General features: G+C 39.9%; 1 protein-coding gene across 1 annotated transcript; it reads left to right on the top strand.

The window, feature by feature from the left end:
* The first annotated feature begins 55,183 nt into the window (after nt 1-55,183).
* Nucleotides 55,184-60,445, top strand: LOC131996636 (uncharacterized). Its single transcript, XM_059366197.1, has one exon. It carries the CDS (start codon nt 55,184-55,186, stop codon nt 60,443-60,445), a length of 5,262 nt encoding a protein of 1,753 aa, XP_059222180.1.
* Nucleotides 60,446-72,089: the final 11,644 nt, after the last annotated feature.

Genomic DNA, 72,089 nt, shown 5'->3' with positions numbered 1-72,089 from the left:
GGATCATAATGCACCATCAAAAATTCAAAAACTCCGAGTCGAAAACTACTTTCCAAACAATTTTCTTCCAACTTTACATCAAATCCCAAAGTCCAACAGACAAAATTGTTTTTCATTTAAAAATCATTAATTTGACATTTACCAAACTCTTTAAATCGTTCTTTGTGAGTACTGGGCCACAATTAATATAGGTCGCATTCACTTAGCGATTTTCCTTCACTATTGTTTATTTTGGAATCGAAATTTCAAAGCGAGGCACATTTTTATACCCACCACCGAAGGATGGGGGTATATTCATTTTGTCATTCCGTTTGCAACACATCGAAATATCCATTTCCGACCCTATAAAGTATGTATATTCTTGATCAGCGTAAAAATCTAAGACGATCTAGACATGTCCGTTCGTCTGTCTGTTGAAATCACGCTACAGTCTTTAAAAATAAAGATATTGAGCTGAAATTTTGCACAGACTCTTTTTTTTGTCCATAAACAGGTTTAGTTCGAAGATGGGCTATATCGGACTATATCTTGATATAGCCCCCATATAGACCGATCCTCCGATTTAGGGTCTTAGGCCCATAAAAGCCACATTTATTATCCAATTTTGCTGAAGTTTGGGACAGTGAATTGCCTTAGGCCCTTCGATATCTTTCTTCAATTTGGGCCAGATCGGTCCAGATTTCGATATAGCTGCCATATAGACCGATGCTCCGATTTAGGGTCTAAGGCCCATAAAAACCACATTTATTATCCGACTTCGCTGAAATTTGGGACAGTGAGTTGTGTTAGGCCATACGACTTCCTTCGTTAATTTTACCTAGATCGGTTCAGATTTGGATATTGCTGTCATATAGACCGATCCTCCGATTTAGGGTCTTAGGCCCACAAAAGCCACAATTTATTATACGATTTTGCTTAAATTTGGGACAGTGAGTTGTGTTGGACCCTTCGACACCCTTCGTCAATTTGGCCCAGATCGGTCCAGATTTGGATATAGCTGCCATATTGGCCGATCCTTACTGAAATTGGGAATATGGGGCTTAAATATAAGGAATTTTAATGTAGAATACGAATCTGTATTCTCTGCCGTCTCTCACCAAAAACATCCCCCAAAGGGGACAAATTTGCAACCATAGCAATATGGGGCTCTAATGAAAGGTCTTTGGGAGTAAAGTACGAAATTTATATCAATATTCGGGAAAATTGTCTATGGGGCCACCCCTCCCCCAAAACACCACCCAAATAGGTGGTATCTGATATCAACATAAGAGGCCAACTGTCTAGCGGACGTCCCACCACCATAACGACCCCCAAATAGGACTTAGTTGCTCACCAAGACAATTTGAGTCATAAAGAGAGTGGAACTAAATATTCATAGTGTTTAGGGCCATTACCCCAAACCGGGCATATTTGCTGACTTTTACAATAAGGAGTTTAAATGAGATTAGAAAACGAATTTGATATCAAATTTTGAGGGCAATGCAATATGGGGTTCAAATTAATGATATATAGATATATGAGAATAGAGCACGTTGCTGATATATTTTCCGGGCTTAGTGTTTGGGGGACCAGCCCAATCCCCAAAACACCCCTAAATCGGGCATATTTACCGACCATGTCAATGTGCACCTTAAATGAAAGGAATTGGTGGGTAGAGCAAGAATTGATATCAATTTTCGGGACCAATTTTCTGGGGATCTACCCCTTTCCCAAAATAACCCACAAACAGCAATTTTTTAGTGACCATCGCAATATGGGGCTCCAATAAAGTTATTTGGGAGGAGAATAAGAATTTGATATCCAAATGTAGGACCATGTATTTAGGGCATCACCCCTTTCCCAAAACACCCCCAAAGGAAAAAAATGTTTCGACCATGCCTGCCTGACCATGCCATGTGGCTCAAATAAAAGCTATTTGAGATTAGAATACGAATTTGCTAACCTATTTTGGGGTCATGTGTTTGGGGGACGACTCATCCTGTAAACTCCTCTTAAGCCAATGGCAATATGGGGTTTAAATAAATGGTATTTGAGAGAAGAGAACGATCCTGATATTTTTTCAGGGCCAAGTGTCTGGGGACCACCTCTCTCCCGAAAACACAACTAAATAAAAATGGACCTATCGGGAAAATATGGGATTCACATGAAAGGTATTCAAGAGTAGAGTACGAATTTCATAATAAAAGTTGGGTCCATGCACCTCTGGGGCCGTCCCAGTCCCAAAACCCTTAAAAATAGGTTTACTATACCCTCCACCATAGGATGGTGGTATACTAATTTCGTCATTCTGTTTGTAACTACTCGAACATTTTATGTCGATCTTGCCATGCCCGTCCGTCAGTCCGTCGGTCCGTCCGTCCGTCCGTCTGTCTGTCGAAAGCACGCTAACTTCCGAAGGAGTAAAGCTAGCCGCTTGAAATTTTGCACAAATACTTTTTATAAGTGTAGGTCGGTTGGTATTGCAAATGGGCCATATCGGCCTATGTTTTGATATAGCTGCCATAGAAACCGATCTTGGGTCTTGACTTTTTGAGCCTCTAGAGGACGCAATTCTCATCCAATTTGACTGAAATTTTGCACGTAGTGTTTTAGTATCACTTCTAACTACTATGTTAAGTACGATTCAATTCGGTACATAACCTGATATAGCTGCCATATAAACCGATCTGGGATCTTGACCTCTTGAGCCTCTGGAGGTCGCAATTATTATCCGATATGCCTGAAACGGATCCTCTCATGATCATCAACATACGTGTTTATTGTGGTCTGAATCGGTCTATAGCCCGATACAGCTCCCATATAAATCAATCTCTCTATTTTACTTCTTGAGTCACCAAAGGCCGCAATTCTTATTCCAATTGGCTGACATTTTACACAGGTCTCCAACATATAATTTAATTGTGGTCGAAACCGCATCATATCTTGATATCGCTCTAATAGCAGATCAAAACTTTTCTTATATCATTTTTTGCCTAAGAAGAGATGTCGGGAAAAGAACTCGACAAATGCGCTCCATGGTGGAGGGTATATAAGATTCGGCCCGGCCGAACTTAGCACGCTTTTACTTGTTTAAAGATCATGACAATATGGGACTTAAATGAAATGTATTTGGGAGTTTATTACGAATATTGTCAGGAAGTAGGAAAAGACCTTATAATTTATTGATAACGGAAGACGCTGACCCTCCACCGTTACCCCAAAAACACCACCAAAAATCCAAAGTGGACCGATAAGGACAATATGGGTATTAAATTAAATTAAAGTATGCGGGAATAGATATCAAATCTAGCATACAAATTCATGTCAAAGTATAGAGGGTCACCCCACCCCCACAAAAACGCCCAAAATGGGCACATTAGCCAATCACGGATATATGGGACTCGGTTTGTTTGTTCCGTATATACTGAAAAACGGCAGTACCGATTTTCTCGAAATTTTCGCATATTGGGTAGGTTGGTCTGGAAGGAAACATAGGCTATATAATGTTTCGGTATCGGAAGGGGGGCGGACCCTCCCCCTTATGCCAAAAACACAACCAAAATCAAAATTGGACCGAGCAGGATAATTTTGGTATCAAATGAAAGGTATTGGAAAGTAGAATACGAATATGGTATTAAAATTTAAGTCTAAGTAGCCATCGGGCCGCCCCAACCCCACATCTCCCCCAAAAACAGACATACTGGACGTTAATTTCAATATGGTGCTCAAATAAAAGGTATTCGGGAGTAGATTTCGAATTTGGCATTCAAAATCAGATCGAAGTATAGGAGGTCACGCCACCCCTCAAAAACGTCTTTAGACCCATTATGACTATATGATATTTGGCTGAACCGATTTTCTTAAAATTTTCATAGATTGTGTACGGTTTTCTGGAAGGAAACATGGGCTGTATAACTTTTAGATTATAACTTTAGATCGTTTAGAGGCGGACCCTCCCCCTTACCTGGAAGGAAACATAGGCTATATATTGTTTTGATATCGGAAGGGGGACGGACCTTCCCCCTTTACAATATAGGTATCAGGCACAATGTAGGTATCAAATGAAAGGCATTGGAGACCAGAAAATGAATATCGTATTAAAATTTGGGTCCAAGTACCCAGCGGGCAACCCAACCCCAAAACTCCTCCAAACAGATATATTCGAAGTTCATGTCAATATGGGACTCAAATGAAAAGTATTAGGCAGTAGATTACAAATACGGCAAAAAACTTTAGGTCCAAGTAACGGGATATCGACCCACCCCCAAATTATGGGACTCAAATGAAAAGTATTAAGGAGTAGATTACGAATATGATATTAAATTTTGCATTCAAGTCTAGGTGGCGCCTCATAAAGATACGTCAAATGGGTTATTTGACCTATTAGGACAATATGGGATACAAATGAAAGATATTTTAGAGTAGAAAAAGAATTTAATATATATTTTTGGATCCAAGTTCTTTGGGGTACGCCCTAAAGCACCCCCTTAACTGTACTTCATTTTCGTTGGGAAAAACGAACGAATGTGATATCTATTTTCAGTGCAAATTGCCGGTGGCCGCCCAGCCCCAAAACACCCTCCAAACGGTTCATATTTACCGGCCATGGCAATAAAGGGATTTGGAAGTGCAGCACGAATTTGACGTCCATATTTGAGTCAAAATGTCTGAGGTGCCATCCCTCCCCTAATGAGAACATCACCCTATGGAAGAATATTATCACCAGGAACCGAGAAGGGGCAAATTCTCTTACTTCAATAAGTGCTTTCCGATTCAAGTTTAACCCTAATAATAAGTGGCCTTTTTCCATAGCCGGGTCCGAACGGCGTCCTGCAGTGGCACACCTCTGTGGGGAAAATTTTTATAAAGACCATGCATGGCATTGTACCTCCCAAACGTCGCCAATATTAAGACACTGCTTTGTTCTCGCCAGGGTTCGAACGCGATCAGCGTCATAGACTAAATGGCACGAATTCGATATACGCATTCAGGGCAAAGTTTCCCCACCCTAAAAAGATATTAGAGAGTTTAAGAAGGCGCAGTGGAGCGGGCCCGGTTCGGCTAATAAAGTATATATATTCTTGATCGTCATGTCATTTTAAGTCCGTCTGTCTATCGAAAGCACGCTAACTTTCGAAGGAGTAAAGCAAGGTGCTTGAAATTTTGCTCGAATACTTCTTATTAGTGTAGGTCGGTTGGGCCATGTCGGTCCATGTTTTTATATAGCTGAACTATTAAGCGATTTTTGATCTTGACTTCTTGAGTCACTAGAGAGCGCAATTTTTATCTGATTTGGCTTAAATTTTGCAAGAGGTGTATTGTTATGACTTCTAACAACTGTGCCAAATATAGTTTTAATTGGTCCTTAACTTTATATAGCTGCCATATAAACCAATCTTGGATCTTGACTTCTTGAGCGTCTAATGGTCGGAATTATTATCCCATTTGGCTAAAATTTTGTACAACGACTTCTCTCATGAACTTCAACATACGTGTCAATTATGGTCTGAACCTATCTATAGCCTGATACAGCTCCCACATTAACAGATCTCCCTATTTTACTTCACAATTTTTATTCGAATTGGCTGATATTTTACACAACGACTTTTACTATGGTCTCCAACATTCAGTTCAATTACGGTCCGATCGACCGATAACTTGACATTATAGCTCTAATATCATAGCAATTATTTCCTTTTATCATATGTTTGCCTAAAAAGGGATATCGGGAAAATAACTCGATAAATGCTATCCATGGTGGAGGCCGAACTTACCAGGCTTTTACTTGTTTTTATACCCTCCACCATAGGATGGAGGGTATACTAATTTCGTCATTCTGTTTGTAACTACTCCATAAAGTATATATATTCTTGATCGTCGTGATATTTTATGTCGATCCAGCCATGTCCGTCGGTCTGTCTGTCGAAAGCACGCTAACTTCCGAAGGAGTAAAGCTAGCCGCTTGAAATTTTACTCAAACACTTCTTATTAGTGTAGGTCGGTTGGTATTGTAAACTACTGTGCCAAGTATGATTCAAATCGGTCCATAACCTGATATAGCTGCCATATAAACCGCCGCTGCCTGAAATTTTGCACGACGGATCCTCTCATGACCATCAACATATGTATTTATTATGGTCTAAATCGGTCTATAGCCCGATACAGCTCCCATATAAATCGATCTCTCTATTTTACCTAATGAGCGCCCCAAAGTGCGCAATTCTTATTCGAATTGGCTGACATTTTACACAGGTCTCCAACATATAATTTAATTGTGGTCCAAACCGGACCATATATTGATATCGCTGTAATAGCAGAGCAAATCTTTTCTTATATCCTCTTTTGACTAAGAAGAGATGCCGGGAAAAGAACTCGACAAATGCGATCCTTGGTGGAGGGTATATAAGATTCGGCCTGGCCGAACTTGGCACGCTTTTACTTGTTTTTTTTTCAAATTCGAATATTTAGGTACTAAAACGAAAAAGATGGTACTATCCTTATGGATTGTGCTAGAGCTCCGAAATTGCATTTACAGTTACACCTTCATAGAATATATCGGGCGACAAGAAGATTTTTTTTTTGAAATTCGTACATTTAGGTACTAAAACATACAAATTTGTACCTTTTTGGGGATTGAGCTAGAGCTCTGAAATTCGGAATTCACTTACACCTTGACATAATATATCGGGCGACTATAAGATGTTTGTACTTTCTTTACGGATTGAGCTGGAGCAATGAAATTTGAGATAGAGTTACACCTTTACAAAATATATTGGGCGACAAGAAATTTTTATACCCTCCACCACAGGTTTGGGGGTATACTAATTTCGTCATTCTGTTTGTAACTACTCGAAATATACGCCTGAGACCTCATAAAGTATATATGTTCTTGATTGTCGCGACATTTTATGTCGATCTAGCCATGTCCGTCCGTCTGTCCGTCCGTCCGTCTGTCTTTCGAAAGCACGCTAACTTCCGAAAAAGTAAAGCTAGCCGCTTGAAATTTTGCACAAATACTTCTTATTAGTGTAGGTCGGTTGGTATTGTAAATGGGTCATATCGGTCCATGTTTTGATATAGCTGCCATATAAACCGATCTTGGGTCTTAAATTCTTGAGCCTCTAGAGTGCGCAATTCTTATCCGATTGGAATGAAATTTTGTACGACGGATCCTCTTATGACCAGCAACATACGTGTGTATTATGGTCTGAATCTGTCAATAACCCGATACAGCTCCCATATAAATCGCTCTCTCTATTTTACTTCTTGAGCCCCCAATTCTTATTCCAATTGGCTGACATTTTACACAGGTCTCAAACATAAAATTTGAGAGATGATTTAATTTAAGAGATGCCGGGAAAAGAACTCGACAAATGCGATCCATGGTGGAGGGCATATAAGATTCGGCCCGGCCGAACTAAGCACGCTTTTACTTGTTATTTTTATACCCTCCACCATAAGATGGGGGGTATACTAATTTCGTTATTCTGATTGTAACTACTCGAAATATTCGTCTGAGACCCCATAAAGTATATATATATTCTTGATCGTCGTGAAATTTTATGTCGATCTAGCCATGTCCGTCCGTCTGTCCGTCCGTCCGTCCGTCTGTCTGTCGAAAGCACGCTAACTTCCGAAGGAGTACAGCTAGCCACTTGAAATTTTGCACAAATACTTCTAATTAGTGTAGGTCGGTTGGTATTGTAAATGGGACATATCGGTCCATGTTTTGATATAGCTGTCATATAAACCGATCTGGGATCTTGACTTCTTGAGCCTCTAGAGTGCGCAATTCTTATCCGATTGGAATGAAATTTTGCACGACGTGTTTTGTTACGATATCCAAAAACTGTGCCAAGTATGGTTCAAGTCGGTCCATAACCTTATATAGCTGTCATATAAACCGATCTGGGTTCTTGACTTCTTGAGCCTCTAGAGGTCGCAATTATTATCCGATTTGCCTGAAATTTTGTACGACGGATTCTCTCATGACCATTAATATACGTGTGTATTATGGTCTGAATCGGTCTATAGGCCGATACAGCTCCCATATAAATCGATCTCTCTATTTTACTTCTTGATTTTTTTGAAATTCGTACATTTTGGTACTAAAACACACAAATTTGTAATTTATTATACCCACCGCCGAACGATGGGGTATATTCATTTTGTCATTCTGTTTGCAAAATCAAAATATCCGTTTCCGACCCTATAAGGTATATATATTCTTTATCAGCGTAAAAATCTAAGACGATCTAGACATGTCCGTCCGTCTGTCTGTTGAAATCACGCTACAATCTTTAAAAATAGAGATATTGAGCTGAAATTTTGCGCAGGTTCTTTTTTTGTCCATAAGCACTTTAAGTTCTAAGATGGGCTCTATCGGTCTATATCTTGATATAGCCCCTACATAGACCGATCCGCCGATTTAGGTCTTAGGCCTATAAAAGCCACATTTATTATCCGATTTTGCTGAAATTTAGGACAGTGAGTTGTGTTAGGCCCTTCGTCATCTCTCGTCAATTGGGTCCAGATCGGTTGAGATTTTGATATAGCTGCCATATAGACCGAACTCTCGATTTAAGGTCTTGGGTTCATGAAACGCATTTCATAGACCCAAGAATAAGCCGAAGTTTGGGACAGTGAGTTTAGTTATGCCCCTTGTCACACTCCTGAAATATGGTACAGATCGGTCCAGATTTTTATATAGTTGTCATATAGACCGATATCTCGGTTTTAGGTTTTGGGGCCATAAAAGGCGCATTTATTGTCGGATTTCGCTGATATTTGGGACAGTGAGTTGTGTTAGACTCTTCGACATTTTTCTGCAACTAAACTCAAATCGGTGCAGATTTGGATAAAACTGCCATTTAGACCGATCTCTCGATTTAAAGCCTTGGCCCCATAAAAGGCGCATTTATAATCTGATTTCACTGAAATTAGACACAGTGACTTATGTTAGGCTTTTCGACATCTGTGTCGTATATGGTTCAGATCGGTTTATTTTTAGATATAGCTTCTAAAAAGGCCAATATTTTGTTATACTCAATTGAACAATGTCTTGTTCCGATTAGTATTTGGTCCAAATCGGAACATATTTCGATATAACTGATATGGGACATAGGGATTTTGATGGAAGGTGGTTTACACATATACCCGAGATGGTGGGTATCCAAAGTTCGGTCCGGCTGAACTTAACGCCTTTTTACTTTTTTTTTGAGAATTCGGGATTCAGTTACACCTTGGCAGAATATATCGGGCGACTATAAGATGTTTTTGAGATCCGTATATTTAAGTTCTTAAACGTGCAAAAGGGTACCTTCTTTACGGATTAAGCTAACGCTCTCAAAATTGGGAAATTGTTACACTTTGACAGTTGTACTAGGGGACTAGCCAACTTTTTCTAAAATTAGTACACTTGGATACTAAAACGTACAAATTGGTACTAAATTTGTACATTTAGGAACTTAAACGTACATATGTACCTTATAAACGGATTAAGCTAAAGCTCTAAAAACTGGGATGTATATACACCTTGCGGTATTTATCGGATTTTTTGTAATTAGTACATTATGCACTAAAACCTGTAAAAGGTACTTTATTTACCGATTGAGCTATCGCTCTCAAAATTGCGACTCAATTACAAATTGGCAGTTTATATTGGGCGACAAAAAGGTTTTTTCGAAAATCGTGCATATCGGTATTAAAATGATCAAAATGGTACTTTCTAAACGGATTGAGCTAAAATTTTGAATACATATACACCTAGACAATATATATTGACCAACTAAAAGATTTTTTTTGGAATTTGTACTAAAATGTACAAAGTGGTACTTACTCTTTGTTTATTCGGTACTGAATGGTACAAAATAGTACTATCTTTATAGACGGAGCTACAGCTCTGAAATTTGGGAAACAGGTACACCTTGACAATATATATTTCGCGACTAGAAACTTCTTTTAACTTGTTCATTTAGGAACAAAATGGTACTTTTTCAGCGATTGAGTTGTAGCTCTTAAAAATGGTATAAAAAAGGGTGATTTTGTAAGAGCTATGGGAAAGTTTTTCAAAAAAAAACACATACAATTCAGAAAAATGCATGAAATCTTTATTTGAACCGATTGTAGGGTCCATATATTTTAATTTTCGATGATTATTTCATGCAAATGTTGACCGTGACTGCACCTCAAATGGTCCATCCTCTTAATGTAATTTTGGCATACTCATTCCAACATTTCGGCCGGTATCTCACGAATAAATGTTTGTCATTTAATTGAAACGGGTTTGTCTGTATTGACATGAGCTTTAACATAGCCCCGCAAAAAATAGTCTAAGGGTGTTACTTCGCACGATCTAGAAGGCCAATTTACCGGTCCCGAATGTGAAATAAAATGTTCACCGAACTGTGTGGCATGTGGCACCGTCTTGTTGAAACCCTATGTCATGCTCTTGCATTTTGGGCCAGAATAAGTGGGATATCATCCCACGGTAGCGATCACCATTCACAGTTACCTTACGATTCGCATCATCTTTGAAAAAGTACGGTCCAATACAGTCTACAAACAGAACCAAACTGTGAATTTTTCTGGATGCATTGTAATGCTCTTGCAATGTTTTTAGCTAGTCTTCAGTCGAAAATCAAAAATTTAGCTTATTTACGTATCCACTGAGCCAAAAAAGAGCTTCGTCGTTCAATGGATGAAGCGCGCGATGAACAGAGCACGCATTTTGATAATAAAATTCAATAATTTGCAAGCGTTGTTCGATTGTAAGACAATTCATGATTAAATCATAGACCAAACTGATGATGTTTGACAGTGAAACAAAACACGAAACGTACGTGAAGTGTTTAAACCAGTTTTGCCAAAAGGATAATACATAACAAATCACGCTTTAGTTGCAGTTTTAGCTTTGTTATCGATTGAGCAAAAACTGTCAAGGTTGGGTATTACAACATTTAGAAAAAACAAGTAAAAGCGTGCTAAGTTCGGCCGGGCCGAATCTTATATACCCTCCACCATGGATCGCATTTGTCGAGTTCTTTTCCCGGCATCTCTTCTTAGGCAAAAAAGGATATAAGAAAAGAGTTGCTCTACTATTAAAACGATATCAAGATATGGTCCGGTTCGGACCAAAACCGGTTCTCCAAAATATATGTTGGAGACCTGTGTAAAATTTCAGCCAATTCGTATAAGAATTGTGCCCATTGGGGCTCACGAAGTAAAATAGAGAGAACGATTTATATGGGATCTGTATCGGGCTATAGACCGATTCAGACCATAATAAACACGTTTGTTGATGGTCATGGGAGGATCCGTCGTACAAAATTTCAGGCATATCGGATAATAATTGCGACTTCTAAGGGTCAAGAAGTCAAGATCCCAGATCGGTTTATATGGCAGCTATATCAGGTTATGAACCGACTTGTACTTTATTTGACACAGTTGTTGAAAGTAAAAATAAAATACGTCATGCAAAATTTCAGCCAAATCGGATAGGAATTGCGCCCTCTAAAAGCTCAAGAAGTCAAATCCCCAGAACTGTTTATATGACAGCTATATCAGGTTATAGACCGATTTCAACCATACTTGGCACAGTTGTTGGATATCATAACGAAATACTTCGTGCAAAAATTCATTCAAATCGGATAAGAATTGTGTCCTCTAGAGGCTCAAGAAGTCAAGACCCAAGATCGGTTTATATGGCAACTATATCAGGTTATGGACCGATTTAAACCATACTTGGCACAGTTGTTGGATGTCATAACAAAACACGTCGTGCAAAATTTTATTCTGATCGGATAAGAATTGCGCACGCTAGAGGCTCAAGATGTCAAGACCCAAGATCGGTTTATATGGCAGCTATATCAGGTTATGGACCGATTTGAACCATACTTGGCACAATTATTGAATATAATAACAAAACACGTCGTGCAAAATTTCATTCTGATCGGATAAGAATTGCGCACGCTAGAGGCTCAAGAAGTCAAGACCCAAGATCGGTTTATATGGCAACTATATCAGGTTATGGACCGATTTAAACCATACTTGGCACAGTTGTTGGATGTCATAACAAAACACGTCGTGCAAAATTTTATTCTGATCGGATAAGAATTGCGCACGCTAGAGGCTCAAGATGTCAAGACCCAAGATCGGTTTATATGGCAGCTATATCAGGTTATGGACCGATTTGAACCATACTTGGCACAATTATTGAATATAATAACAAAACACGTCGTGCAAAATTTCATCCCAATCGGATAAGAATTGCGCACTCTAGAGGCTCAAGAAGTCAAGACCCAAGATCGGTTTATATGGCAGCTATATCAAAACATGGACCGATATGGCCCATTTACAATACCAACCGACCTACACTAATAAGAAGTATTTGTGCAAAATTTCAAGCGGCTAGCTTTACTCCTTCGGAAGTTAGCGTGTTTTCGACAGACAGACGGACGGACGGACGGACTGACAGACGGACGGACGGACGGACGGACGGACAGACGGACGGACATGGCTAGATCGACATAAAATGTCACGACGATCAAGAATATATATACTTTATGGGGTCTCAGACGAATATTTCGAGTAGTTACAATCAGAATGACGAAATTAGTACCCCCCCATCTTATGGTGGAGGGTATAAAAAGTATCGAAGTGGTGGAAAAAGTGCTGTTATTACTCATACTTTTTGGGAAGTTCTTTACGGAAGTGGACAGATTTCTGAAATTATACTCAGATATTATAAGACTTCATAATTTTATAAACTGTGTGACTACATGGGCTTTCGGAAGTCCAACACAAAAACGGAGATTGGGTTGAGGTGTGGTTGAAAAGAGAGTGCGAATATTATTCCTTCCATGCCACAATGGACATACACCAAAGCCAGTAATCAGCTTATGGTGCCCGTTTTGGAAACGGAGGTACTACTCAATGTGGGGTGGCGAAGCGGATCGGTGGCATGCTAGTTATGCATAAAAATGAAAATCAACCATCAACTGCCTTTGCCAATTGCAAAAAAAAGGAAGCCGGTCTCGTTTTAAATTGCAAAACAAACAAGTAAAAAAGTTTTTTGATATCTGAAGGGGGGCGGACCCTGCCCCTTTTCCTAATTTTCAGAAACGACAGATCTCGGAGATGGGTGGTGCGATTTAAGCGAAATTTTGTGTGCTCTCATATAGTACCCTAAAAATAAAAATTTTGTTTCCAAATTTCGGATGGGTTTCCTATTATGTTATTGTTTCCAAATTTCGGATGGGTTTCCTAAGGGGGCTGCCCCACCCTAAAACTTACCAAACATATATTTAGACCAATCACGACAATATGGGAATCAAATGAAAGGTATTTAGGATAAGAAAACGTATCTGATATCCAATTGTCGGACCAAGTGCTAGGGGGATCACCCCAAGCCCCAAAGCACCCCTAACTCGGACATATTTACCAACCACGGCAATATGGGACTCAAATGAAAGGTTTTTGCGGGTAGAATACGAATCTGATATCCAAATGTGGGACCACGTTTCTGGGGGTCCACCCCTTTCCCAAAACACCCCCCAAGCAGGACTTATTTACTGACCATGGGAATATGGGGCTTAAATATAAGGAGTTTGAATGTAGACTACGAATCTGATATTCAAATATAGGACCAAACGTTTGGGGGCCGTCTCTCACCAAAAACATCACCCAAAGGGGCCAAATTTAGGACCATAGCAATATGGCCCTCAAATGAAAGGTCTTTGTGAGTAAAGCACGCATTTGATATCAATATTCGGGAAAAGTGTCTATGGGGCCACCCCACACGCGGAACACCACCCAAATAATAAGTATTTGCTGACTTTTGCAATATGAGGCTCAAATAAGAGGGTTTTTAAAGTAGAACACGAATCCGATATATATTTTCAAGGCCAACTCACTGAATTGCCGCCCATCACACAAAACACTCCCCAAACCGGTCATGTTTGCCGACTATGGACATATGAGGCTCAAATTAAAGGTATTTGGGAGTAGACCACGTATCTGATATCAACATAAGGGGCAAACTGTCTAGCGGACGTCCCACCACCATAACAACCCCCAAATAGGACATATTTGCTCACCAAGACAATTTGGATCATAAAGAGAGTGGAACTAAATATTCATAGTTTTTAGGGCCAATACCCCAAACCGGACATATTTGCTGAATTTTGCAATAAGGAGTTTAAATGAGATTAGAAAACGAATTTGATATCCAATTTTGAGGGCAATGCAATATGGGGTTCAAATTAATGATATATAGATATATGAGAATAGAGAACGTTGCTGATATATTTTCTGGGCTTAGTATTTGGGCGACCACCCCAATCCCCAAAAAACCCCTAAATCGGGCATATTTACCGACCATGTAAATGTGGAGCTTAAATGAAAGGAATTGGTGGGTAGAGCAAGAATTGATATCAATTTTCGGGACCAATTTTCTGGGGATCTACCCCTTTCCCAAAATACCCCACAAACAGCAATTTTTAATGACCATCGCAATATAGGGCTCAAATAAAGGTATTTGGGAATGTAGGACCATATAGGACAAAACAACCCCAAAGAAAAAAAATTGTTCGACCATGCCTGCCTGACCATGCCATGTAGCTCAAATGAAAGGTATTTGAGATTAGAAAACAAAGTTGCTAACCTATTTTGGGGTCATGTGTTTGGGGGACGCCTCATCCTATAAACTCCTCTTAAGCCAATGGCAATATGGGGTTTAAATAAATGGTATTTGAGAGAAGAAAACGATGCTGATATTTTTTCAAGGCCAAGTGTCTGGGGGACCACCTCTCCCCCGAAAACACCACTAAATCAGACATCATGAGAATGTCGGGCTGAAATGAAGTATTTTAAGAATGCAGCACACCTTACATCCAAACTTTAATTCGTAGACCAATAAAGATCATGTGGGATTCAGGAACTTATATTGGTAAACTGTTAGTCAAGTTTGCATGGTATTTCACTAAAAGATCTTTAATTGTCGAAAAAAAATATTCCAAGGAAACTTTTGTTCCATATAAAGTGAAAGAAGGCGCAGCGGAGCGGGCCCGGTTCAGCTAGCCGTGTATTAAAAAATTGGATTTTAAGTAGCTATCTCTAAAAATAAACCCATATGAGCCATACACGACACGGATGTTGAAAAGCCTTACATAAGTCACTGTGTCAAATTTCAGTGAAATCGGATTATAAATGAGTCTTTTATGGGCCCAAGACTTTAAATTGAGATATCGATCCATATGACAGATATATTCAAATCTGAACCGATCTGAGAAAAATTTAAGTAGAATGTCGAAGAGCATAACACAACTCACTGTCCCAAATTTCGGCGACATCGGACAATAAATGCGCCTTTTATTGCCCCAAAACTGTAAATCGAGAGATAGGTCTATATGGCAGCTACATTCAAATCTGGACCGATCTGGGCCAAATTGAAGAATGAAGTCGAAGGGCCTAAATAATAAATGTGGCTTTTATAGGCCTAAGACCCTAAATCGGCGGATCGGTCTATATGGCAGCTATATCAAGATATAGTCCGATATAGCGCATCTTCGAACTTAACCTGCTTTTGAACAATAATGAATCTGTGCAAAGTTTTAGCTCAATGTCTTTATATTTAAAGACTTTACCGTGATTTCAACAGACACACGGACGGACATGGCTGGATTGTCTTAGATTTTTACGCTGATCAAGAATATATATACCTTATAGGGTCGGAAATGGATATTTCGATGTGTTGCAAACGGAATGACAAAATGAATATAACCCCATTCTTCGGTAGTGAGTATACAAATTAAAAGTAGAATATTCCCGAAATTGGAAATCGGGCAACAAACGAAGATTTGGCAGGCCCAACAAATTGACGAAATACTGTGGTGACCAACTTTAGGGCACAGTTGTTGGATATCATAATAAAACACGTCGTGCAAAATTTCATTCCAATCGGATAAGAATTGCGCACTCTAGAGGCTCAAGAAGTCAAGACCCAAGATCGGTTTATATGGCAGCTATATCAGGTTATGAACCGATTTAATCAATACTTGGCACAGTATTGCGCACTCTAGAGGCTCAAGACGTCAAGACCCAAGATCGGTTTATATGGCAGCTATATCAGGTTATGAACCGATTTGATCCCTACTTGGTACAGTTGTTGGATATCATAACAAAACACGTCGTGCAAAATTTCATTCCAATCGGATAAGAATTGCGCACTGTAGAGGCTCAAGAAGTCAAGACCCAAGATCGGTTTATATGGCAGCTATATCAAAACATGGACCGATATAGCCCATTTGCAATACCAACCGACCTACACTAATAAGAAGTATTTGTGCAAAATTTCAAGAGGCTAGCTTTACTCCTTCGGAAGTTAGCGTGCTTTCGACAGACAGACGGACGGACGGACGGACGGACAGACGGACGGACATGGCTAGATCGACATAAAATTTCACGACGATCAAGAATATATATACTTTATGGGGTCTCAGACGAATATTTCGACTAGTTACAAACAGAATGACGAAATTAGTATACCCCCCATCCTATGGTGGAGGGTATAAAAAAAAAAAAACTGAAAAATGTGGAAAAAATATCTGAAGGGGGATTATTTTGAAGGTGACATGATAATTATTGATGAATAAATAATTAGTTTTTAAAAAAAAATTAAAATAGCTATTATTTTTTATTCAAACTGTAAACCGAACTTCCAGTTTTACTTTCTGCGCCTCTAGTGAGCGTAACTCTTATTCGATTTGTTTGAAATTTTGTACGATGATGACCTCCAATATCTAAATCGTATCGGTTTAAAGCCTAATATAACTCCCATATAAGCCTGCCTCTCGATAGGGTATTTGTTTAAAATTTTTATTTTGCAGTATTTCTTGCTCCATTATCAGCCGAGCGATGTCGGTACTACTCCTATGTTCTGGGCACACCAGACTTATTTCATCCCAGTCATTCATATTCGCATAAAAAGTACAGAGTAATTGACGATCTGTACGTGTATTGTGTAATGGTGTAGATCCATATTTGTTTGGTTTGTATTTGTTTGCATAAAATTTTAATTTGTATTCTCATTCCCATTTCCTTTCATACTGAAATTCATTTTCAGCGCTTAAGGTATTTGAATTGCTAATACATCTCCACATAACTCCTCAATTGAGGATGTGCTGCAGAATATGCAAATAATTCCTGCGTACTCGTTTATGGGTTGATACGCTGAAGGGAAGGCTCTGTCAATAGCTGTTTGTCTGTCCACCAGTTTGTGCATAGATTGCATTATAAAAATTCATTTTAATTTTTTTGTTTCCCAATTACAATTGGCACAGATCTAAACACCTTTAATTGAATGCTAAAGCTTTTAGATGACAGGCGTAGTTTAACATTTAAAATCCTTTTGATTCTAAACTTTTAATATTTCCTCGCAAGTTAAATATGAAATGTAAGTACTTACAGCCATGAATACTTGATAGTGTCACAAGTTGTTGCCTGTGAATGACAGATAAAGTAATGCGAATTAGTTTCATTTAAGGTTAATAAGGGAAACATTAGAACACGTGAAGGAGTTTCTCAAAAAAAAAAAAAAACAAGTAAAAGGGCGTTAAGCTCGGCCGGGCCGAACTTTGGATACCCACCACCTCGGGTATATATTTAACCACCTTTCATCAAAATTGGGTTAAAATTGCATACCTCATGTCCCATAGCAGTTATATCGAAATATGATCCGATTTGGACCAAATACTAATAGATACATGTCATTGTTTAATTGTGTATAACAAAAACAAGTAAAAGCGTGCTAAGTTCGGCCGGGCCGAATCTTATATACCCTCCACCATGGATCGCATTTGTCGAGTTCTTTTCCCGGCATCTCTTCTTAGGCAAAAAAGGATATAAGAAAAGGGTTGCTCTGCTATTAAAACGATATCAAGATATGGTCCGGTTCGGACCACAATTAAATTATATGTTGGAGACCTGTGTAAAATGTCAGCCAATTCGAATAAGAATTGCGCCCTTTGTGGGCTCAAGAAGTAAAATAGAGAGATCGATTTATATGGTAACTGTATCGGGCTATAGACCTATTCAGACCATAATAACTACGTATGTTGATGGTCATGAGAGGATCCGTCGCACATTTCAGGCAAATCGGATAATAATTGCGACCTCTAGAGGCTCAAGAAGTCAAGATCCAAGACCGGTTTATATGGCAGCTATATAAGGTTATGAACAGATTTGAACCCTATTTGACACAGTTGTAGAAAGTAAGAATAAAATACGTCTTGCGAAATTTCAGCCAAATCGGATAGGAATTGCGCCCTCTAGAAGCTCAATTAGTCAAGTCCCCAGATCTGTTTATATGACAGCTATATCAGGTAATGAACGGATTTGGCACAGTTGTTGGATATCAAAACAAAATACTATGTGGCAAAATTCATTCAAATTGGATAAGAATTGCGCCCTCTAGAGGCTCAAGAAGTCAAGACGCAAGATCGGTTTATATGACAGCTATATAAGGTTAAGAGCCGATTTGAACCATACTTGGCACAGTTGTTGGATATCATAAAAGAACACGTCGTGCAAAATTTCATTTCAATCGGATTAGAACTGCGCACTCTAGAGGCTCAAGAAGTCAAGACCCATGATCGGTTTATATGGCAGCTATATCAGGTTATGGACCGATTTGCGCCATACTTGGCACAATTGTTGGATATCATGACAAAACACGTCGTGCAAAATTTCATACCAATTGGATAAGAATTGCGCACTCTAGAGGCTCAAGAATTCAATACCCAAGATCGGTTTATATGGCAGCTATATCAAAACATGGACCGATATGGCCCATTTACAATACCAACCGACCTACACTAATAAGAAGTATTTGTGCAAAATGTCAAGCGGCTAGCTTTACTCCTTCGGAAGTTAGCGTGCTTTCGACAGACAGACGGACGGACGGACGGATATGGCTAGATAGACATAAAATTTCACGAATATAGAATATATATACTTTATGGGGTCTCAGACGAATATTTCGTGTAGTTACAATCAGAATGACGAAATTAGTATATTATACCCTCCACCCCATCTTATGGTGGAGGGTGTAAAAAAACAAGTAAAAGGGCGTTAAGTTCGGCTGGGCCGAACTTTGGATACCCACAACCTCGGGTATAAATTTAACCACCTTACATCAAAATTGCGTGAAAATTGCATACCTTAGGTCCCATAGCAGTTATATCGAAATATGATCCGATTTGGACCAAATACTTATAGATACAAGTCATTGTTCAACTGTGTATAACAAAAATATTGGTCTATATCTAAAAATAAACCAATCTGAACCATATACAACATGGATGTCGAAAAGCTTAACATAAGTCAATGTGTCAAATTTCAGTTAAATCAAATTATAAATGCGCCTTTTTTGGGGCCAAGACTTTAAATCGAGATAACGGTCTGTTTGACAGCTATATGTAAATCTTGATCGATCTAGACCAAATTACAGAAATATTTGAAGGGGCTGAACTTAACATTCTGTCCCAAATATCGGCAACAATGGACAATAAATGCGCCTTTTATGGGCCCAAAACATTAAATCGAGGGATCGGTCTATATGGCAGCTATATCCAAATCTGGACCGATCTGAGGCAAATTGACCAAGGATGTCGAAGGGCCTAAAACAACTCACTGTCCCAAATAGCGGCGACATCGGACAATAAATGCGCTTTTTTGCCCTCAAAACCTAAACCCGAGAGATCGGTCTATATGGCAACTATATCCAAATCTGGACCGATCTGTGCCATAATACAGAAGGGGCATAACTTAACTCAAGGGGCATAACTTAACTCACTGTCCCAAATTTCGGCGACATCGGACAATAAATGCGCCTTTTATGGGCCTAAGACCCTTAATCGGAGGATCGGTCTATATGGTAGCTATATCCAAATCTGGACTGATCTGAGCCAAATTGACAAAGGATGTCGAAGGGCCTAACACAACTCACTGTCCCAAATTTCAGCAAAATCGGATAATAAATGTGGCTTTTATGGGCATAAGACCCAAAATCGGCGGATCGGTTTATATGGGGGCTATGGACAAAAAAAAAAAGAATCTGTGCAAAGTTTCAGCTCAATGTCTCTATTTTTGAAAACTGTAGTGTGATTTCAACAGACAGACGGTGATCAGATTTTTACGCTGATCAAGAATATATATACTTTATAGGGTCGGAAATGGATATTTCGATGTGTTGCAAACGGAGTGACAAAATGAATATAGCCCCATCCTTCGGTGGTGGGTATGAAAATACTTTTCCGTTTGTAACATCTCGAAATATTCGTCTAAGATCCCATAAAGTTCGTATATTCTTGATCTTAATGGCGTTTTAAGACGATCTAGACATATCCGTCAGTCTGTCCGTCTGTCTGTTGAAATCACGCTACAATCTTTAAAAATAGAGATATTGAGCTGAAACTTTGCTCAGATTCTTTTTTTTTTTTTGTCCATAACAGGATAAGTTCGAAGATGGGCTATATCGGACTATATCTTGATATAGCCCCCATATAGACCGATCGGCGGATTTAGGGTCTTAGGCCCATAAAAGCCACATTTATTATCCGATTTTGCTGAAATTTGGATATAGCTGAACCCAGATCGGTTCAGATTTGGATATAGCTGTTATATAGACCGAACTCTAGATTTAAGGTCTTGGCCCATGAAAGGCGCATTTATTGTCCGACGTCGCCGAAATTTGGGACAGTGCGTTGTATTAGACTCTTCGACATTTTTCTCCAATTTGGCCTAATTCGGTAGAGATTTGGATATAGCTTTCATGTAGACCGATCTCTCGATTAAAAGTCTTGGCCCCATAAAAGCCATGCCATTGCAAGATATTGTCCGCCTTTAGACCATTGTTTAATGTTTTCTATTCGAAGAATAGTATAGCAAAAACATCTAAAAGTTAGCAAAAAGTGTGTTGTTGCTAGAATCATTTGATATGTTTCCCGTATCGCGATTTCATTAAACAGTGGTCTAAAGACTGGTCATATCCTGCAATAAAATTATTTTTAATAACTTCATAGCGGAATCCATGGTAGTGGGTTCCCAGCCGAACTTTTTATACCCTCCACCATAGGATGGGGGGTATACTAATTTCGTCATTCGAAATATTCGTTTGAGACCCCATAAAGTATATATATTCTTGAACGTCGCGACATTTTATGTCGATCTAGCTATGTCCGTCCGTCTGTCCGTCTATTTGTCGAAAGCACGCTGACTTCCGAAGGAGTAAAGCTAGCCTCTTGAAATTTTGCACAAATACTTCTTATTAGTGTAGGTCGGTTGGAAATGTAAATGGACCATATCGGTCCATGTTTTTATATAGCTGCTATATAAACCGATCTAGGGTCTTGACTTCTTGAGCCTCTAGAGTGCGCAGTTCTAATCCGATTGGAATGAAATTTTGCACGACGTGTTTTGTTATAATATCCAACAACTGTGCCAAGTATGGTTCAAATCGGTTCATAACCTGATATAGCTGTCATATAAACAGATCTGGGGACTTGACTTCTTGAGCTTCTAGAGGGCGCAATTCCTATCCGATTTGGTTGAAATTTTGCATGACGTATTTTATTCTTGCTTTCAACAACTGTGTCAAATAAGGTTTAAATCGGTTCATAACCTGATATAGCTGCCATATAAACCGATCTTGGATCTTGACTTCTTGAGCCTCTTGAGGTCGCAATTACTATCCGATTTGCCTGAAATTTTTTACGACGGATTCTCTCATTACCATCAACACACGTGTTTATTATAGTCAGAATCGGTCTATAGCCCGATACAACTCCCATATAAATCGATCTCTCTATTTTACTTCTTGAGCCCCCAAAGGGCACAATTCTTATTCGAATTGGCTGACATTTTACACAGGTCTCCAACATATAATTTAATTGTGGTCCAAACCGGACCATATCTTGATATCGGTTTAATAGCAGATCAAATCTTTTCTTATATCCTTTTTTTGCCTAAGAAGAGATGCCGGGAAAAGAGTTCGACAAATGCGATCCATGGTGGAGGGTATACATTTAAGATTCGGCCCGTCCGAACTTAGCACGCTGTAACTTTTTTATACCCACCACCGACGGATGGGGGTATATTCATTTTGTCATTCCGTTTGCAACACATCGAAATATCCATTTCCGACCCTATAAAGTATATATATTCTTGATCAGCGTAAAAATCTAAAACGATCTAGACATGTCCGTCCGTCTGTCCGTCTGTCCGTCTGTCTGTTGAAATCACGCTACAGTCTTCAAAAATAGAGATATTTAGGGTCTTAGGCCCATATCTTAGGCCCGATTTAGGGTCTTAGGCCCATAAAAGCCACATTTATCTTCCGATTTTGCTGAAATTTAAGACAGTGAGTTGTCTTAGACCCTTCTACATCTTCCGTCAATATGGCTCAGATCAGTTCAGATTTGGATATAGCTGTCATATAGACCGATCCTCCAATATAGGGTCTTAGGCCCATAAAAGCCACATTTATTATCCGATTTTGCTAAAATTTGGGACAGTGAGTTGCCCTCGGCCCTTCGACATCCTCCGTCAATATGGCTTATATCGGCCCGGATTTGAATATAGCTGCCATATAGACCGATCCTCCAATTTAGGGTCATAGGCCCATAAAAGCAACATTTATTTCCGATTTTGCGGAAATTTGGGACAGTGAGTTGTGTTAGGCCCTTCAACATTCTCCGTCAATTTGGCTAAGATCGGTCCAGATTTGGATATAGCATCCATATAGACCTATCCTCCGATTTAGGGTCTTAGGCCCATAAAAGCCACATTTATTATCCGATTTTGCTGAAATTTGGGGCAGTGAGTTATCTTAGGCCCTTCGACATCGTCCGTCAATATGGCTCAGATCGGTTTAGATTTGGATATAGCTGCCATATAGACCGATCCTCCAATTTAGGGTCTAAGGCCCATAAAAGCCACATTTATTATCCGATTTTGCGGAAATTTGGGACAGTGAGTTGTGCTAGGCCCTTCAACATTCTCCGTCAATTTGGCTTAGATCGGTCCAGATTTGGATATAGCTGCCACATAGACCGATCTCTCGGTTTTGGTCTCGGTTAATGGAGCCAATAAAAAACGCATTTATTGTCCGATGTTGCCGAAATTTGGGACAAAGAGTTATGTTAAGCCCCTCCACATATTTCTGCAATTTGGTCTAGATCGATCAAGATTTGCATATAGGTGCCATATAGACCGATCTCTCTATTTAAAGTCTTGGCCCCATAAAAGGCACATTTTTACTCCGATTGCACTGAAATTTGACACACTGATTTATATTATGCTCTTCGACATCCGTGTCGTATATAGTTCAGATCGGTTTATTTTTAGATATAACTTCTAAAAAGACCAATATTTTGTTATATACAATTGAACAATAACTTTTACTTATTAGTATTTGGTCTAAATCGGAACATGTATTGATATAGCTGCTATGGGGCATAAGGTATGCAATTTTCACCGAATTTTGATAAAAGGTGGTTTACATATATACCCGAGGTGGTGGGTATCCAAAGTTCGGCCCGGCCGAACTTAACGCCTTTTTACTTGTTTTTTTTTTTTAATTTTTATAATGTGCCTTTATTTACAATGTTATTTTTTAAACAATTAGTAAATTGGTTTATCTTAAACAAATAAAAAAGTGCTAAGTTCGGCCGGGCCGAAGGGAACTCGCCACCATTGATTCTGCTAAAAGTTGATGCAAAATAAATTAAGTTGAAGGGCATAATTTTATTCTACATACCAATTCTGTCAAACCAGCATTAATTAAAGCTTCTAGAAACAGAACAAGGATGATCAACAGACCGATTTACATGGGAGCTATATCAGGTTATAGACTGATTTGAACCTATTGGAATAGTTTTTGGATGTCGTAATAGAACACTGCATGCAAAATTTAAACCAAATCGGACAAAAATTGCGGCTTGTAAGAACTCAAGAAGTCAAATTGGGAGATCGGTTTATATGGGAGCTATATCAGGTTGCAGACCGATTCGAACCGAACTCATCACAGTTGTTTAGAGTCATTATAGAGCACCACATGCAAAATTTCAGACAAATGCAGGCTTCCAGGGGCTCAATGAGTCAAATCAGGAGATCGGTTTATATGGCAGCTATATCCAAATTTGAGCCGATATGGCCCATTTGCAATCGCCAGCGACCTACATCAATATAAAGTATCTACTCAAAATTTCTAGGGGCTAGCTGCACGCGTTCGAACGCTATCGTAATTTCGACAGACGGACGCACGTGGCTAGATCGAATCAGAATATCTAGACGATATTTGGTAGGCTGACATCAATTTGAAGTAGGTTTTTCCAACATATAAATACAAAGTTAATTACTGAAAAAATCGACGGGGATAACTCAAAATTTATTCACGTCTTGTCGTTTCCGCATATTCGTTAAGGCTGTTACTGCTTCAAATTTCAGGAAAAGGGGCGACTTCTGATATTGACTGTGATTGGTACGAGTGCTAAGGGATTTCTTCCAAATTTCGTAAATATTGGGTAAGAAGTGCGGCTTTATTGTTGAATGCATTCAATCGGAACACAGGGCTGCGTTGCAGCTGCACAGAAATATGGTAGATCTGGTCCATACTCAGATGTTGAGGAGTCCAAGCAACTCACTGCAACGGATTTGAATTTAACGACATTTTTGAGTTTTAACTCCCCACAGTGTTACGTCACTGTCCTGGTTGTTATAGCCCTCATGGCCGATCTATTATCCGTAAAGATACACACACAAGAGATCCTCACGTTAGTACTGTGCCACCGCTCGCATTCCGTGACCGCACGGATATTAATTTCTTTTCTTATTCGCTTTGACTGCAATTTTGCATAAAGTGTTTTGTTTGTCTCGCAACAACTAAACCAAGCGCGGTCTAAATCGGTACATAACCTAATATAACACCCATATAAACCGATTTACCGATTGTATTGGGTTGGCCAAAAAGTAATTGCGGATTTTTCATATAGTCGGCGTTGACAAATTTTTTCACAGCTTGTGACTCTGTAATTGCATTCTTTCTTCTGTCAGTTATCAGCTGTTAATTTTAGCTTTCTTTAGAAAAAAGTGTAAAAAAAGTATATTTGATTAAAGTTCATTCTAAGTTTTATTAAAAATGCATTTACTTTCTTTTAAAAAATCCGCAATTACTTTTTGGGCAACCCAATATTTCTAAAGCCTCTAGAGGGTGCAATTCGAACCCAATTTGGCTGAATTTTTGTACAATGGCTTTCAATATACATTTCAAATTTTGGTCTAAATCGATATATAGCCTGATACAGCTCCCATATAAACCGATATCCCGATATTCGTATGGGAGCTATATCCGGCTATAGGCCGATTTAACCGTAATTTGCAAAGTTGTTAGAAGTCATAACAGAACACCACATGCAAAATTTCAGCCAAATCGGACCAAAATTTTGGCTTCCAGGGGCTCAAGAAGTCAAATTGGAGTCGGTTTTTAAGGAATATATATATATATATATTTTTTTTTTGTCAATAAGAAGGTTAAGTCCGAAGATGGGCTATATCAGACTATATCTTCGAAGAGCCCCCATATAGACCGATCCGCCGATTTAGGGTCTTAGTCCCATACAAGCCACATTTATTGCCCGATTTTGCTGAAATTTGGGACAGTGAGTTGTGTTAGGCCCTTCAATATTCTTTTTTAATTTTGCCCAGATCGGTCTAGATTTGGATATAGCTGCCATATAAACCGATCCGCCCATTTAGAATCGAAAGAGAGTCAGTGAAAATGGGTCTGGTAGTAAATGGAGAAAGAATAATACTGGCAAACATATGCTACTTTGGACTAATTAAGCAGTTTAGAAACAAGGCCACCTCTCGACGGACGAAGACTATACTTTACAAGACACTGATACTACCCGTGCTGTTATATGCTTCTGAAGCATGGGTACTTGTGAAAGCAGATAAGGCAGTGCTTGGAGTATTTGAGAGAAAGATTCTTCGTAAAATATATGGACCAGTTTGCGTTAACGGAAAATATAGGCGACGTATGAACCACGAGCTGTATGAGCTGTATGACGACGATAGCATAGTTACACGCATAAAAATACAACGGCAACGTTGGCTAGGTCATGTTGTCAGAATGGATGAAGAAGCTCCAGCAAAGAAGTCTTTTGAAGGCAAACACGGTGGTACACGTAAACCAAAATCCCGATGGAAAGATCAAGTTGTGGGAGACACCTCGAAACTTGGTGTCAGAGATTTTAGAATGAGCGCAGAAGATCGAGGCGCTTGAAACGCTATTCTACGTTCGACTAGTGGATGAAATATTCTGTCATAGCCAATTGAAGTAAGTAAAGCCCATTTAGGGTATTAGGCCCATAAAAGCCACAAATACTGTCCGATTTTGCTGAAATTTGGGACAGTGAGTTAAGTTAAGCTACTCGACATACTCCTTCAATTTTGCCTCGATGGGTACAGAGTTTGATATAGCTGCCATATAGACCGATCTTTCGATTTATGGTTGTGGGCCTATAAAAGGCACATTTATTATCCGATTTCACCGGCATTTGGGACAGTGAGTTTTGTTAGGCTATTCGTTAGCCCTCTTCAATTTGGCCCAGATCGGTCCTGATTTTGTTATAGCTGTCATATAATCCGTTCACTCGATTTAAAATTTTGGCCCCTAAAAGGCACATTTAAAATCCGATTTTGCTGAAATTTGACACAGTGACTTATGTTAGGCTTTTTGACATCTGTGTCATATATGGTTCAGATCGGTTTATATTTGGATATGGCTACCAAAAAAACCAATATTTGGTTCTACAAAATTGAACAATGACTTGTACTTAATAGACCACTCAATATCTGTGTCAAATTTGGTGCAAATCGATCCATATTTCGATAAAACTGCTATGGGGGCATGAATTATGCATTTTTCCCGGATTATGACGAAAGGTGTTTTACATATATATTCAAGGTGGTGGGTATCCAAAGTAATGCCCGGCCGAACTTAACGCCTTTTTACTTGTTATATCCTGTTTTGCCTAAGAAGAGATGCCGGGAAAAGAACTCGACAAATGCGATCCATGGTGTAGGGTTTATAAGATTCGGCCCTGCCGAACTTAGCACGCTTTTACTTGTTCTACACTCAAATACCTCTTATTGAAACCCCCCACATTACAATCGTCACAAAATGTAAAAAATGGGGTTGGTCCCAAAAGTGAAAGTCAATTTCGTGCTCTATTTCCAAGGACGTTTCATTTAAGATCCATATTGTCATGGTCGGTAAATATGTCCGATTTGAGGGGTTTTATGGGAATGGGGTGACTAACGAAACACTTAGTTCCCCACATTGGATATCAGATTCGTTTTCTACTCTCAAATACCTTTAATTTAAATCCCACATTGTAGTGATTGGTCTATAAATCCGTTTGCCGGGTTTTAGGGGTGGGAGGTCTAGGCACCCCACCACAGATTTTGATACCAAATTTTTTGTTTTTATTTCACCCTATCCACCCTATTTTCACCACGGACTTATAATGCACCATCTGCGAAACTTTCAAGAAAATCGGTTCAACCGTTTTTGAGCCTATATGGAACACACAAAGAAATCGACAAACAAACAAAAAACAAGTAAGAGCGTGCTAAGTTCGGCCGGGCCCGGAATCTTATATACCCTCCACCATTGATCGCATCTGTCGAGTTCTTTGCGCAGTATCTGTTTTTAGACAAACAAAGTATAATTCGTAAGGACGGAGGAGCATCTATATCAAGTTATAGTCCGATTCGGGGCTCAAAAAGCGAAATCGGGAGATAGGTTTATATAGGAGCTGTATCAAGCTATAGATCGATTCTGACCATATTGCACACGTATATTGAAGGCCATGGGAGGAGCCGTTTTACAAAATTTGTGCCACATCTGATTAGAGTTGAGCTCTCTAGAGGCTCAAAAAGTCAAGAAACAAGAACGGTTTATATGGCAGCTATATCAGGTTATAGACCGATTTGAACCATACTTAGCACAGTTATTAAAAGTGATATCAAAACACTATATGCGAAATTTCAGTCAAATCTATGGTGGAGGGTATAAAATCATTTGTACTTATATAGATTGCTGAGCCCTGCCTACATCGCTGTGCCTTCATTTTCACCACGCGGAAATTATGTTTCTTATTCTTACTCTTAAATTTTGACAATATTTTAACTAATACGATTTTTCTGCAAAACTTTTTTTTCTATAGAAATTTTTTGTATATATATCTTTTTTTGCTATGGCAAAGATTGGCAATTAAACTACCTAAAACACCGTCTTAGGTAGGAAAGTTAAAATCTAATGCCTCAAACAACCGCAACGAAATTCCTATATGTTATTTTTATACCCTCCACCATAGGATGGGAGTATACTGATTTCGTCATTCTGTTTGTTACTCCTCGAAGTATTCGTCTAAAACTCCATAAAGTATATATAATCTTGATCGTCACGACATTTCAAGATGATCTAGCCATGTCAATCCGTCACATCGTCCGTCCGTCTGTCTGTCGAAAGCACGCTACCTTTCGAAGGAGTAAAGCTAACCGCTTGAAATTTTGCACAAATACTTCTTGTTAGTGTAACTCAGTTGGGATTGTAAATGGGCCATAGCGGTCCATGTTTTGATATAGCTGTCATATAAACCGATCTTGGATCTTGAATTCTTGAGCCATTAGGGGGCACAATTCTTATCCGATTCGGTTGAAATTTTGCATGATATGTTTAATTTTGACTTACAACAACTGTGCTGAGTATGGTTGCAATCAGTCTATCACCTGATATAGCTGTCATATAAACCTATCTAGGGTTTTGAAGAGTGCGCAATTCCTATTCGATTTTGGCTAAAATTTTGCGTGACATGTTTTTTCGTGATTTCCAACAACTGTGCTAAGTATGGTTTAAATCGGTCCATAACCTGATATAGCTGCCATATAAACCGATTTTGAATCTTGATTTCTTGAGTCACTCTATGGTGCAATTCTTATCCGATTTGGCTGGAATTTTGCATGACATGTTTTGTTATAACTTCTAGCAACTGTTTCGAATATGGTTCAAATCGATCCAGAACCTGATATAGCTGCTATATAAACATCTGCGATTTGGACTACTTGAGAATCCAGAGGGCGAAATTATTATCCAATTTGGCTGAAATTTTGTACAAAGGCTTCTTCCGTGACCCTCAACATAATTGTCAAATATTGTCTGAATCGGTCTATAGCCCGATACAGCTCCCATATAAACTGATCTCTCTATTTTACTTCTTGAGCTCCTACAGAGCGCAATTTCCCTCGAATTGGCTGAAATTTTACACAATTTTACAACATTCAATTCAATTATGGACCGAATCGGACCATAACTTGATATAGCTCCAACATTAAATCAATTATTTTCTTTTATCCTTTGTTTGCCTAAAAGGAGATCTCGGGAAAAGAAAAGAAGTCCAAAGAATTAAACACCAAACCGATGGCTTTGGTGCAGGCACATCTCCTGCAGAGACAAAGAAGGAAATCTGGTAACTGACACAGACAACATGCTGAGGATATGGAGAGAACATTTTACTCAACTGCTAGTGTCCGATGTTGGCGGCGAAGAGGATACCGCAGAACCAATCCCTGATGATGGTATAGAATGTTTACCTCCTAGTCAGAATGAGGTCCAAGTAGCAGTAACCCGACTAAAGAACAACAAGGCAGCAGGAGCCAACGGGTTACCCGCTGAACTATTTAAGACCGGAGGCGACACGCTGATAAGGCGGATGCGTCAGCTTATCTGCGCAATCTGGCTAGAAGAACGCATACCCGATGATTTGAACCTCATCATACTAAGTCCCGTACACAAGCAAGAAGACAAGAATGAAGATGGCAACTACAGATGAATAAGTTTCCTTCCCATCGCATACAAGATACTCTCGAGCGTACTATGTGAAAGATTAAAACCTAAAGTCAATGAGATAATTGGGCCCTATCAATGCGGCTTTAGACCTGGTAAATCCACCCTAGACCAGATATTCACACTGCGCCAAATCCTGGAAAAGACCCGAGAAGGACAAATCAACACCTACCACCTCTTTGTTGACTACAAAGCCGCCTTCGATACTCCTTTACGTTCAAAGGTATTTCAAGCCATGTCTGAGTTTGGTATCCCTGCAAAATTAATAAGACTCTGCAGGATGACACTTGCTGATATGCGTTCCTCAGTAAGAATAGGAAAGAATCTCTCCGAACCATTTAATACCAAACGAGGTTTCAGACAAGGAGACAGCCTATCGTGTGATCTCTTTAATATCCTGCTGGAGAAGATTATACGAGATGCAGAAGTGAATAGATATGGCACACTAATCACAAGAGAGCATATGCTACTTGCCTATGCCGACGATATCAATATCATAGGTCGGTCACCGGAAGTAGTAACTGCAGTCTTTGAAAGAATCGAAAGAGAGTCAGTGAAAATGGGTCTGGCAGTAAATGGAGATAAGACGAAATGGATGGTCTCCACTCCCAAAAAGCCTTGTACAACCGAGCAGATAAAGAACATGGAGAAAGTTGGGAATCACAACATTGAGATAGTAACTTTATCTACCTCGGCACCGCCGTAACCGAAACAAATGACACCAGTTTTGAGATAAAGCGAAGAATAATACTGGCAAACACATGCTACTTTGGACTAAGTAAGCAGTTTAGAAACAAGGCCATCTCTCGACAGACGAAGACTACACTTTACAAGACACTGATACTACCTCTGCTGTTATATGCTTCTGAAGCATGGGTACTTGTGAAAGCAGATGAGGCAGTGCTTAGAGTATTTAAGAGAACGATTCGTCGTAAAATATATGGACCAGTTTGCGTTAACGGAGAATATAGGCGACGTATGAACCACGAGCTGTATGAGCTGTATGACGACGATAGCATAGTCACACGCATCAAAATACAATGGCTGCGTTGGCGAGGTTATGTTGTTAGAATGGATGAAGAAGCTCCAGCAAAGAAGTCTTTTGAAGGCAAACACGGTGGTACACGCAAACCGAGAAGACCAAAAGCCCGATGGAAAGATCAAGTTGTGGGAGACAACTCGAAACTTGGTGTCAGAGATTTTACAATGAGCGCAGAAGATCGAGGCGCTTGGAACGCTATTCTACGTTCGGCTAGTGGAAGAAATATTCTGTCATAGCCAATTAAAGTAAAGTAGGTTTTAAATGAATAGTCATTCATAGATAACCACCATATCATATGACTACCTATTAAATAGTCCTCATGTAGTCTTTTTATACCCTCCACCATAGGATGAGGGTATACTAATTTCGTCATTCTGTTTATAACTACTCAGAAAATTCGTTTAAGACCCCATAAAGTATATATATTCTTGATCGTCATCACATTTTATGGCGATCTAGCCATGTCCGTCTGACCGTCCGTCCATCTGTCTGTCGAAAGCACGCTAACTTTCGAAGGAGTAAAGGTATCAGCTTGAAATTTTTCACAAATACTTCTTATTAGTGTAGGTCAGTTGGAATTGTAAATGGGCCATATCGGTCCATGTTTTGATATAGCTGCCATATAAACCGATCTTGACTTCTTGAGCCACTAAAGGGCGCAATTTTTATCCGATTCGGCTGAAATATTGCATGACGTCCTTCATTATGATGTGCTAAGTATAGTTTAAATCGGTCTATAACCTGATATAGCTGCCATATAAACCGCTGTGGGGTCTTGACTTCTTGAGCCTCTAGAGGGCGCAATTCCTATCCCATTTGGCTGAAATTTTGTACAACAGCTCCCATGACCTTCAACATACGTGTTTAATATGGTCCGAATCAGTCTATAGCTTGATACAGTTCCCATATAAACCGATCTCTCTATTTTACTTCTTGAGCCTCTAAAGGGCGCAATTCCTACTTGAATTGGCTGAAATTTTATACAATGACTTGACTATGGTCTCCAACATTCAATTCAAGTATAGTCAGAATCGGGCCATTACTTGACATAGCTCCAATATTAAATCAATTCTTTTCTTTTATCCTTTGTTTGCCTAAAAAAAGATATCGGGAAAAGATCTCGACAAATGCGATCTATGGTGGGAGGGTATATAAGATTCGGTCCGGCAGAACTTAGCTCTCTTTTACTTGTTTTAAATCAAATAAAATTGCCATGTTAAACGATTTTCTGTGGCAAAGAACTAATTTCCCAGTGTGGTGGCGATAGTTCTTACTATCAAACCATGTAAAACTTTTGAAAAAAGTGTTGCTCAGCAACACATCGATTGGTCTTGTCTATTGATGAGCTAAAAATGGTTGCACCTTAACGTTAAGGTCTACAACTCCTACTATCACGCTGAACGTCATAATTTTGGGGCTATGTCGGCCTACATTTAATTGAGTCCCCACACATTAATTAAATCACACAGTGTCCTGTTAGGTCATTATAATTGACCCAATGTTTTAGGGTGAGGAGGTCTGCTAGATATATGAGCAGAGTAAAGAAACCAGATTCGCAGTTCAAAACCTTATAACTTTAATTTAACCCCATATTGTCGTGATTGGTGTATACAGCCGTTTGGTGGAGAGCGTCTATATGAGGGTTGTACGCAACACCCCATCTGCCATTTGAGCATAAATTTGAATGACGCACTCTACTCAAAGAACTCAATAACTTGATTCCCCATTGTTTTAATAGATAAAATAACCTAATGGAGGCGATTTTAGGAGGTAAAGAACCACCTAGATTCTTGGACACAAAGATTAATGTAATATTAGTAATCTGCTCTCAAATGCTTTTCATATGAGTTTCATCAAGCTTTGATCGAGGAAAATACCCATTTGGTGGGCAAATAGGGGATGTGGCGACCATAAATCACTTGACCTTCATTTTTATACCCACCACCGAAGAATGGGGTCATATTCATTTTGTCATTCCGTTTGCAACACATCGAAATATCCATTTCCGACCCTATAAGGTATATATATTCTTGATCAGCGTAAAAATCTAAGACGATCTAGACATGTCCGTCCGCCTGTCTGTTGAAATCACGCTACAGTCTTCAAAAATAGAGACATTGAGCTGAAACTTTGCACAGATTCTTTTTTTGTCCATAAGCAGGTTAAGTTCGAAGATGGGCTATATCGAACTATATCTTGACATAGCCCCCATATAGACGGATCCGACGATTTTGGGTCTTAGGCCAATAAAAGCCACATTTATTATCCGATTTTGCTGAAATTGGGGACAGTGGGTTGTGTTAGGCCCTTCGACATCCTTCGTCAATTTGGCCCAGATCGGTCCAGATTTGGATATAGCTGTCATATAGACCGATCCTCCGATTTCGGGTCTCAGGTCAATAAAAGCCACATTTATTATCCGATTTTGCTGAAATTTGGGACAGTGAGTTGTGTTAGGCCCTTCGACATCCATCGATAATTTGGATCAGATTGGTCCAGATTTAAATATAGCTGTCATATAGAGCGATCCTCCGGTTTAGGGTCTTAGGCCCATAAAAGCTACATTTATTATTCGATTTTGCTGAAATTTGGCACAGTGAGTTGCCTTAAGCTCTTCAACATCCTTCGTCAGTTTGGCTCAGATCGGTCCAGATTTGGATATAGCTGCCATATAGACCGATCCTCCGATTAAGGGTCTTAGGCCCATAAAAGACGCATTTATTGTCCGACGTCGCCAAAATTTGGGACAGTGAGTTAAGTTATGCCCCTTGAGTTAAGTTATGCCCCTTCTGTATTAGGGCACAGATCGGTCCAGATTTGAATATAGCTGAAATATAGACCTATCTCTCGGTTTTAGGTCTTGGGGCCATAAAAAGCGCATTTATTGTCCGATGTCGCCGCAATTTGAGACAGTGAGTTGTTTTAGGCCCTTCGACATTCTTTGTCAATTTGCCTCAGATCGGTCCAGATTTGGATATAGCTGCCATATAGACCGATCTCTCGATTTAATGTTTTGGGCCCATAAAAGGCGCATTTATTGTCCAATGTTGCCGATATTTGGGACAGAATGTTAAGTTAAGCCCCTCCAAATATTTCTGTAATTTGGTCTAGATCGATCAAGATTTACATATAGCTGCCAAACAGACCGTTATCTCGATTTAAAGTCTTGGCCCCAAAAAAGGCGCATTTAAAATTTGATTTAACTGAAATTTGACACATTGACTTATGTTAAGCTTTTCGACATATATAACTGAAGTGGTAGGTATCCAAAGTTCGGCCCAGCCGAACTTAACGCCTTTTTACTTGTTTATGACATATTTGTAGTCTTCTCCCGAATACCTTTAATTTGAGCCCAATATGTCTGTTTGGAGCAGTTGTTGGGGTTGGGCGACCCACATTCGTATTCAACTCTTCAATATCGTTAATTTGATTCCCATACTGCACCTAGTGGTTCTTTTTTGATTTTGGGTGACGTTTTTGGGGTAACGAGTGAAGGTCCGCTCCCTTCCAACATCAACAAATTCCATAGCCTGCACTTTTTCCTGACCATATTCGTAATCTACTCCCGGCTACCTTTCATCCGAGCCCCGTATTGTCATTATCGTCCAGTAAACCTATTTGGGGGTGTCTTGGGGCCGGGGAGGCCCCTTTATTACTTGCACCCATTTTTATACCCTCCACCATAGGATGGGGGGTATACTAATTTCGTCATTCTGTTTGTAACTACTCGAAATATTCGTCTGAGACACCATAAAGTATATATATTCTTGATCGTCGCGACATTTTATGTCGATCTAGCCATGTCCGTCCGTCCGACCGTCCGTCTGTCTGTCGAAAGCACGCTAACTTTCGAAGGAGTAAAGCTAGCCGCTAGAAATTTTGCACAAATACTTCTTATTAGGATAGGTCGGTTGGTATTGTAAATGGGCCATATCGGTTCATGTTTTGATATAGCTGCCATATAAACCGACCTTGGGTCTTGACTTCTTGAGCCTCTAGAGTGCGCGATTCTTATCCGTTTGGAATGAAATTTTGCACGACGTGTTTTGTTATGATAGGTAACAATTGTGCCAAGTATGGTTCAAATCGGTTTATAACCTGATATAGCTGCCATATAAACCGATCTGAGGTCTTGACTTCTTGAGCCTCGAGAGTACGCAATTCTTATCCGATTGGAATGAAATTTTGCACGACGTGTTTTGTTATGATATCCAACAACTGTGCCAAGTATGGTTTAAATCGGTTCATAACCTGATATAGCTGCCATATAAACCGAACTGGGGTCTTGACTTCTTGAGCCTCTAGAGTGAGCAATTCTTATCCGATTGGAATGAAATTTTGCACGACGTGTTTTGCTACGATATCCAACAATTGTGCCAAGTATGGTTCAAATCGGTCCATAACCTGATATAGCTGCCATAAAAACCGATCTAAGGATTTGACTTCTTGAGCTTGAAGAGGGCGCAATTCCTATCCGCTTTGGCTGAAATTTTGCACGACGTATTTTATTCTTACTCTCGAAAACTGTATCAAATAAGGTTCAAATCGGTTTATAACCTGATATAGCTGCCATATAAACCGAACTGCGATCTTGACTTCTTGAGCCTCTAGAGGTCGCAATTATTATCCGATTTGCCTGAAATTTTGTACGACGGATCCTCTCATGACCATCAACATATGTGGTCTGAATATGTCCATAGCCCGATACAGCTCCCATATAAATCGATCTCTCTATTTTACTTCTTGAGCCCCCCAAAGGCGCAAATCTTATTCGAATTGGCTGACATTTTACACAGGTCTCCAACATATAATTTAATTGTGGTTCAACCCGGACTATATCTTGATATATCTCTAATAGCAGAGCAAATTTTTCTTATATCCTTTTTTGCCAGGAAAAGAACTCGACGAATGCGATCCATGGTGGAGGGCATAAAAGATTTGGCCCGGCCGAACTTAGCACGCTTTTACTTGTTTAATATGAAATTTATACTCTACTCTAAAATAACTTTCATTTAAGTCCCATATTTTCTTAATCGGTTCACTTTTATTTTTGGGTGGCACTTTTGTCTGATTGGGGAGGGTATGCCCCCCCCCCCCCCCCCTGCGATATCAAAAAATTATGCAGCCTATTGCTCCTTCGGGACTACTCCCAACAATCTGTGAAAATGCCAAAGACATCGGTTAAGCCCTTTTTGAGTCTATACGGAACAAACAAATTTACAAACCCACAAACAAACACAAATTCATTTTTATACCCTCCTCCATAGGATGGGGATATACTAATTTCGTCATTCTGTTTGTAAGACCTCAAACTATGCGTCTGAGACCCCATAAAATATATATATTCTTGATCGTCATGTCATTTTAAGTCGATCTAGCTATGTACGTCCGTCTGTCCGTCCGTTTGTCTGTCGAAAGCACGCTAACTTTCGAAGGAGTACAGCTAGTCAGTTAAAATTTTGCACAAATACTTTTTATTAGTGTAGGTTAGTTGGTATTGTAAATGGGCCAAATTGGTCCATGTTTTGATATAGCTGCCATATAAACCGATCTGGGGTATTGACTTTTTGAACCTGTAGAGGGCGCAATTGTGGTCCGATTTTAATGAAATTTTGCACGTGGTGTTTTGGTAGCACTTCCAACAACTGTGCCATGTACGATTCAAATCTGTTCATAACCTGATATAGCTGCCATTTAAACCGATCTGGGATCTTGACTTCTTGAGCCTCTAGAGGGCGCGATTCTCATCCGATTTAGCTGAAATTTTGTACAACAGCTTCTCTCATAATCTTCAACACACGTGTCTAATATGGTCTGCATCGATCAATACCTTGATACAGCTCCCGTATATACCTATCTCCCGATTTTGCTTCTTGAGCCCTTAAAAGGCGCAATTCTTATCCGAATGAACTGAAATATTACACAATGACTTCTACAATGTCAATCAGAATTCAATTATGGTCCGAATCGGACTATAACTTGATATAGCTCCAATAGGATAACAGTTCTTATTCAATATTCTATGTTTGTCTAAAAAGAGATACCGCGCAGAGAACTCGACAAATGCGATCAATGGTGGAGGGTATATAAGATTCGGCCCGGCCGAACTTAGCACGCTTTTACTTGTTATATATAAGATTCCTTCTTCCTGATCATATTCGTAATCTACTCCCGAATACCTATTTTTATACCCTCCACCATAAGATGGGGGGTATACTAATTTCGTCATTCTGTTTGTAACTACTCGAAATATTCGTCTGAGACCCCATAAAGTATATATATTCTTGATCGTCGCGACATTTTATGTCGATCTAGCCATGTCCGTCCGTCTGTCCGTCTGTCCGTCCGTCCGTCCGTCCGTCCGTCCCTCCGTCTGTCTGTCGAAAGCACGCTAACTTCCGAAGGAGTAAAGCTAGCCACTTGAAATTTTGCACAAATACTAATTATTAGTGTAGGTCGGTTGGTATTGTAAATGGGCCATATAGGCCCATGTTTTGATATAGCTGCCATATCAACCGATCTTGGGTCTTGACTTCTTGAGCCTCTAGAGTGCGCAATTCTTATCCGATTGGAATGAAATTTTGCACGACGTGTTTTGTTATGATATTCAACAACTTTGCCAAGTATGGTTCAAATCGGTTTATAACCTGATATAGCTGTCATATAAACCGACCTTGGGTCTTGAATTCTTGAGCCTCTAGAGTGTGCAATTCTTATCCGATTGAAATGAAATTTTGCACGACGCGTTTTGTTATGATATCCAACAACTGTGCCAAGTATGGTTCAAATCGATCCATAACCTGATTTAGCTGCCATATAAACCGATCTTGGATCTTGACTTCTTGAGCCTCTAGAGGTCGCAATTATTGTCCGATTTACCTGAAATTATGTACTACGGATCCTCTCATGACCATCAACATACGTGTTTATTATGATCTGAATTGGTCTATAGCCCGATAAAGCTCCCATATAAATCGATCTCTCTATTTTACTTCTTGAGGCCCCAAAGAGCACAATTCTTATTCGAATTGGCTTACATTTTACACAGGTCTCCAACATGTAATAATATATTAATAGCAGAGCAAATCTTTTCTTATATCCTTTTTTGCCTAAGAAGAGATGCCGGGAGAAGAACTCGGCAAATGCGGTCCATGGTGGAGGGTATGTAAGATTCGGCCCGGCCGAACTTAGCACGCTTTTACTTGTTTGAGACCAATATTGTTATAATCGTCCAATAAAGTTATTTCAGGGGGTTTTGGGGTCGAGGCGGCCCCCCAGTCACTTCGAACCAATTTTTATACCCTCCACCATAGGATTGGGGTATACTAATTTCGTCATTCAGTTTGTAACACCTCGAAATATGCGTCTGAGACCCCATAAAGTATATATTTTCTCGATCGCCGTGACATTTTGTGTCGATCTAGCCATGTCCGTCCATCCGTCCGTCTGTCTGTCGAAAGCACGCTAACTTCCGAAGGAGTAAAGCTAACCGCTTGAAATTTTGCACAAATACTTCTTATTAGTGTAGGTCGGTTGGTATTGTAAATGGGCCATATCGGTCCATGTTTTGATAAAGCTGCCATATAAACCGATCTTGGGTCTTGACTTCTTGAGCCTCTAGAGTGCGCAATTCTTATCCGATTTGAATGAGTTTTTGCACGACGTATTTTGTTATGATATCCAATAAATGTGCCAAGTATGGTTCAAATCGGTCCATAACCAGATATAGCTGCCATATAAACCGATCTTGGGTCTTGACTTCTTGAGCCACTAGAGAGCGCAATTCCTATCCGATTTAGCTGAAATTTTGCATGAGGTCTTTTGTTGCAACTTTCAACAACTGTGCTAAGAAAAGTTCAAATCGGTTCATAACCTGATATAGCTGCTATATAGACCGATCTGGGATCTTGACTTCTTGAGCCTCTAGAGGTCGCAATTATTATCCGATTTGCCCGAAATTTTGTACGACGGATTCCCTCATGACCATCAACTTACGTGTTTATGTTGAGATACCGTGGCAAGATCTCAACAAATGCGATCCATGGTGGAGGGTATACAAGATTCGGCCCGGCCGAACTAAGCAAGCTTTTACTTGTTATATATAAGAAGATGTGTACTTAGCTTCCAAATATCTTTCGTTTTATACCCATATTGTCCCCATCGGTAAACATGTCCTGTTGAGTGGTTTTGGGGGTGGGGAGGCGCATCAGACACCAAGGAATACATTTTTATACCCACCACCGAAGGATGGGGGTATATTAATTTTGTCATTCCGTTTGCAACACATCGAAATATCCATTTCCGACCCTATAAAGTATATATATTCTTGATCAGCGTAAAAATCTAAGACGATCTAGCCATGTCCGCCCGTCTGTTCGCCTATCTGTTGAAATCACGCTATAGTCTTTAAAAATAGAGATATTGAGCTGAAATTTTGCACAGATTCTTTTTTTGTCCATTAGCAGGTTAAGTTCGAAGAGGGGCTATATCGGACTATATCTTGATATAGCCCCCATATAGACCGATCCGCCGATTTAGGGTCTTAGGCCCATAAAAGCCACATTTATTACTCGATTTTGCTGAAATTTAAGACAGTGAGTTGTGTTTGGCCCTTCGACATCTTTCGTTAATTTGGTCCAGATTAATATAGACCGAACTCTCGATTTAAGGTCTTGAGCCCATGAAAGGCGCATTTATTGTCCGATGTCGCCGAAATTTGGGACAGTGAGTTTAGTTATGCCCCTTGACATACATCTGCAACATGGTACAGATCGGTCCAGATTTGGATATAGCTGCCATATAGACCGATCTCTCGCTTTTATTTAGGTTTTGGGGCCATAAAAGGCATCTATTGTCCGATCATGGCACCATATAAGGCGCATTTATAATCCGATTTCACTGAAATTTGACACAGTGACTTATGTTTGGCTTTTCGATATATGGTTCAGATCGGTTTAATATACCCTCCACCATAGGATGGGGGGTATACTAATTTCGTCATACTGTTTGTAACTACTCGAAATATTCTTCTGAGACCCCATAAAGTATGTATATTCTTGATCGTCGTGAAATTTTATGTCGATCTAGTCATGTCCGTCCGTTTGTCTGTCGAAAGCACGCTAACTTTCGAAGGAATAAAACTAGCCGCTTGAAATTTTGCACAAATACTTCTTATTAGTGAAGGTCGGTTGGTATTGTAAATGGGCCATATCGGCCCATGTTTTGATATAGCTGCCATATAAACCGATCTTGGGTCTTGACTTCTTGAGCCTTTAGAGTGCGCGATTCTTATCCGTTTGGAATGAAATTTTGCACGACGTATTTTGTTATGAAATCCAACAACTGTGCCAAATATCGTTCAAATCGGTTCATAACCTGATATAGCTGCCATATATACCGATCTGGGATCTTGATTTCTTGAGCCTCTAGCGGTCGCAATTATTATCCGATTTGCCTGAAATTTTGTACGACGGATTATTTCATGACCATCAACATACGTGTTTATTATTGCCTGAATCGGTCCATAGCCCGATACAGCTCCCATATAAATCGATCTCTCTTTTTTACTTCTTGAGCCCCCCAAAGCCGCAAATCTTATTCGAATTGGCTGACATTTTACACAGGTCTCCAACATATAATTTAATTGTGGTCCAAACCGGACCATATCTTGATATCGCTCTAATAGCAGAGCAAATCTTTTCTTATATCCTTTTTTGCCTAAGAAGAGATGCCGGGAAAAGAACTCGACGAATGCGATCAATGGTGGAGGGTATAAAAGATTCGGCCCGGCTGAACTTAGCACGCTTTTACTTGTTTTTAGATATAGCTACTAAAAAGACCAATATTTTGTTATACACAATTGAACAATGACTTGTACTTATTAGTATTTGGTCCAAATGAGAACATGTTTCGATATAATTGCCATGGGACATAAGGTATGCAATTTTCACCGGATTTTGATGGAAGGTGGTTTACATATATACCCGAGGTGGTGGGTATCTAAAGTTCGGTCCGGCTGAACTTAACAACTTTTTACTTGTTTATTTCAACCCCATCTTGCCATTGGCCTCAAAATTGGATATCAAATTCGTTATTTTACCTCGAATACGTTTTATGTAAATCACTTATTCCAAAGTCAGCAAATATATCCGGTTTGGGGTATGGGCCTTAAAAACTATGAATAACGAGCTCCACTCTCTTTAAGACCCAAATTATCATGGCGAGCAAATACGTCCATATATCCGTGATTGACTAATGTGCCTATTTTGGGCGTCTTTGTGGGGTGGAGTAACCCCGTATACTTCGTCATGAATTTGTATGCCAGATACGTATGCAGGACTAGATAGTCCTGCATACTTTTCATTTGATACCCATATGGACCTTATCGGCCCACTTGTGATTTTGGGTGGTGTCTTTAGGTTGAGGGTCCGCCTCTTTCCTTTGTTAATAAATTATAAAGCCTATTCCTACTTCCTGACCATATTCGTAATCTATTTCCGAATACCTTTCATTTGAGTCCCATATTGTCATGATTGTCAAATAAACCTATTTTAAAGGGTTTTGTGGCTGGGGCGGCTCCCCATGTACCTGGACCCAACTGTTATTATGAAATTCGTACTCTACTCTTGAATACCATTCATTTGAATCCCATATTGTCCCGATCGGTCCACTTTTATTTTTTGGTAGTACTTTTGTCAAAAAATTATATAGCCTATATTTCCTTCCAGACCAACCTACACAATCTGTGACAAATTCAAGGCAATCGGCTTAGCCGTTTTTGAGTCTATACGGAACAAACAAATAAACCGACAAATAAACATACAAAAAACAAGTAAAAGCGTGCTAAGTTCGGCCGGGCCGAATCTTATATACCCTCCACCATGGATCGCATTTGTCGAGTTCTTTTCCCGGCATCTCTTCTTAGGCAAAACAAGTAAAAGCGTGCTAAGTTCGGCCGGGCCGAATCTTACATACCCTCCACCATGGATCGCAGTTGCCGAGTTCTTCTCCCGGCATCTCTTCTTAGGCAAAAAAGGATTTAAGATAAGATTTGCTCTGCTATTAATATATTATTACATGTTGGAGACCTGTGTAAAATGTAAGCCAATTCGAATAAGAATTGTGCCCTTTGGGGGCTCAAGAAGTAAAATAGAGAGATCGATTTATATGGGAGCTTTATCGGGCTATAGACCGATTCAGATCATAATAAACACGTATGTTGATGGTCATGAGAGGATCCGTAGTACATAATTTCAGGTAAATCGGACAATAATTGCGACCTCTAGAGGCTCAAGAAGTCAAGATCCAAGATCGGTTTATATGGCAGCTATATCAGGTTATGGATCGATTTGAGCCATGCTTGGAACAGTTGTTGGATATCATAACAAAACACGTCGTGCAAAATTTCATTCCAATCGGATAAGAATTGCGCACTCTAGAGGCTCAAGAATTCAAGACCCAGATCGGTTTATATGACAGCTATATCAGGTTATGGACCGATTTGAACCATACTTGGCACATTTATTGTATATAGAACAAAACACGTCGTGCAAAATTTCATTCCAATCGGATAAGAATTGCGCACTCTAGAGGCTCAAGAAGTCAAGACCCAAGATCGGTTGATATGGCAGCTATATCAGGTTATGAACCGATTTGAACCATACTTGGCACAGTTGTTGGATATCATAACAAAACACGTCGTGCAAAATTTCATTCCAATCGGATAAGAATTGCGCACTCTAGAGGCTCAAGAATTCAAGACCCAAGATCGGTTTATATGACAGCTATATCAGGTTATGGACCGATTTGAACCATACTTGGCAAAGTTGTTGAATATCATAACAAAACACGACGTGCACAATTTCATTCCAATCGGATAAGAATTGCGCACTCTAGAGGCTCAAGAAGTCAAGACCCAAGATCGGTTTATATGGCAGCTATATCAGGTTATGAACCGATTTGAACCATACTTGGCACAGTTGTTGGATATCATAACAAAACACGTCGTGCAAAAATTTCATTCCAATCGGATAAGAATTGCGCACTCTAGAGGCTCAAGAAGTCAAGACCCAAGATCGGTTTATATGGCAGCTATATCAGGTTATAGATCGATATGGCCCATTTACAATACCAACCGACCTACACTAATAAGAAGTATTTGTGCAAAATTTCAAGCGGCTAGCTTTCGCTTTCCTCCTTCGGAAGTTAGCGTGCTTTCGACAGACAGACGGACGGACGGACGGACAGACGGACGGACATGGCTAGATCGACATAAAATTTTACGACGATCAAGAATATATATACTTTATGGGGTCTCAGACGAATATTTCGAGTAGTTACAATCAGAATGACGAAATTAGTATACCCCCATCTTATGGTGGAGGGTATAAAAATCCTTGCTGCTAAATTTCGAGAGAATCGGTTAACAACTGACCACTTTATTGCAATATTTCTCAAAATCTGATAAAAATATATATTTTGGAGCTATATCTAAATCTGGACCGATTTCGACCAAACCTAACAGATATTGTGGAAGTTATCGAGGAAGCGTTGTACAAAGTTATGGTAAGATTGGTCATTAAATGCGCATGCAGTCGGGCGATATATGTATATGACAGCTATATATAAATCTGAACCGATTTCTATGAAATTCGAGAGTCAAGACGAAATCCTGTCTGCTAAGATTCGAGAATCGGTTAGCAAATTGATCAATTTCAATAGGCTTCGTCTCTAGACCCAAAAACATGCCAGTACCCAATTTGAAGACAATCGGGTGAAAATTGCGATCTGTAGGTTGTACTTAATTCAACATTGACAGACAGACGGACATAGCTAAATCGAACCAGAAAGTGATTCTGAGTCGATCGGTATACTTATCAATGGGTCTTTCCCTCTTCTTTTTGGGTGTTACAAACAAATTCACTATGTTATAATACCTTGTACCACAGTAGTGGTGTATAACAAGTAAAAGCGTTCCAAGTTAGGCCGTGTGGAATCTTGGGAGCCCACCACCATGGATTTTGTTAAAAATTTATACGAAATAAATTTAGTTGTAGGGCATACTTATATCCTACATACCAAACTTCTGCCAATCCAGCAAAAATTAAATCTTTTAGAAACCGAATAAGGATGATCGAAAGACCGGTTTACATGGAACCTATATCAGGTTATAGACTGATTTTGACCGTTGTTGGAAGTCGTAACAGAACACCGCATGTAAATTTTCAGCCTAATCGGACAAAAATTGCGGCTTGTAATGACTCATGTATTCAAATAGGGAGATCGGCTTATATGGGAGCTGTATCAGGTTATATACCGCCTTAGACCGTACTTGGCACAGTTTTTGGAAGTGATAACAAAACACCACATGCTAAGTTTCACCTAAATCGGAAGAAAAGTGCGGCTTTTAAGGGCTCAAGAAATCAAATCGGGCGATCGGTTTATATGGGAGCTATATCAGGTTATAAACCGATTTAGACCGTACTTGTCAGAGTTATTGAAAGTAATAACAAAACACTATCTGCAAAATTTGTGCCAAATCGGGCAAAAATAACGGCTTCCAGGGGCTCAATCGTTTTATATGGGAGCTATATTTGGTCATGGACCTATTTCGACCGTACTCGGCACAGTTGTTGGTGGTCAGAACGGAATCGGGGTTCAAGAAGTCAGTCAGCCAAAACAGCCATATTAGACGTATATATCAATATAGGTCTCGAATGAAGGGTATTCGGGAGTATATTACAAAAATTACATATAACAAGTAAAAGCGTGCTAAGTCCGGCCGGGCCGAATCTTATATACCCTCCACCATGGATCGCATTTGTCGAGTTCTTTTCCCGGCATCTTTTCTTAGGCAAAAAAAGGATATAAGAAAAGATTTGTTCTGCTATTAGAGCGATATCAAGATATGGTCCGGTTTGGACCACAATTAAATTATATGTTGGAGACCTGTGTAAAATTTCAGCCAATTCGAATAAGATTTGCGCCTTTGGGGGGCTCAAGAAGTAAAATAGAGAGATCGATTTAAATGGGAGCTGTATCGGCCTATAGACCGATTCAGACCATAATACACACGTATATTAATGGTCATGAGAGAATCCGTCGTACAAAATTTCAAGCAAATCGGATAATAATTGCGACCTCTAGAGGCTCAAGAAGTCAAGAACCCAGATCGGTTTATATGACAGCTATATAAGGTTATGGACCGATTTGAACCATACTTGGCACAGTTTTTGGATATCGTAACAAAACACGTCGTGCAAAATTTCATTCCAATCGGATAAGAATTGCGCACTCTAGAGGCTCAAGAAGTCAAGATCCCAGATCGGTTTATATGGCAGCTATATCAAAACATGGACCGATATGGCCCATTTACAATACCAACCGACCTACACTAATAAGAAGTATTTGTGCAAAATTTCAAGTGGCTAGCTGTACTCCTTCGGAAGTTAGCGTGCTTTCGACAGACAGACGGACAGACGGACGGACGGACGGACAGATGGACGGACGGACAGATGGACGGACATGGCTAGATCGACATAAAATTTCACGACGATCAAGAATATATATACTTTATGGAGTCTCAGACGAATATTTCGAGTAGTTACAATCAGAATGACGAAATTAGTATAACCCCCATCTTATGGTGGAGGGTATAAAAAGGATATAAGGAAAGATTTGCTCTGCTATTAGAGCGATATCAAGATATGGACCGGTTTGGACCACAATTAAATTATATGTTGGAGACCTGTGTAAAATGTCAGCCAATTCGAAAAGGAATTGCGCCCTTTGTGGGCTCAAGAAGTAAAATAGAGATCGATTTATATGGGAGCTGTATCGGCCTATAGACCGATTCAGACCATAATAAACACGTATGTTAATGGTCATGAGAGAATCCGTCGTACAAAATTTTAGGCAAATCGGATAATAATTGCGACCTCTAGAGGCTCAAGAAGTCAAGATCCCAGATCGGTTTATATGGCAGCTATATCAGGTTATGAACCGATTTGAACCATACTTGGCACAGTTGTTGGATATAATAACAAAACAGGTCGTGCAAAATTTCATTCCAATCGGATAAGAATTGCGCACTCTAGAGGCTCAAGAAGTCAAGACCCAAGATCGGTTTATATGGCAGCTATATCAGGTTATGGACCGATGTGAACCATACTTGGCACAGTTGTTGGATATCGTAACAAAACACGTCGTGCAAATCGGATAAGAATTGCGCACTCTAGAGGCTCAAGAAGTGAAGACCCAAGATCGGTTTAAATGGCAGCTATATCAGGTTATGAACTGATTTGAACCTTATTTGACACAGTTGTTGAAAGTAAAAATAAAATACGTCGTGCTAAATTTGAGCCAAATCGGATAGGAATTGCGCCCTCTAGAAGCTCAAGAAGTCAAATCCCCAGATCTGTTTATATGACAACTATATCAGGTTATAAACCGATTTCAACCATACTTGGCACAGTTGTTGGACATCATAACAAAACACGTCGTGCAAAATTTCATTCCAATCGGATAAGAATTGCGCACTCTAGAGGCTCAAGAAGTCAAGATCCCAGATCGGTTTATATGGCAGCTATATCAAAACATGGACCGATATGGCCCATTTACAATACCAACCGACCTACACTAATAAGAAGTATTTGTGCAAAATTTCAAGTGGCTAGCTGTACTCCTTCGGAAGTTAGCGTGCTTTCGACAGACAGACGGACAGACGGACGGACGGACGGACAGATGGACGGACATGGCTAGATCGACATAAAATTTCACGACGATCAAGAATATATATACTTTATGGAGTCTCAGACGAATATTTCGAGTAGTTACAATCAGAATGACGAAATTAGTATAACCCCCATCTTATGGTGGAGGGTATAAAAAGGATATAAGGAAAGATTTGCTCTGCTATTAGAGCGATATCAAGATATGGACCGGTTTGGACCACAATTAAATTATATGTTGGAGACCTGTGTAAAATGTCAGCCAATTCGAAAAGGAATTGCGCCCTTTGTGGGCTCAAGAAGTAAAATAGAGATCGATTTATATGGGAGCTGTATCGGCCTATAGACCGATTCAGACCATAATAAACACGTATGTTAATGGTCATGAGAGAATCCGTCGTACAAAATTTTAGGCAAATCGGATAATAATTGCGACCTCTAGAGGCTCAAGAAGTCAAGATCCCAGATCGGTTTATATGGCAGCTATATCAGGTTATGAACCGATTTGAACCATACTTGGCACAGTTGTTGGATATAAAAACAAAACACGTCGTGCAAAATTTCATTCCAATCGGATAAGAATTGCGCACTCTAGAGGCTCAAGAAGTCAAGATCCCAGATCGGTTTATATGGCAGCTATATCAAAACATGGACCGATATGGCCCATTTACAATACCAACCGACCTACACTAATAAGAAGTATTTGTGCAAAATTTCAAGTGGCTAGCTGTACTCCTTCGGAAGTTAGCGTGCTTTCGACAGACAGACGGACAGACGGACGGACGGACGGACAGATGGACGGACATGGCTAGATCGACATAAAATTTCACGACGATCAAGAATATATATACTTTATGGAGTCTCAGACGAATATTTCGAGTAGTTACAATCAGAATGACGAAATTAGTATAACCCCCATCTTATGGTGGAGGGTATAAAAAGGATATAAGGAAAGATTTGCTCTGCTATTAGAGCGATATCAAGATATGGACCGGTTTGGACCACAATTAAATTATATGTTGGAGACCTGTGTAAAATGTCAGCCAATTCGAAAAGGAATTGCGCCCTTTGTGGGCTCAAGAAGTAAAATAGAGATCGATTTATATGGGAGCTGTATCGGCCTATAGACCGATTCAGACCATAATAAACACGTATGTTAATGGTCATGAGAGAATCCGTCGTACAAAATTTTAGGCAAATCGGATAATAATTGCGACCTCTAGAGGCTCAAGAAGTCAAGATCCCAGATCGGTTTATATGGCAGCTATATCAGGTTATGAACCGATTTGAACCATACTTGGCACAGTTGTTGGATATAATAACAAAACAGGTCGTGCAAAATTTCATTCCAATCGGATAAGAATTGCGCACTCTAGAGGCTCAAGAAGTCAAGACCCAAGATCGGTTTATATGGCAGCTATATCAGGTTATGGACCGATGTGAACCATACTTGGCACAGTTGTTGGATATCGTAACAAAACACGTCGTGCAAATCGGATAAGAATTGCGCACTCTAGAGGCTCAAGAAGTGAAGACCCAAGATCGGTTTAAATGGCAGCTATATCAGGTTATGAACTGATTTGAACCTTATTTGACACAGTTGTTGAAAGTAAAAATAAAATACGTCGTGCTAAATTTGAGCCAAATCGGATAGGAATTGCGCCCTCTAGAAGCTCAAGAAGTCAAATCCCAAGATTGGTTTATATGGCAGCTATATCAGGTTATGAACCGATTTGAACCATACTTGGCACAGTTGTTGGATATCATGACAAAACACGTCGTGCAAAAACTCATTCAAATCGGATAAGAATTGCGCACTCTAGAGGCTCAAGAAGTCAAGACCCAAGATCGGTTTATATGGCAGCCATATCAAAACATGGACCGATATGACCCATTTACAATATCAACTGACCTACACAGATAAGGAGTATTTGTGCAAAATTTCAAGCGGCTAGCTTTACTCCTTCGGAAGTTAGCGTGCTTTCGACAGACAGACGGACGGACGGACAGACGAACGGACATGGCTAGAACGATATAGAATGTCGCGACGATCAAAAATATATATAATTTATGGGGTCTCAGACGAATACTTCGAGCGTTTACAAACAGAATGACGAAATTAGTATACCTCCCCATCTTATGGTGGAGGGTATAAAAATAAACCGATCTGAACCATATACGACACGGATGTCGAAAAGCCTAACATAAGACTTTGTCAAATTTCAGTGATATCGGATTATAAATGCGAATTTTATGGGGCCAAGACTTTAAATCGAGATATCGGTCTACATGGCAGCTATATCCAAATCTGGACCGATCTGGGCCAAGTTGCATAAAATGTCGAAGAGCCTAACTTAAAGCACTGTCCCAAATTTAAGCGAAATCGGACAATACATGCCTCTTTTACTGGCCCAAAACCTTAAATCGAGAGATCGGTCTATATTGCAGCTATATTCAAATCTAGACCGATCTGGGCAAAATTGAAGAAGGACTTCGAAGAGCCTAACTAAACTCACTGTCGCAAATTTCAGCGACATCAGACAATAAATGCGTCTTTTATGGCCCAAAACTTAAAACCTAGATATCTGTCCCGAATTTCAGCGACATCGGACAATAAATGAGCATCTTATGGGCCCAAAACCTTAAATCAGGAAATCGGTCGATATGGCAGCTATATCCAAATCTGAACCGATCTGGGCCAAATTGAAGACAGATGTCGAAGGGCCTAAGACAACTCACTGTCCCAAACTTCAGCAAAATCGGATAATAAATGTGGCTTTTATGGGCTTAAGACCCTAAATCGGAGGATCGGTCTATATGGCAGCTATATCCAAATCTGGACCGATCTGGGCCAAATTGACGAAGGATGTTGATGGGCCTAACTGTCCCAAATTGCAGCGACATCGGACAATAAATGCGCTTTTTCTGGCCCCAAAACCTAAAACCGAGAGATCGGTCTATATGGCAGCTATATCCAAATCTTGGCCGATCTGTGCCATAATGCAGAAATATGTCAGGGGTTTAACCTTACTCAATGTCCCAAATTTCGGCGACATCGGACAATAAATGCGCTTTTTATAGGCCAAAGGCCATAAATCGGAGGATCGGTCTATATGATAGCTATATCCAAATCTGGACCGATCGCAGCCAAATTAAAGAAGGATGTCGAAGGGACAAATGTAACTCACTGACCCAAATTTCGGCGATATCGGATAAAAAATTCGCCTTTTATGGGCAAAAAACTTTAAATCGAAAGATCGGTCAATATTGCAGCTATATCCATATCTGGACCGATCTGGACCAACTTGATGAAGGATCTCGAAGGGCCTTATACAACTTACTGTCTTAAATTTCATTAAAATCGGACAATAAATGTGGCTTTTATGGGCCTAAGACCCTAAATCGGAGGATCGGTCTATATGGCAGCTATATCCAAATCTGGAAAGATTTGGGCCAAATTGACGAAAGATATCGAAGGGCCTAAAACAACGCACTGTTCCGAATTTCAGCAAAATCAGATAATAAATGTTGCTTTTATGGGTCTAAGACTCTAAATCAGAGGATCGGTCTATATGGCAGCTATATCCAAATCTAACCCGATATTGGCCAAATTGACGAAGGGTTTCGAAGGGCCTAACAGAACTCACTGCCCTAAATTTCAGCAAAATCGGATAATAAATGTGGCTTTTATGGGCCTAAGACCCTAAATCTGAGGATCGGTCTATATGGCAGCTATATCCAAATCTGGACCGATCTGAGCCAAATTGGCGAAGGATGTCGAAATGACTAACACAACTCACTATTCCAAATTTTAGCGAAATCGGATAATAAATGTGATTTTTATGGTCCTAGGACCCTAAATCGGACGATCGGTCAATATGGGGGCTATATCAAGATATAGTCCGATAGACTCTGTGCAAAATTTCAGCTCAATATCTCTATTTTTAAAGACTGTAGCGTGATTTCAACAGACAGACGGACAGACGGACGGACATGTCTAGATCGTCTTAGATTTTTACGCTGATCAAGAATATATATACTTTATAGGGTCGGTTGTGTGTTCCTTATAGACTCAGAAACGGCTGAACCGATTTTCTTTAAATTTTCACAGATGATGCATAATGACCCCGTGGTGAAAATAGTACTACATTTTTTGATATCTGAAGGGGGGCGGACCTTCCCCCTTACCCTAATTCTCAGAAACGCCAGATCTCGGAGATGGGTGGTGCGATTTAAACCAAAATTTGTGTGCTATCCTATAGTACCCTAAAAATTAAACATTTGGCGTCCAAATTTCAGATGGGGTACCTAGTTGGGTTGCCCCACCTTAAAACCTACCAAACATATATTTAGAACAATCAAGACAATATGGGACTCAAATGAAAGGTATTTAGGATAAGAAAACGTATCTGATATCCAATTGTCGGACCAAGTGCTAGGGGGACCACCTCAAGCCCCAATACACCCCTAAATCAGACATATTGACCGACCATGGCAATATGGGACTCAAATAAAAGGTATTTGCGGGTAGAATACGAAACTGATATCCAAATGTGGGACCACGTTTCTGGGGGTCCACCCCTTCCCCAAAACATCCCCCAAACAGGACTTATTTACTGACCATGGGAATATGGGGCTTAAATATAAGGAATTTGAATGTAGAATACGAATCTGATATCCAAATATGGGACCAATTGTTTGGGGGGCCGTCTCTCACCAAAAACATCCTTTAAAGGGAACAAATTTACGATCATAGAAATATGGGGCTCAAATGAAAGGTCTTTGGGAGTAAAGCACGAATTTGATATCAATATTCGGGAAAAGTGTGTATGCGGCCACCCCACCCCCACAACACCACCCAAGTAGCAAGCATTTTCTGACTACTACAATATGAGGCTCAAAGTGGAACACGAATTCGATATATATTTTCAAGGCCAACTCACTGAGTGGCCGTCCATCCCCCATAAAACACCCCCCAAGCCGGTCATGTTTGCCGACTATAGAAATATGGGGCTCAAATTAAAGGTATGTGGGAGTAGACCACGTATCTGATATCAACATTAGGGGCCAACTGTCTAGCGGACGTCCCACCACCATAACAACCCCCAAATAGGACTTATTTGCTCACCAAGACAATTTGGGTCTTAAAGAGAGTGGAACTAAATATTCATAGTTTTTAGGGGCCAATACCCCAAACCGGACATATTTGCTGACATTTGCAATAAGGAGTTTAAATGAGATTAAAAAACGAATTTGATATCCAATTTTGACGGCAATGGCAACATGGGGTTCAAATAAATGATATATAGATATATGTGGAGCTTAAATGAAAGGTATTGGGGGGTAGAACAAGAATGGATACCCATTTTCGGGACCAATTTTCTGGGGGTCTACCCCTTTGCCAATAATTGCACCCTTTGGGGGTTCAAGAAGTAAAATAGAGAGATCGATTTATATGGGAGCTGTATCGGGCTATAGACCGATTCAGACCATAGTAAACACATATGTTGGTGGTCATGAGAGGATCCGTCGTACAGTTGTTGGATCATAACAAAACACGTCGTGCTAAATTTCATACCAATCGGATAAGAGTTGCCCTCTCTAGAGGCTAAAGATGTCAAGACCCAAAATCGGTTTATATGGCAGCTATATCAGAGTATGGACGGATGTGAACCATACTTGGCACAGTTGTTGGATATCATAACAAAACACGTCGTGCAAAATTTCATTCTAATCGATTCTAATAAGAATTGCGATTAATTCTAATAAGAATTGCGCACTCTAGAGGCTCAAGAAGTCAAGACCCAAGATCGGTTTTTATGACAGCTATACCAGGTTATGGACCTATTTAAACCACACTCAGCACAGTTGTTAGAAATGATACTATTGTAAATCACTATGTGCAAAATTTCAGTCAAATCGGATGAAAATTGCGCCCTCTAGAGGCTCAAGAAGTCAAGACCCAATATCGGTTTATATGGCAGCTATATTAAAACATGGACCGATATGGCCCATTTACAATACCAACCGACCTACACTAATAACAAGTAGAAAGGCGTTAAGTTCGGCGGGGCCGAACTTTGGATACCCACCACCTCGGGTATATATGTGTCAACCCCTAATATTAATACACAAAACTCCCAAATACCAATAACTTGACGTTTAGTTAGATTTGCCAATCTAACTAAATGCATTTTGCTTTAAAACCATACTTGTCATAATTAGACTTCCGCAAAACTTTACAAGGCAACTGTCTCTTTTCGCTTGTAATCTTTGCACTGGTAAGATCCAACTTTGTAAATAAATCCAAAGTTTTGAATTCCATCCTCACTTGTTTGTTTTTACTCCATTGGTTTTCTTCCTATATAATACTTGGAAATACACTCTCCACTACTTCTTGCGGAGACCATAAAGTCTATCACCAGCAACAATTCTTGGACTTTGTGATTGGCTCATGAGACGTTCCTATATCTCCTGCAGATCGATTCCAATTTTGTATACACAATCATTTTTTGGTCCTTCGAACCGGATACACAAACCTGCGTACATATTTGGAGGACTCTCTGGGATTTCAATTCCGCCGTTTTCAACTCAACAGCATTGGAAGAAAACAGGTTGGTTAACTTTGCTTTTTTGTGTCCCTAGTCATTCATATAACAAGTGTGATAGAGTGAGTTTGGAAGTCCATGTGCTTAGTTAAGAAAGGGCGAAATACGTCACATGTGCTTTGGGAAATTATATTTATGTAGAAAAGAAAGGAATTATATCTATTTAAAAAGGCTGTGACTACAAAAGGAGAGAGAACGACGTGTTTTTTGAATGCACTGAATAAACTATAAGTCATTTCCGCCACGTGCCATCAAGAACAGATTAAGTCCACAAAACAGTGTTCACGGTAGAAGAATAGAAGGCTGGTTGAAAACTAATAGGTTAATGTCGAATTGCCTGGTGAGTTTCTTGTTTATAACAGTTCAGGACGGCAGAGACCTACTGAAATATGTAATTATTGTTTGCCGAAGCAATTAAAAGTGTGTAAATACGGTGGGCTTATTTTTCTACACGTGATGCCAGAGTTTGTATTTTTAGTCAGTAGCCAATGCGAAAAACATTGTGCACTGTAATATGCAGCATATGTATGCATGAATGTTGTATTTTTTTGCAGCTTTTTATATGTTCCATGACTTTCTCCCCTCCCCCAAATCTTGATATCAATCCATTTGCTTGCATTTTTATTGTAATCGTTCTCATCCCGCCATCTCAGTAGTTTCTAAATTTCCTGTAGCAACAGCACACCAGCTCCCATCCTCCCCTCTACTCCTTTGTACTTAGCACCATACTCCCATCTCACCTACTCCCCGCTCCATATTAGACGTGCACTTCTATTTTATATTGGAATCAATTTCATTGTGTTTCATATTCTCGCGAGTAGGAGAAATAAGAGAATAACTCTCTTTGGATTTATCGTCCCAATTGATTTCTTTTGCTTGGCAGTGGTCTTGCTTCCACTCATTACTTCAGTAGAAACTATATGTCAGTGCGGACAACTCGTACCACAGGGGTACAATTGTTTGATGACACCACTTCTGATCGGTATTACTAGTGCAGGCACATATCACTGTGACATAGATTCCATACGATTGCTGCTTTATATCTTTTCTATAACATCTCTTTGTGACAATTGGTATTGCAATAGACGGGAATGCTATTTACCTTTCGAGATGAGTACTTTCCGAAGTAATAGTTCCAACACAGGCTTGGAAGTCCCAACAATATCTTAATCCCATCACCGTTGTGAACTGCCGTGAGGTTGTTTGTAATCGGAGCTCTCATTCTCTTGAGTGGAATTTCAAGCCATACCTCAACCCACATACAGAGAGTCTTCGTTTTTGTTTTGTTTTTCACTGCGCCTTCATTCTCTCATCCATTTCGGGGTCATTGAACTTTGAATATAAATTTCTTGTATCAGCTGTCTTATGACGTCATGACTTTACATAGGCCTGGCGTGTATTCTACAGTGGTTCTTTGTCTAGAAATTCGTAGCGATATTATGAGCTGTTGATATACGTAAGTTCAATTTCCTCGGATGTCCAGATACCAGTATTTGTTTCACATTAAGTAAATGCTGATACTAAATTGAATTAAATTAAATGAAATTATTTGGGTTTTAGGAACTCATTTGGATCGAATTCTAGAAAGGTTTTTTTGGTTGTGGTACATATCGAAGTTTTGCATTTAGTTTCTTCGAAAAGGGTCTCATTGGGAGGTCTATGTTTTCGGACAGGATATTTTTGTCTCCCGGTCTCTAATAGATATTTTTCTATTGGGCTCTTGGGTCATATATATTACGATTTTTGTCCTTCTTTCTATGCTTTGATAGGAGGGTTTTTGCGGTACTCTAAATTCTTGACCCACCAGTCTAGCCCATATTAATCTCGCGCCCATATCACATCGGTCCTTATTGCCACCATGTCTTTGGATAGATTTATACGACTTTCAGATAGACTGGTCGAATTTGAGGCAAATTTGAATGATAAGCGGACCCAATTAACGTCTAGGTTTGTCATTGAGACCCATAAAGACGAAGTCAAAGATATCTGGGAAAGATTAAGGGCCTCATATGAAGAGTGCCTTTCCGACTTCGAAATTGAGGCTGTCGAGGAGGCTCAGACTGATGCTAAGACATCTAAAGGAAACGAAGATATCGCTTCCGAGATAGAGACCGTGAAGTTCAAATTTAGGAATGCTTTTGATACATACTGTCGCTGTGTTGCGCACTTAGGAGAATTGCTTCAGGAGATGCCCGCTCCTCGCACCGATCCCACTTCAATTCCAATTCAACAACCAGGTTTTAAGCTTCCACCCTGTGAGGTCCCAGTCTTCGGCGGTGATTATCCAGCTTGGCCTACCTTCCGAGATATGTTCACCGCTATATGTATTAAGAACCCAAGGCTCACCCCAGTTGAAAGATTGTTCCATCTCAATCAACGAACGAAAGGGGAGCCAAATGACATCGTAAAAAAGGTGCCTTTGACTAACGAGAACTTTTCTATTGCTTGGAAGAACCTGTGTGCCCGATACGAGAACAAAAGAGTCTTAGTGAATATCCAACTAAAGACTCTCTTCAATTTACCTTTGATTCAGACCGAAACGGGTACTGCCCTGAAGAATTTGCAAAGAGATATCAATGGTTGCATTTCTTTGTTGAAGCTCTATGCTATAGATGTTGAGAGTTGGGACCCTATTTTTGTCTTTATATGTTCTAATCGGCTCCCAGATGTTACTCTTACGCTCTGGGAGCAATCTCTTCTTGATAAGACGGTGATACCAAGATGGTCTGATTTTGATTTGTTTTTGACGAATCGTCACCGAACACTTGAATCTGTATCGGAGATCCGCAGAAAGGAGTCAGCTTGCTCCAGTCCAAGGCAAGTGTCCGATAAGTCCAATCCGAGAGATGGTAACAAAGCCATTAAGACGTTTCAGAATAAGGTGACACTGTCGAACTGTCGACTGTGCACAGGTGAAAGCCACGTGATTCGGAAATGTCCTAAATTTCTGGAGATGACTCAGAATCAGAGATTGAATGAGATAAAGAGAAACAATCTCTGCCTCAATTGCTTCTCTAAAGTGCACTCCGTGAAAAATTGCTCAAGCAAGTTTTCCTGTTACAAATGTGGCAAACGCCACAATACGCTACTTCATCGGGAACAAGATTCTACAATTCCTACCCAATCCAACTCGAATATTGCTTCCAATCCTTCGCCATCTCCGAACAATACCAATGCAGTCCATATACAGTCCACTAACACCGGAGGTGGAATTATACAGAGCTGCTTTTCCAGCCAGTCTAAGGCCGTTCTTCTTGGCACAGCTTTGGTCACGGTGTGCCACAATGGTTTGCAGTACCTTGCTAGGGCTTTAGTGGATTCAGGATCTGAGGGCACCTTTGTTTCTGAGAAACTGTTCCATAACCTGAAACTCCCGTTCAAACGGGCCTGTGCTGAGATTTTAGGATTGAACAATACTACTTCCGCTTCCGTCCAAAGGGAATGTTCATTCGTATTAGGTTCGAGTAAAGATGAGAGTTTTCGATTCACTGCGGCGGCACTTGTCGTACCTCATTTGTCAGGGAGGCTTCCGTCAAGAACTATTGACCCTGAATCAATTTCCGACTTGCCAGATATTCCGTTGGCTGATCCTAGGTTCTATGAGAGCTCGAAGATTGATATTTTGATAGGAGGTGATATATTCCCCTTCATTATGCTTCCTGGCGTAAGGCATGGAATTTGCGGTTCATTATTGGCACAGGAAACAGTGTTTGGATGGATCCTTACAGGACCAGTTCCTGCGGAACCCAAACACATATCCAAGATTGTTTCCTATTTTTGCGAAATCTCCTTAAATGAGGAGATTTCACGTTTCTGGGAGGTGGAGGACCTTCCTCGAAAGACATTCCTATCCCCTGCCGATCAATTTTGCGAGGATTTGTACGTTGCAACGACTAAAAGGAACTGCGAAGGGAGGTATATAGTAACCCTTCCGTTCAGGGAAGAGTTCCAAAGGGAGACAGTTTTGGGTCCTTCCAGAAATAGTGCCTTGGCACAGTTTCATCGGAATGAAGCCCGGCTTATTCGAAATCCACACTTCAAGGCAGAGTATGACAAAGTCCTTTTAGATTACATTTCCTTAGGGCATATGACTGAGGTATTTCCCCGAGACGAATCTGATTGTTCCAGACATTATTATCTGCCACATCACGCCGTAGTGAAACCGGATAGTACGACTACGAAGGTCCGGGTAGTCTTCAATGCTTCTTCTCCTACATCTAGAGGTTCTAGTTTGAACGAGGTTTTACACGCTGGTCCTGTGCTGCAACAGGACCTCGTCGTGCTTATACTGCGGTGGAGATTTTATCGCTACGTCTTTAATGGAGACATAACGAAAATGTATAGACAGATTTTGGTCACTCCCGAGCAACGACCATATCAACGTATACTATTTCGGCAGAATCCTGATGGGCATATTCGAGAGTTCGAACTCAATACTGTGACCTTTGGGGTCAATTGCGCCCCTTTTTTGGCAATTCGAACTATTAGGCAATTGGCAGACGATATACGTTCATTATACCCACTTGGGTCTGAAATCCTACGAAATTCCATGTATGTTGACGACGCTTTGGCGGGTGCCCACAGTATTCAGGACGCTATTGACTCCAGAATCCAGTTAATGAAGGCTTTGCAATCGGCGGGGTTCTCTATGAGAAAATGGACCTCTAATTCGAGAGAAATCCTCTCAGATCTTCCATCTGATCAGCTTCTTTATGAAGATTTCCTTGAGTTCGATAATCGCTCTACAACGAAGACGTTAGGGATACGTTGGAATGCATCATTGGATGCATTCTTCTTTACTGCAACGCCATTTCCTAGCAACTGCAGGTATACAAAGAGGGAAGTGCTTTCACAGATCTCCAGGCTTTTTGATCCGGCCGGCTGGCTTGCTCCATGTGTTGTGACGGCCAAACTGATAATGCAGAACATTTGGGCTGAAGGTACCAAATGGGATGACGAGATTTCTCCAGAGTCATTACCTAGATGGAAGTCGTTTCAGCACGCCTATCCCTCTATTAATAACATACAGGTTCCAAGATGGGTCGGTTTTAGTCCACAGTGTACCGTTCAGTTCCATGGTTTCAGTGACGCTTCGGAAAAGGCGTACGCTGCTGCTATCTATGTCCGTATAAGTGATGGCCAGTCCAATTTCGTCCATTTAGTTTCATGTAAAACTAAGGTGGCACCACTGAAGTCTATCTCAATTCCTAGACTCGAGCTATGTGGGGCTACACTTTTATCAGAAATGCTGGATCATTTGATTCCAGAGCTACCGATTCAGAATTATACAATTTTCTGCTGGACCGATTCGACGATTGTTTTGTCGTGGCTGGCAAAACCTCCAAGTTGTTGGTCTACATTTGTAGCCAACAGAGTATCGAAGATCACTCAGGTCGTGAGCCCATCAAACTGGTATCATGTGAGGTCAGAGCACAATCCTGCTGACTTGGCAAGCCGCGGTGCCCACCCAGAGGAGATTGCGACCAACCAGATGTGGTGGCATGGTCCTCCATGGTTGAGTGACCCTGGGGAGAGCTGGCCAACTCTTGAAGATTATCCGAAGGACACGATTGAAATCGAAAGAAAGAGTGTGCAAGTGCATTTTTCCTACTTCAGCCAATTTGAAGATGTCCTCGAAAGATTTTCCTCATTTGCAAGGGCAGTCCGAGTTATGGCATATGTTTATCGTTTTTTCTACCGCACTCATCCAAATTTTAGGTCTAGTTTCAACCGAAAGGACAAGAACATATACACTTCCGAGGTTAAACTAGTTCGAAATCGACTTATTTTGATGACGCAGAAGGCCTTTTTCCCAAACGAATATCTAGCCCTATCTTCTAAGAAACAGATTCCTTCTGGAAGTTCCATTTTGAATTTGAATCCATTCCTTGATGTGGAGGGCATCATAAGAATAAGCGGTAGACTTGTCTCATCTCCAGCTTTGTCCTATGACGAGAAACACCCAATCATCCTTCCGTATAATTGTCAATACTCTCGGTTGTTGGTGAAATTCATTCATGAGATTTCGATTCACGGAGGTAATCAACTAGTCCTTAGGCTTATTCGTTCACAATTCTGGATTGTAAGAGCTAAGAACTTGATAAAGACTACGATCAATAAGTGTAAGCCATGCATTGTGTACAAGCACAGACTTCAGGAGCAAATAATGTCCGCATTGCCCCCCGAAAGATCCGAATTTTCTAGACCATTCACCCACACAGGGGTGGATTTTGCAGGACCCTTTGACATAAAGTATTATGCCGGCCGATCCTGCCGCATTACTAAAGGGTACGCTTGCTTGTTCGTATGCTTTTCTACGAAAGCAATTCACCTCGAAGGAACATCAGATCTATCCACTAATACGTTCCTAGCTGCATTTGACAGATTTGTTTCCAGAAGAGGTTGTCCTCTCCACATCCATTCTGATAACGGTACCAATTTCGTGGGTGCCTCGAAAGTTATTGCCAAGAATTTCTTCCTGACCACCCAGCAAGCTGTCGAGTCCAACTATGCCCATCAGAATATTTCATGGCATTTTATTCCACCTGGAGCCCCGCACATGGGGGGACTATGGGAAGCTGGGGTAAAAAGTTTCAAGTCCCACTTTCGTAAAATGGCTGGGAATTTCAAGCATACATTTGAAGAATTTCAAACATTACTCTCCAGAATCGAGGCTTGCTTAAACTCCCGCCCATTATGTCCTCTATCCGAAGATCCATCCATTCTTTCCGCACTTACTCCGGGTCATTTCTTGATAGGGGCTCCTATCTTAACGCCAATAGATCCAAATATTCAGGAATCTCCTAGGTCACTTATCAATAGATGGCAGCGTTTGAAAGTTATTCACCAACACTTTTGTACTCGTTGGAAAGAGGAGTACCTCAAAGAGTTACATAAACGAAATAAGTGGAAAAAGCCCTCCGAAAACTTAAGTGAGAATATGTTGGTCGTAGTAAAAGAAGAAAATATGCCACCTAACGCCTGGCGATTAGGAAGAGTCATAAAAGTTCATCCTGGCAATGATGGTCGCGTCCGTGTAGCCGACCTTTTAACAGAGAAAGGCGCTATTACAAGACCAATTACCAAACTCGTGGTTATAAACAGCGATCCATCTTCCTGATTCCCTTTTCGTTCACATGCCTATTTACTTTAAAAATATACAACATGACGACAACATAATCGATTATGATTTATCTTAGCTCAATATGCGTGACCATCCAAAACCAAATCACTCATCGACGAAAGGAAACCGATCATATGTGTGTAGAGTATGCAGACACCCCCATGCATTACGTAAGTGTAAGAGATTCCTAGAGATGAATACCACCAAGCGCCTCCAGGTTGTGGATATGTATGGGTACTGTAAGAACTGCCTAGCTCACACCCACTCTCAAGGGAGATGTTTTACCACAACTGGCTGTCGATACTGTCATCAAAAACACCATTCTTTACTCCATCTACATCCCAGGCTTCAGCAAGATAGTGAGGCACTGCATAGACATAGACAAAGCACAGAATCTACACATCAGAACCGTTCCTCGAGATCACGATCAAATAATCCAAATCCAATTCCCCACAAGTCCAAACCGGAAATTAAATCTGCTTCTGGGTCCCAAGCTAAATCATCCACTGTATCCTTGTCGACAATCCTCAAACAAAATATAATTACTTTGCTACCCACAGCAATTGTCCAAATAAAATTCTCTAAGGAAATTATTAAAGTCCGATGTATTTTGGATTCCGGGTCTAAATACAGTCGTATATCTATGAAAATCGTCAATCAGCTACGGCTAAATACATATAGCCTTAATGAGGAAACCGCTTGTCCAATCACATTAACATCCGTATATGATCCCGATATAAATTTCGAAGTTACTCTCCGTGTAAGCAGCCGTATCTCCATCCATACGCCAGAAAGGTCATTGCCCAGTTCCTACAAAACAAACTTTAATAATGTTATGCTGGCCGATGCTAAATTCTACAGGTCTTCTCCTGTTGACATCATCTTGGGTGTAGACATTTACTCACGCGTTATTTGTGAGGGCATCTTAAGCCGGCCAGGTTTACCGACTGCACAAAACACTATTTTTGGGTGGGCTATCTATGGTAATTGCTCGATTTGAATACACTCTAGTCCGAAATATCCCAGACTCACTCTTAACCATTAAAGTCTTATTGCATTTTGAAACTAATGACACAAGGACATTTAGCAAAGTATTAACCACCTATTCTGAATATATAAACCTATTATTAATCTCATACCCCTATCAATCTATATATACTATTAGATTCTTAGTACATAATATTGTATATAACTAATGAAGAATTGAATTTGTATAAATGAATTAACTGAAGGCAAGTCTAAGTATGTCATGCATGTGGAGAAATTTTATTGCAGGATACTGCAAGAGGGGGCGGAATGTTTATGTTACAATGAACATAAACCCTGCATTTTCCCTACCTATGTGTCAACCCCTAATATTAATACACAAAACTCCCAAATACCAATAACTTGACGTTTAGTTAGATTTGCCAATCTAACTAAATGCATTTTGCTTTAAAACCATACTTGTCATAATTAGACTTCCGCAAAACTTTACAAGGCAACTGTCTCTTTTCGCTTGTAATCTTTGCACTGGTAAGATCCAACTTTGTAAATAAATCCAAAGTTTTGAATTCCATCCTCACTTGTTTGTTTTTACTCCATTGGTTTTCTTCCTATATAATACTTGGAAATACACTCTCCACTACTTCTTGCGGAGACCATAAAGTCTATCACCAGCAACAATTCTTGGACTTTGTGATTGGCTCATGAGACGTTCCTATATCTCCTGCAGATCGATTCCAATTTTGTATACACAATCACCACCTTTCATTAAAATTCGGTGAAAATTTCATACCTTATACTCATATACCTCATACCGATCTAAACTATATACGGCACGGATGTCGAACATAAGTCACTGTGCAAATTTCAGTGAAATCGGATTATAAATGCGCCTTTTATGGGGCCAAGACTTTAAATCGAGATATCGGTCTACATGGCAGCTATATCCAAATCTGGACCGATTTGGGCCAACTTGCATAACACAAAGCACTGTCCCAAATTTCGTCGAAATCGGACAATAAATGCCTCTTTTATGGGCCCTAAACCTTAAATCGTGAGTTCGGTCTATATGGCAGCTATATTCAAATCTGGACCGATCTAGGCAAAATTGAAGAAGGACGTCGAAGAGCATAACCAAACTCACTGTCTCAAATTTCAGCGACATCGGTCAATAAATGCGTCTTTTATGGTCCCAGAACCTAAAACCTAGATATCGGTCTATATGGCAGCTATATCCAAATCTGGACCGATCTGAGCCAAATTGACGAAGGATGTCGATGGGCCTAACACAATTCACTGTCCCGAATTTCATCAAAATCGGATAATAAATGTGGCTTTTGTGGGCCTAAGACCCTAAACCGGAGGGTCGGTCTATATGACAGCTATATCCAAATCTGAAGCGATCTGGGCTAATTTAACGAAGGATGCCAAAGGGCCGAACACAACTCACTGTCCCAAATTTCAGCGAAATCGGATAAAATATGTGGCTTTTATGGGCCTAAGACCATAAATCGGCGGATCGGTCTATATGGGGGCTATATCAAGATATAGTCCGATATAGCCCATCTTCGAACTTAACCTGCTTATGGACAAAAAAAAGAATCTGTGCAAAATTTCAGCTCAATATCTCTATTTTTAAAGACTATAGCGTGATTTCAACAGACAGACGGACAGACGGACGGACATGTCTAGATCGTCTTAGATTTTTGCGCTGATCAAGAATATATATACTTTATAGGGTCGGAAATGGATATTTCGATGTGTTGCAAACGGAATGACAAAATGAATATACCCCCATCCTTCGGTGGTGGGTATAAAAAGTATTTGTGCAAAATTTCAAGCGGCCAGCTTCATTCCTTCGGAAGTTAGCGTGCTTTCGATAAACAGGCGGACGGACGGACATGGCTAGATCGACATAAAATGTCGCGACGATCAAGAATATATATACTTTATGGGGTCTCAGACGAATATTTCGAGTAGTTACAAACAGAATGACGAAATTAGTATACCCCCCATCCTATGGTGGAGGGTATAAAAAACCCTTATGAAACTTATAAGGTTTCCGCCTCCTTTGAAATTTATGTCGAATATCTTGAATAGCCGCTAGGACAAAATGAGTTAAAAACAAGTAAAAGCGTGCTAAGTTCGGCCGGGCCGAATCTTATATACCCTCCACCATGGATCGCATTTGTCGAGTTGTTTTCCCGGCATCTCTTCTTAGGCTAAAAAGGATATAAGAAAAGAGTTGCTCTGCTTTTAAAACGATATCAAGATATGGTCCGGTTCGGACCACAATTAAATTATATGTTGGAAACCTGTGTAAAATTTCAGCCAATTCGTATAAGAATTGCGCACATTGGGGCTCACGAAGTAAAATAGAGAGAACGATTTATATGGGATCTGTATCGGGCTGTAGACCGATTCAGACCATAATAAACACGTTTGTTGATGGTCATGAGAGGATCCGTCGTACAAAATTTCAGGCATATCGGATAATAATTGCGACCTCAAGGGGTCAAGAAGTCAAGATCCCAGATCGGTTTATATGGCAGCTATATCAGGTTATGAACCGATTTGAACCTTATTTGACACAGTTGTTGAAAGTAAAAATAAAATACGTCATGCAAAATTTCAGCCAAATCGGATACGAATTGTGCCCTCTAGAGGCTCAAGAAGTCAAGACCCAAGATCGGTTTATATGTAATCGGGTTATGAACCGATTTAAACCATACATGGCACAGTTGTTGGATATCATAACAAAACACGTCGTGCAAAATTTCATTTTGATCGGATAAGAATTGCGCCCTCTAGAGGCTCAAGAAGTCAAGACTTAAGATCGGTTTATATGGCAGCTATATCAGGTTATGGACCGATTTAAACCATACTTGGCACAGTTGTTGGATATCACAACAAAACACGTCGTGCAAAATTTCATTCTGAGCGGATAAGAATTGCGCACTCTAGAGGCTCAAGAAGTCAAGACCCTAGATCGGTTTATATGGCAGCTATATCAAAACATGGACCGATATGGCCCATTTACAATACCAACCGACCTACACTTATAAGAAGTATTTGTGCAAAATTTCAAGCGGCTAGCTTTACTCCTTCGGAAGTTAGCGTGCTTTCGACAGACAGACGGACGGACGGACGGACGGACAGACGGACGGACATGGCTAGATCGACATAAATTGTCGCGACGATCAAGAATATATATACTTTATGGGGTCTCAGACGAATATTTCGAGTAGTTACAAACAGAATGACGAAATTAGTATACCCCCATCTTATGGTGGAGGGTATAATACAAAACATCTCGGCATTTAGTAACGGTCCATTGCCACGGCTTATGTTTATTTGGCTAAGTATGCACATACTAATATATACAATGCGAATGTAGCTTTGAAATATTTATGAATTTAGATGTGTTTGCCCGAGGCAAAACCGTCTGAAATACAAACAATGGATAAGAGCTCATGAACGATGTGCACATTTTCTGTGAGGTGTTCTAAAAGAAGTGGCTTCAGTACAGTGGTGGCCGAAATTAAATGTTCCTTACACTAGATTTCATACTCAATCCACACGTACGCTTATGCTCGTTGTTTCGGTCGTTGTTCAGACAGCAACGAATGAACATGCGCATGGATGTATGCATCGTTTTTGTATTTTCGTTTTAAAAACAAAGTTATTCTGATGAAGCTCTAGGAAATAAAGGAGAGATTGAAAATTTTGTTAAATAATATATTTCCCTTTAAAAAAACATTAATCTTTTTGTCGGATAAATGAATTTTAATTATTAAGTTTTTTGCCTGTTAGGGCGAAAACAATTAATTTTCACATTTGTTTTGTTTGTTTCTCTTTCGAGACCAGCTTAATGATCGAAGTTTTTCTTTGCAGTCGGAAAATTAAAGCCAGATATCGCAACACACACCACAAAATTTATGTTCCTCGTTCGAGACGAGCTCAATGATCGGAGATTTTTTATAAATGGTAAAGGAAAGGCGGAGATAACAACACACAGCAACCACTATGGGACGCGTTTCGTCTTTGGTTTGAATATATTTCAAACATGTTAGGTGCGATGGCTTCAAAGGCCGTGCGTTGGTATGTTGTATTTGAATCGTATTAGTTGCGAAAACGCTTCGATGATACAATTTCCTCATTAAGCACGCTCGACAACCCTGTCTATTAGCTGTACTTTTTCATAATGCATGTGTTTTTTTGAAATGACAGACTTTTTTTCTGCGACAATTACACTACTTCCGTGGTACACATGACTCTGTGCATCTATTGGAAGATGTATTGATGGCTTCGAACGTTAGACAACAGCGACGGCCCTCGGTGTTGCTCCGTGTGCCCAGGTTCGAATACCGACAGGGCTCTGCCGAACTTTTTAATTTTCAAAATTTTTGCCTGTTGGGGCGAAGATCATTGAATTTCACAATTCTTGTCCGTTTCTCTTTCGAGACGAGCTCAATGATCGCAGATTTTCTTTGCAAATGGAAAACGAAAGCCGGAGATAGCAGCACACTCCAACCACTATGGGACGCATTTCGTCTTAAGTAAGAAGACTTAAGAACCTTATTAGGTGTGACGGCTTCAAGGGCATTTGTACTGTATTTGTTGCGAATTTTCATGCAAAGAGAGAAATGTAATAAAAATAATGTTGAGTAATTCTCGCATACTCACAATCTTATTTTAATTTTGGCCACCATTGCTTCAATACCTTATTTATATACTTATTTTCAGTGATGGGCTCACTAACACAGTTGAAAACAAGTAAAAGCGTGTTAATTTCGGCCGGGCCGAATCTTATATACCCTCCACCATGGATCGCATTTGTCGAGTTCTTTTCCCGGCATCTCTTTTTAGGCAAAACAAGTAAAAGCGTGCTAAGTTCGGCCGGGCCGAATCTTATATACCCTCCACCATGGATCGCATTTGTCGAGTTCTTTTCCCGGCATCTCTTCTTAGGCAAAAAAGGATATATGAAAAGATTTCCTCTGATATTAGAGCGATATCAAGATATGGTCCGGCTTTGACCACAATTAAATTATATGTTGGAGACCTGTGTAAAATATCAGCCAATTCGAATAAGAATTGCACCCTTTGGGGGCTCAAGAAGTAAATAGAGAGACCGATTTATATGGCAGCTGTATCAGGTTATGAACCGATTTGAACCTTAATTGACACAGTTGTTGAAAGAAAATTTCAGCCAAATCGGATAGGAATTGGGCCCTCTAGAAGCTCAAGAAGTAAAGACCCCAGATCGGTTTATATGACAGCTATATCAGGTTATGAACCGATTTGAACCATACTTGGCACAGTTGTTGGATATCATAACAAATACTACGTGCAAAAATTCATTCAAATCGGATAAGAATTGCGCACTCTAGAGGCTCAAGAAGTCAAGACCCAAGATCGGTTTATATGGCAGCTATATCAAAACATAGACCGATATGGCCCATTTACAATACCAACCGACCTACACTAATAAGAAGTATTTGTGCAAAATTTCAAGCGGCTAGCTTTCGCTTTCCTCCTTCGGAAGTTAGCGTGCTTTCGACAGACAGACGGACGGACGGACGGACATGGCTAGATCGACATAAAATGTCGCGACGATCAAGAATATATATACTTTATGGGGTCTCAGACGAATATTTCGAGTAGTTACAAACAGAATGACGAAATTAGTATACCCCCCATCCTATGGTGGAGGGTATAAAAATCAATTTTTGATTGTTTGTAGGTTTGTTTGTTTGTTTGTTTGTGAGTTCCTTATAGATGCTACACAGATGCTACATTTACTACATTTTTTGATCTGAAGGGGGTGGACCCTCCCCCTTACCCTAATTTTCAGAAACGCCAGATCTCGGAGAGGGTGGTGCGATTTAAGCGAAATTTTGTGTGCTCTCATATAGTACCCTAAAAATAAAAATTTGGTATCCAAATTTCGAATTGGATACCTAGCGGGCCCCCACACCCTAAAACCTACCAAACATATATTTAGACTAATCACGACAATATGGGACTCAAATGAAAGGTATTTAGGAACTTTTTCTCACCATGGGAATATGGAGCTTAAATAAAAGGTATTTGAGTGTAGAATTCGAATCTGATATCCAAATATGGGAGCAAGTGCTTGGGGGGCAGCCTCTCTCCAAAAACATCCCCAAAGGGGACAAATTATGGACCGATTTCAACCATTCTTAATACAGTTGTTGGAAGTCATAACAAAACAGCTCATGCAAAATTTAAGCCAAATCGGATAAAAATTTCGTCCTCTAGTGGTTCAAAAAGTCAAGACCCCAGATCGGTTTATATGGGAGCTATATCAAAACGTGGACCAATATAGCCCATTTAAAATCCCAACCGACCTACACTGATAAAAAGTATTTGCGCAAAATTTCAAGCGGCTAGGCTTTAGCCTTCAAAAGTTAGCGTGCCTTCGACAGACAGACGGACGGACGGACGGCCAGACGGACGGATGGACGGACATGTCTGGTTCGACTTAAAATGTTATGACGATCAAGAATATATATACTTATGGGGTCTCAGACGAATATTTCGAGTTGTTACAAACAGAATGACGAAATTAGTATACCCCGCATCCTATGGTGGAGGGTATAAAAATTGTGAAAAATTGCAAAATTGCATTAATCCATTAACGAAAAAAATACCCAAGAATACAACTGCATCAGAAAAATTCTAGCTCAAGTTAGAAAAGGGGTATCGTAATGTGGGCGCCTAAAACCAGTTACAACAATTTATTCCGTCATATTTTGGGGAAATTGGCTTGTCGAAATACGGAAATTTTTTTATGTCTTATTGCATTTATTGGTTCCTATCTTAAAACAAGTAAAATCGTGCAAAGTTCGGCCGGGCCGAATCTTATATACCCTCCACCATGGAGCGCATTTATCGAGTTCTTTTACCGGCATCTCTTTTTAGGCAAAAAAAGGATTTAAGAAAGGATTTGCTCTGCTATTAGAGCGATATCGAGATATGATCCGGTTTAGACCACAATTAAATTATATGTTGGAGATCTGTGTTAAATGTCAGCCAATTCGAATAAGAATAGCGCCTTTGGGGGCTCAAGAAGTAAAATAGAGAGATCTGTATCAAGCTATAGACCGATTCAGACCATAATAAACACGTATGTTGATGGGCTTGAGAGGATCCGTAAATTTCAGACAAATCGCATAATAATTGCGACCTCTAGAGGCACAAGAAGTCAAGATCCCAGATCGGTTTATATGACAGCTATATCAGGTTATGAACCGATTTGAATCATACTTTGCACAGTTGTTGGATATCATAACAAAACACGTCGTGCAAAATTTCATTCCAATCGGATAAGGATTGCGTTCTCTAGAGGCTCAAGAAGTCAAGACGCAAGATCGGTTTATATGGCAGCTATATCAAAACATGGACCGATATGGTTCATTTACAATACCAATCGACCTACACTAATAAGAAGTATTTGTGCATAATGTCAAGCGGCTAGCTTTACTCCTTCGGAAGTTAGCGTGCTTTCGACAGACAGACGGACGGACGGACGGACATGGCTAGATCGACATAAAATGTAGCGACGGTCAAGAATATATACACTTAGTGGGGTCTCAGACGAATATTTCGAGTAGTTACAAAAAGAATGACGAAATTAGTATACCCCCAATCCTATGGTGGAGGGTATAAAAATAAATTTATGGCAATAATCATACTTCTTTTGACAGCAGATGCTGTTTTATGCCAAAATCATTAAATCCTGCTTTCATCGCTTAATGGTCATAAAATATTAGGGAAATCATTTTTTTGTTGTGGAAGCCAAGGAAATAAAAAGATTTTGTATACCCACCAACGAACGATGGGGGTATATTCATTTTGTCATTTCATTTGCAACACATCGAAATATTCATTTCCGACCCTATTCTTCCTATATATAACAAGTAAAAGCGTGCTAAGTTCGGCCGGGCCGAATCTTATATACCCTCCACCATGGATCGAATCTGTCGAGCTCTTTTCCCGGCATCTCTTCTTAGGCAAAAAAAGGATATGAGAAAAGATTTGCTCTGCTATTAGAGCGATATTAATATATGGTCCGGTTGGACCACAATTAAATTATATTTATGTTGGAGACCTGTGTAAAATGTCAGCCAATTCGAATAAGACTTGCGCTCTTTGTGGGCTCAAGAAGAAAAATAGAGAGAACGATTTATATGGGAACTGTATCGGGCTATAGACCGATTCAGACCATAATAAACGCGTATGTTAATGGTCATGAGAGAATACGTCGTACAAAATTTCAGGCCAATCGGATAATAATTGCGCACTCTAGAGGCTCAAGAAGTCAAGATCCCAGATCGGTTTATATGGCAGCTAAATCAGGTTATGAACCGACTTGTACTTTATTTGACATAGTTGTTGAAAGTAACAATAAAAAAACGTCTTGCGAAATTTCAGCCAAATCGGATAGGAATTGCGCCCTCTAGAAGCTCAAGAAGTCAAGTCCCCAGATCTGTTTATATGACAGCTATATCAAGTTATGAACCGATTTGATCCATATTTGGCACAGTCGTTGGATATCATAACAAAATACTACGTGCTAAAATTCATTCAAATTGGATAAGAATTGCGCCCTCTAGAGGCACAAGAAGTCAAGACCCAAGATCGGTTTATATGACAGCTTTATAGGTTATTTGAACCATACTTGGCACAGTTCTTGGATATCGTAACAAAACACGTCGTGCAAAATTTCATTCCAATCGGATAAGAATTGCTTACTCTAGAGGCTCAAGAAGTCAAAACCCAAGATCGGTTTATGGCAGCTATATTAGGTTATGGACCGATTTGAACCATACTTGGTACAGTTGTTCGATATCATAACAAAACACGTCGTGCAAATTTTCATTCCAATCGGATAAGAATTGCGCCTTCTAGAAGCTCAAGAAGTCAAGACCCCAGATCGGTTTATATGGCAGCTATATCAGGTTATAAACCGATTTGAACCATACTTGGCACAGTTGTTGGATATCATAACAAATACTACGTGCAAAAATTCATTCAAATCGGATAAGAATTGCGCACTCTAGAGGCTCAAGAAGTCAAGACCCAAGATCGGTTTATATGGCAGCTATATCAAAACATAGACCGATATGGCCCATTTACAATACCAACCGACCTACACTAATAAGAAGTATTTGTGCAAAATTTCAAGCGGCTAGCTTTCGCTTTACTCCTTCGGAAGTTAGCGTGCTTTCGACAGACAGACGGACGGACGGACGGACAGACGGACGGACATGGCTAGATCGACATAAAATTTCACGACGATCAAGAATATATATACTTTATGGGGTCTCAGACGAATATTTCGAGTAGTTACAATCAGAATGACGAAATTAGTATACCCCCATCTTATGGTGGAGGGTATAAAAATCAATTTGTGTTTGTTATACCCTCCACCATAGGATGGGGGGTATACTAATTTCGTCATTCTGTTTGTAACTACTCGAAATATTCGTCTGAGACCCCATAAAGTATATATATTCTTGATCGTCGCGACATTTTATGTCGATCTAGCCATGTCCGTCCGTCTGTCCGTCCGTCCGTCCGTCCGTCCGTCTGTCTGTCGAAAGCACGCTAACTTCCGAAAGAGTAAAGCTAGCCGCTTGAAATTTTGCACAAATACTTCTTATTAGTGTAGGTCGGTTGGTATTGTAAATGGGCCATATCGGTCTATGTTTTGATATAGCTGCCATATAAACCGATCTTGGGTCTTGACTTCTTGAGCCTCTAGAGTGCGCAATTCTTATCCGATCAGAATGAAATTTTGCACGACGTGTTTTGTTATGATACTTAATAAATGTGCCGAGTATGGTTCAAATCGGTCCGTCTTTTGATATAGCTGCCATATAAACCGATCTTGGGTCTTGACTTCTTGAGCCTCTAGAAGGCGCAATTCTTATCCGATTGGAATGAAATTTTGCACGACGTGTTTTGTTATCATATCCAACAACTGTGCTAAGTATGGTTCAAATCGGTTTATAACCTGATATAGCTGCCATATAAACCGATCTGGGGTCTTGATTTCTTGAGCCTCTGGAGTGCGCAATTCTTATCCGATTGGAATGAAATTTTGCACGACGTGTTTTGTTATGATACTTAATAAATGTGCCGAGTATGGTTCAAATCGGTCCGTCTTTTGATATAGCTGCCATATAAACCGATCTTGGGTCTTGACTTCTTGAGCCTCTAGAAGGCGCAATTCTTATCCGATTGGAATGAAATTTTGCACGACGTGTTTTGTTATGATATCCAACGACTGTGCCAAGTATGGTTTAAATCGGTCCATAACCTGATATAGCTGTCATATAAACCGATCTTGGGTCTTGACTTCTTGATCCTCCAGAGGGCGCAATTCTTATCCGATTTGAATGAATTTTTGCACTACGTGTTTTGTTATGATATCGAATAACTGTGCCAAGTATGGTTGAAATCGGTTCATAACCTGATATAGCTGTCATATAAACCGATCTGGGGTCTTTACTTCTTGAGCTTCTAGAGGGCCCAATTCCTATCCGATTTGGCTGAAATTTTCTTTCAACAACTGTGTCAATTAAGGTTCAAATCGGTTCATAACCTGATACAGCTGCCATATAAA

The sequence above is a fragment of the Stomoxys calcitrans genome, chromosome 1, assembly GCF_963082655.1.
Source record: "Stomoxys calcitrans chromosome 1, idStoCalc2.1, whole genome shotgun sequence".
Classification (NCBI taxonomy): Eukaryota; Metazoa; Arthropoda; class Insecta; order Diptera; family Muscidae; genus Stomoxys; species Stomoxys calcitrans.
Note: the sequence above shows the minus strand (reverse complement) of the source record. Positions and strands in the feature narration are given on the sequence as shown.

Bases quoted from the DNA above. Each gene is read 5' to 3' on its own strand.
- LOC131996636 (XM_059366197.1), top strand. From the start codon at position 55,184: ATGTCTTTGGATAGATTTATACGACTTTCAGATAGACTGGTCGAATTT.